The sequence below is a fragment of the Hydra viridissima genome, unplaced genomic scaffold, assembly GCF_058129835.1.
Source record: "Hydra viridissima isolate aposymbiotic clone 2 unplaced genomic scaffold, HvirCarnegie_v1 scaffold_11, whole genome shotgun sequence".
Classification (NCBI taxonomy): domain Eukaryota; kingdom Metazoa; phylum Cnidaria; class Hydrozoa; order Anthoathecata; family Hydridae; genus Hydra; species Hydra viridissima.
The window spans coordinates 13,879,423-13,951,511 of record NW_028324310.1 but is presented as its reverse complement, the minus strand read 5'-3'; the positions used below and the strand labels follow the sequence as shown (position 1 = coordinate 13,951,511).

At 31.1% G+C, this 72,089-nt stretch overlaps 5 protein-coding genes and 2 pseudogenes across 6 annotated transcripts in view; 4 read left to right on the top strand and 3 right to left on the bottom strand.

Moving 5' to 3' along the window:
* LOC145191019 (COP9 signalosome complex subunit 6-like) overlaps positions 1-69 on the bottom strand; it is a 7,475-nt gene extending 7,406 nt beyond the window's left edge. The window contains exon 1 of one of the 2 annotated variants that reach the window (XM_090066847.1): positions 1-69. This exon is cut by the window's left edge and continues 28 nt beyond it. The gene's annotated coding sequence lies outside the window, so the exon portion shown is untranslated. The other variant, XM_090066850.1, reaches the window with a different exon arrangement.
* A 19,441-nt stretch (positions 70-19,510) lies between these two features.
* On the top strand, positions 19,511-20,180 carry LOC145191745 (uncharacterized). The gene is made up of 2 exons (XM_090065928.1): positions 19,511-19,814; positions 19,972-20,180. The coding sequence occupies exons 1-2, from the start codon at positions 19,511-19,513 to the stop codon at positions 20,178-20,180; spliced, it is 513 nt and encodes a 170-aa protein (XP_089922054.1).
* A 1,594-nt stretch (positions 20,181-21,774) lies between these two features.
* On the top strand, positions 21,775-39,751 carry LOC145191013 (cell division cycle protein 20 homolog). The gene is made up of 9 exons (XM_090067661.1): positions 21,775-22,056; positions 24,500-24,656; positions 27,558-27,683; positions 27,788-27,993; positions 29,050-29,144; positions 34,757-35,006; positions 35,246-35,371; positions 36,483-36,591; positions 39,395-39,751. The coding sequence occupies exons 1-9, from the start codon at positions 21,841-21,843 to the stop codon at positions 39,565-39,567; spliced, it is 1,458 nt and encodes a 485-aa protein (XP_089923787.1). The 5' UTR covers positions 21,775-21,840; the 3' UTR covers positions 39,568-39,751.
* Positions 37,635-38,767, bottom strand: LOC149882326 (uncharacterized; annotated as a pseudogene).
* A 524-nt stretch (positions 39,752-40,275) lies between the features above and the next one.
* Positions 40,276-49,501, top strand: LOC145191021 (ribonuclease H2 subunit B-like). The gene is made up of 10 exons (XM_090067662.1): positions 40,276-40,462; positions 40,561-40,620; positions 42,944-43,045; positions 43,144-43,220; positions 44,751-44,927; positions 47,774-47,876; positions 47,951-48,032; positions 48,403-48,448; positions 48,575-48,643; positions 49,080-49,501. Exons 1-10 carry the CDS (start codon positions 40,345-40,347, stop codon positions 49,179-49,181), a joined length of 936 nt encoding a protein of 311 aa, XP_089923788.1. The 5' UTR covers positions 40,276-40,344; the 3' UTR covers positions 49,182-49,501.
* A 2,231-nt stretch (positions 49,502-51,732) lies between these two features.
* Positions 51,733-59,672, top strand: LOC149882325 (uncharacterized). Its single transcript, XM_090067675.1, has 4 exons — positions 51,733-53,261; positions 56,964-57,629; positions 57,802-58,160; positions 58,843-59,672. Exons 3-4 carry the CDS (start codon positions 57,987-57,989, stop codon positions 59,254-59,256), a joined length of 588 nt encoding a protein of 195 aa, XP_089923801.1. The 5' UTR covers positions 51,733-53,261; positions 56,964-57,629; positions 57,802-57,986; the 3' UTR covers positions 59,257-59,672.
* A 1,638-nt stretch (positions 59,673-61,310) lies between these two features.
* Positions 61,311-67,260, bottom strand: LOC149882324 (uncharacterized; annotated as a pseudogene).
* Positions 67,261-72,089: the final 4,829 nt, after the last annotated feature.

The window sequence follows — 72,089 nt, the reverse complement described above, 5'->3', positions numbered from 1 at the left end:
TTATCTTCCTCCTCAGCTGTTTAAGGAGCACTGTTCGGTCTTTTTTCATGCTCATTTTGTTGTTTACGAACTAATCTTTTAAATGATACAATATATTTTGCATACCCGAAAACTATCAAATAGCTTTCAAACTATTTAGTGCTGACACCCCTTAACAGCTGCATTTATCTTATTACTTGATATAGTTTAAAATTCATTCTTGATATATATGCATATACTTATTTCTTCGAAAACAAGAAAATCAGGTTTAAGGCCATTATCCCAAAAAACAAATTTTTTCTTTTTCTCAAGCTATAAAGCAAAATCTCCGTACTTGGTTCATACGTGGCTTACCTTCGGCGCCACGATTGGCCCACCATTGGTAAACAAGTATAGACCAATTTTTGTCTTGATGTCATGATCCTTGCATGGCTACTGTTTTTCAAACGGCGTTTAATTTTTTGTAAATAACAAATAAATTAAACGAATGCTATATTTCGAACATAAAAAGAGAAAACGTAAGAGTTGCATGAAAAAAGTTGAGGCGATATTGTCGTAGTAAAAGAGCAGCATGAAATAACTTTAACTTTCATAAATAATATTGAGTCGCAAATGGGTTTTTTTTTAACGGAGTGAAGTCACTTTTTTACTGTGAGTCAAAATGATTTTGGATACAACAGTTTCACATGGGGCGGTTTATGGCCAGTTAGTTTTTTATGCATTCACGCGAGCAGCGGGCCCCGATATGTGTTTGAAAACCTTAGGGTTGACTCAAGGTAAGAAATGCTGTCATATCTAACCGTGCACTTTTGCATGCACAATAGCACACATTGTTTTCTGTTTTAAAAAGTAGGTGTGTATTTTTTTCAAGCATGCATATTATCATCTCTCATGTGATAGTGCATATGTTTGAAAAAATTTTAAAACAGAAAAAAGTTTGCATACCATCTACCCGAGTAAGGGTCTACTGTTATACTTTCAGCGTTAAGAGAGACTGGGATTTGTGGACCATCGCCAGAATTACTGAGCTCCATCCTTCCGCCCGTCGATGAGGCCATTGATGATTGTTCAACAGTCTACGGCAAGAAGTTGCTAATTACTAGCACACTAATCGTTAGCAGTGAAGGGTGAACCACTACCCTCACTGAGTATTTGATTTGTCTACGGAGAGAAGTCTCTGTTACTACCAGATTGCATTTAGCACGCCTCTTCGAAGAGAACCTGGGAATAAATTTTTGAAGAAACACCATCTAAAGTAATGCCAATTTAGGTTGGGTTTAAGAAATCAGGAAGACATTCTTTAAGGTTGTCAAAAATCAAAGGCACTGGCGGACTATCGATTAGAAAGGTAAGGCAATCTTTCCATGACTTTAGATGCTAGAAGAAAGTCCACGAGATTAACATTATCAAACTGCAGGGTAATATTATAAACCAAATATATTGGCGTCGCGCTGATGTCGGTCTTCATGATAAACTGATATTAATCAACAAATATCATCTCATACTCAAACAGGAAATTGAATGAGCTTAGATAGAAAGATGATTGGGTGGATTAGAGTGTGAATTATTGCGGTGTAATCCTTTGGGATGATTTCTTGCTGATTACGAATAAGAGGACGAAATCCTTTTAAAACCCAAACTACTATGAATTGCGGATTCCAGGACATTGACAGTTTTCTCCATAGTTAATGAATTCAAGATGTCGTTGTATTTTTAAAAATGTAAATTGTTATTAGATTTCCATCTCATTGTTAATATCATGCCAGAACCTGCAAAGAAGTATAAGAAAATCAAAGAATTTTCCACAGATCCAAAGATCTTAATTTATTCCATCGGAAAGAGTTTATCATAGTCCATAAAATTAAAGCATGGTTTTAGTTTGTAGTGTCCGAGAGCTAGCGTGTGAATTTCGTCTTGCAAGATGTGTCTTTTGTCATCGTTAGAGCTGAGAGCGACTTTGTTGATTTCTTCGGTGTAAATGTTATGCTGATGTGATCGGATAACGTTCATGGTTGCAAGCTTTTTTGTCTTGTTCATTAAGCAGTCTTTATAATCTTGATGAGTGACGTGTTTTTGAATATTCTCCATGGTTTGTTATTTTTAAAAAAAATTTATTCTTTAAAAATTTCACCACAAGGTATTGATAACTTCTTGAAAGTCAAGACCTTCATTCAATTTTTTTAAGACGTAAAGGCACAAATGACCACAATAAGACGTGTTACCAAATTGCACTCTTTCACTGTTGTAAAAGACTGGGCTTTCTAAATAATCAATGAGCTCAACAAGAGGAGGCTGAGCATAAGAGTCAAAGCTGTATTTTTTGTCACCGTCTTTATACCAGCACACCCAATGAAATCCATCTGTACTAGAATCTCCTGTGTTGACAATTCCACATTCTTTTTTCATTGTCTTTTTTGGTAAATCATCCCTCACAAAAACACCTCGAAAGTTTTTCAATTTTAACTGTTTAGCAGCCTTTATCAATTGAAAGTTAGTTAAAGCCTCATTGGGTAAAACAATTCCTTCTACGTCAATCCATTGAAAGTCGATCATTTTTTTAATTTCTTAAAAAGTTTATCCGAATTTTTTAACAAGTGATTTTCATAGAATAGCACCTAAAAAGGGTATGCTATTAAAGGGTGAGTTAGGTCCGAGTAATAATCCAGCTCCAACAGATTGATAACCTTTTCCAGTTTTAATGAAGAGTCCATCACCGTGAACATTTTTAGTCCATGGGGTGATAAACAATCCTTCTCCACCTAAAGTTTTTATCTTCATTCCTTTTCCATTTTTGCTCATGTAAAAAAGACCTCGCCCAGCAATTTTATCAACCATAGCAGAGCCAGCAGAAGAACCTACACCTGCTAACAATCCGGTGGCGAGAGCAGGAACTACTCTTGTGGCAAGAGTGCTGCCTAACATACCTAATAACGGTAAAAGAGCTCCGATGAATCCGCCTTCAATGGTTGAGTTGTATGATAATTGTTTTCTGCTCAGTTTGAGTGTAACTCCTTTACCAGCTTCATACGCTTTTCTAATTTTGTTTAATTGCGCATTAGTGATAGCGAGAACATGTTTACCGTTCAAGTCTTGATGAGAAAGCTTAATGCTAGTATCGGTTTTATCATGCATAGCTTTTTTAATTTTATCAGATTGACTCTGTGAGATGTTAATTTTGATGTTTTGATAATTACTCATTTTTTATGTATTAAAAATTATTTATTTCACTTCTCGAATATGATATCGTATTGTAATATCCTCTCCACGAAAATCAACCAAATCTCCATTCTGATCAATGATACGAGTAACCATTGTTGAAATTTCAAACAGTTTAACAGGAAGATAAATCAAATGCATTGGTCTCTCGATGATTTTATAGCCTGGACTAACATTTGGATAAAAGGAGTAAATGCAATTGAGTTGGATTCCATTAATATAGGATGATCCGATAACGTTGTTAACGATTCTGATGGTGTTAATGCTTGAAATTCTAACGATATGATCTGACTCGTATTCGGAATTGGAATTTAATTTTCTTTTAGTAAACCCTAAAACTGAAGAGATGCTATTCTCCACGTTAAAGTCAATCAAATAATTCAAACCAAGTTTAATGGTTGATTTTAAAGTATTAAGATTGATTCCAATTTGAAGGTTGTTTGGAGAGTAATTAATTTTATTTGCAATAATATAACTTCCACGTTGAGCTGTTTTTATTGTGTTTAAAATAGACCTTTGCAAATACTCATTGATGTCTTTAATGTCATAGCTTCCTGATGGAATGATAATGTTCTCCCAATGAGCTCCATTGTTCATGCTGTATTTGAAAGAATTGTTTTTACTGTTTACATTTGGAATGCTGTTGTAAGTCTCAAGACCGAGAAAAGCCATTTCATAACTTTTTCCTTCGTCAAAAACGATTTTATCCAAAAAATCAGTGGTGATAACACTTGATTTTCCATCTACATCGATGATTATACCTGTCATTTTTAAAATAAGAATTATTTTTTAAATTGTTTTAGAAAAATAAAAAATCGTCAAATCCGCTTCTGTACTTTCCCTCGTTCTTTTTAGAAGAGAGATCGATGACAGCAAATCAGTGAGGTTCATTCCAGCAATGATTGCAAAAGGCTTTAAATTCTTCTATTTTCATATCGCAGGAAACGTGATCTTGATAAATGTGATTAACGCTTTTTTGGTCTTGTTTAAAGAGACAAATAAAGTTAGCATTTTCTCTAATGGTATGTCTTGGAATCTCGAAATAGTTTTGAGCGAGATAAAAGCAGTCGACGTTAGAATGTCTTCCTCGGATATAGTATTTTTCACATTTGTTTTGATTGGTCAATTGCAAATCGTCAAAGATCATTAAATTGTTTTTAGATGAATCAAGATCTTCAGGTTCAGGCACATCGTCTGCTGTTTCGAAAAATTGACATTCCATATCATAATTGTCGGAATATTTTTTTGAAAGATCGTTAATAACATCTTCATGGATTAAATTCAATTTTTCCATTTCTTCTTGTACATCATCCGTTAACAAATCAACAATATCCTTTTTAGGAAGTTTATTTTCGAATGATCTTTTGAGTATTTTGTATTCGGGTTGGAAAAGGGATTTTCCAAACACTTGCAAGCGGTTATAATCGAGCCATCCAGGTCTGAGCAGTAAATTGAGCAGCAACGTTGTTTTTCCGTATCCAGACTTTCCAACGATGATTCCTCGAATGCTTCTTGGTAAAAGCTTGCTGTTGTTTCTTTTGGTTTTTCCAATTTTACACGACAATTTCATCACTTCCATATTTTTTATATTAAAAAAGTTTTTATATATGTTAAAATGTACTGCGTTAAGTGTAGAAGAGAGACTGAAACCATTCACTTGAAAAACGAGATCACAAAAAACAACAGAACTATGTTGAAAGGGACTTGCAACTCTTGTGGGATAACAAAATGCAAGTTTGTTTCTTCGCATATGCCCAAAGGATCATCTTCGCATGCGCTTAGCGGAGGAGACTTGGTGGAATCGATCAACAATTTTTCAAAAAAAAATAAAACTTCCATGGGCAAAGTTTCCAGGAGAAATGCACGTTCCAGGTATGAATTTTGCAGGACCTGGTACTAATTTAGACAAAAGACTCACTTCCACGGACATGTATCAAGAGTGGAGCAAACCGGTGGATAGAGTAGACAATGCCGCATATCACCATGATTTAGCTTACAAGTATTTTAACGACAAGCAAAACAGAAATTTAGCAGATCGAATGATGCTTGAAGAAATGGATTCTATACAAAATCCTACTCAGAGAGAAATAAGTGAGCGAAAAATCATCGAGCCTATCATCAAAGCCAAAGCTAAATTCGGATTGGGTGTGAGTGATTTGAAATGGACGGATCAACTTGCAGAGGAGCTTCATAAACCGGTGATTCATCATTTTAAAAAAAGAAAAGTGATTGTGAACGACATTGATGAGATATGGGCTGCTGATTTGGTGGACATGCAATCGTTTTCAAAATTCAACAACGGCGTAAAATATTTGCTCATGGTGATCGACGTGTTTTCAAAGTATGGATGGATTGTTCCGTTAAAAAGCAAAACAGGTCTTGAAGTGGCTGAAGCGTTAAAAAAGATTTTTACAGAAAGAAAATGCATTAAATTGTGGGTAGACAAAGGAAAAGAGTTTTACAACAGACATGTGAGAGCGTTGGGTGTGCAACTGTATTCCACTGAAAACGAGGAAAAAAGTTGTGTTGTCGAGCGATGGAATAGAACAATAAAAGAGAGAATGTTTAAATATTTTTCAGCCAACAATACCAATAAATACATTGACGTATTGGATGAGATGGTGAAAAATTACAACAACACAAAGCATTCTTCCATCAAAATGACACCAGTGGAAGCTAGCGATGAAAAGAATAAATATAAGGTCTGGTGGAGTCTGTATGGAAAGGATCAAACATTACCAGCAAAACCAAAATTTTCCATGGGCGATCAAGTGAGGATCGTAAAAAAGAAGTCTCATTTTGAAAAGGGGTATACGCCGAGATGGACTGAGGAGGTTTTTACAGTGTCAAAAGTTCAGTATACGAATCCGCCCACGTATAAAATCTCTGACGCTAACGGTGAAGAAATTCAAGGCACCTTTTACGAGCAGGAGATGCAAAAGACACATCAAGACATATTCAGAATTGAAAAAATCATTCGCAAAACCAAGAGCAAGTCGTTAGTCAAATGGTTAGGATATCCAGACTCGTTCAACTCATGGGTAGATAATAATGAATTGTTAAGTTTGCAAAAATGATCTAAAAATTCATTTTTAATATGTAAAATGCATGCTCCTCACAAGTTTTTTAGAAATGTTGCCTCAGCAGAAGTTCATAGTTTGGATTTGCAATTAAAAATTTTGGAAGAGAGGGTTAGAGAGTTGGAGGAAAGAAGACCAAACAACATTATTGTGTCTACGAAAACGTTAGATCATCCACCTTATTTCAACGTTAACGAACAATATGAGATTTTTGCCCAGAAAGACATTAAATTTGCTGCTCTCTCACATACAATGATAGCTTTATCCATTGGGCTGAATTTGGAGAAAGGTGTTGCAGTGATAACATTAATGAATAAAATTACTGATCAATTGAATTATAGAAAAAACGAAGTTATTATTTCAGAGTCTGTAGATGATGTTATTATGGATGTGAATAGTAACAGCAAACAGGACGTGGTTGTTAAAAAAGGAGAAAAACTTTGTAAGATTAACTACATTGATTTAAAATAATTTTTTCTTAATAAAAAATGGAAATATTGAATGAAAAACTTTATCCAGTTCTTCCATCAGCTCCTGCAGATGAAGGACACAATTACCGTCTTCAGAAAATAAGTGAAATCCAAAAAGAGATAGAGAGTGAAAAAGCAAAGCGAGTTCATCTAAGCAAAAAGTACCATCGCGTGTTTAGAATCATTTCGAATGTGGACAATGTGATGCAAGCCTTATGCATTGCTTTAGGTGCGACTGGAATAGGGCTTTTGTCAACCATCGCTGCTGCCCCTGTTGCGATTGCATGTGAAGGTGTGGCTATTGGAATGGGGTTTTTATCCATTGTAGGAGGACAAGTCAACAAAAAACTAGCATTAAAAGCGGAGAAGCATGAAAAGATCAAAGTGTTGGCAGAGTCGAAATTGAATACGATTAGCGAGCACATTTCCAAAGCGTTGATGGATGGAAAAATAAACGATTCAGAGTTTCAATTGATTCTTGATGAGCTTCAAAAATTTAAATCCTTGATGGATGAAATACGAACCAAAACCAAAAAGGGAATAGATGAAGTTACTAAAGAAAACTTGATCCAAAAAGGACGAGAAGACGCGATTCAAACGTTTAACAATTTGTTTAAAAAAGGATCAACGTAGTCGTAAAAACCAATTTATGTATTTTTTCCACGTATTTTAAAAAGATGTTTTTCTTTAAAATACAAGACCTGAATAAAAGGGATGAAATTGTGAAAGAAATTAATGACAGACGAAAGAGGATTTATCAGAACAGCTTGAATGACAACATTTCAGATACGAATTTTCAAGCTGATGTTAGCAAGCTATTTAAACCCATCATCGAGAGCAATGAAAAGATGATTAAAAGCCTGTCAGTCGATCAAAAAAAGAAAAGACCTTTCGAAGTGAACAAAGTTGGAGATAAAATGTACATTGGAAAAATGGAGGTTGAAATAGATGGAAATGATATTATTGTCGGTGAAGAAAAGTATAATGGAACAAAAGGTCTTTGGGAACTGATGACTGAATTAACAATACCAAAGAGCTATACCGATGAAGATTTGCAAAATTATGAAAAAATTTTAATGGATAGTGATGCTATAAGATCTGATTCACAACCGCATAAACCGAAATCATCAAGAAGACTAAAGTATCAACAACTTATTGCTCCTATTTGGGAAAAAATGATGCGTATTGAAAAAGGTAAAAAAGGTCGCGGTGTCATTATTCTTCCAAGCGATCCTAATGCGTTGGTGGAAAAGCTTGAATTGAGTATTGCTGCTTGGCATGCTGGGAATAAAGAGTCAAGAAATGTGGCTGTTGCTATTTGCGATGAGCTGTTGAGACAAGGGGAGATTAATAAAGAGGAATATAAATCGTTAATGAAGACTATTGATAAAATTATTTAAAAAAATTGTTTTATTTAAAAAAAAAAGCTCATTGTGAACAAAAGAAGATATGTGAAAAAGAACGTTGTTGGTGGAGGTGGTATTGTGGACATGATTAAAAATTTCATAAAAAGAGCAGCTGCGTCAAGTGTAACAAAAGCAACAGTGAATTTGCTTAAAAATGCTGCAACAAGCAAAATTGGACAAGAAGCGATTACAGCTGCAAAATCTGCTGGGACAGAGTTAGCCCTTTCAGCCATTTCCACTGCTAGAGATGTGGCTATTGACAAAGGTAAAAAGACCATTGAGAAATTAAAGACTGGTTCATCTATTCAAAGTAAGAAAATGTCTAAAAAGAACGCGATTCGAATTCAAGACCTGGTGAAAATAGGGCAGGGCATGAAAATAGTATGAAGATAGCATTCTGTTGCGATGGCTTGTTATAAACTTGCGATGGCTTGCGATAAGAGACATTTAAATGAATTAAATAATTTTTTTTATTATATAAAAAATGATAAGTACTGAGCGATTAAGAGTTACTGAGAACCCAGAGTATGATATTGGTATTGAAAAAGTTGATTTTTTTGAGTACCTTCCAACCAATCTCGATTTAAATTCTTCAGGCACGATTACTTTTGAGATTGACTGTCAATCGATTCAAACAGTACCATCAGAGGCTTACATTCTTATTGAAGGAGTGTTGAAAAAGAGCGATGGAACCTTTTACGATGCTAAAGACAACATTGCACTGGTGAACAACGCTTTGTTGTATTTGTTTAATGATGTGACTTATGACTTGTCAGGAGAGCAAGTGGAACGAGTGATGTATCCAGGTCCAGCCACCACCATACTTGGATTGATGAAATATCCTTATGGATTTCAGTTTGCTGATGGATTAAAGCAAATGTGGTATATGGATACGTCAAATCTTGTTGAAAATGAAGGATTTAAAGTTAGACGAGACCACTTGTTTGCAGACACTACATCCGTTGGAGCTTTTTCGTTTAAAATTCCGTTGAAGCACATTTTTGGATTTTGCGAAACCTATGACAAAGTTGTTTATGGGTTTAGGCATACCATCACCTTTACAAAGAAAGAATGTGATGATGCGATTTATAGAGCGGAGAGCGTTAGTGCAGGAATGATCAACCTTAAAAAATTCAGACTTTATATGCCTCGCGTTGAATTAGATATTTCGAAAAAGACTGATTTCATGAATTTAATAGCTCAAAAAATTCCCATTCAAGTGGCTTATAAATCAAACAAATGTGAAAGACAGCTTATTCCAGCCGGCCAAACAGAATTTACCTGGTCGCTTGGAAGAGTTACTGACAAAAGCATTCCAAGATTTATCTTGTTCGGACTTCAGACAAACAGAAATTCCAGTCAAACAGTTAATCCATCACTATTCGACCATTGTGATGTTAGCAATTTTTACGTGACTGTTAATGGAATAAAGTATCCAAATTACAATTACGACTTGAATTTTGGAGAAAAGAGAGTGGTTATGGCTTATTCAGATGCGTTTTCTTTTGATGAAAAATATTACGGCACAAATGAACTTGTTTGTCAATCTGGGTTAAGCTTGCTTGAATATATAAAATTATATCCGTTGTTCTTTGTGGATATCAGCAAGCAAAAAGAAAGAGTGGCGTCGGAAACAGCTGAATTAGTGGTAAACCTTAAATTTCGAACTTCAACTATTGCAAATACCGTTATTTTTGCAGTGGTGATCTCTGACAAACTGCTTAAATTTGTTTCAGATGGAACCAACATGACTGCTGTTTATTAAGATGTCTTTTCAGGAAAAATTGAATTGACTTAAAAAAAATCTTGGTATAATAAAATGAGATATACAACATCGTATTTGAAAAATTTGTTGAATGAAAACGGCGTTAGTAAAACAGCAGATGATTTAATGACGTTGATGATGCTTGCGGTTGAAAATAATTTGATCAGTAAAGATGAGATTTTAGAAAGAGCAAAAGAAAAAAAAGTAAAGCCTCCTCCAAAAGAAAAAAAACCTGTTGATCCAAAATGGGAATGGCTTAGTTTTGTTAAGAAAAAGCCCATCACTGTGAGAATAACCAACATTGAAACGGGTGAGGTGACTGAATACAAGTCTCTTTACAAAGCGATGGCAGGAACTGGACGTGGATGGAGATATTTAGAGCGTCGAGATGGAAAGGTGGATAATGGAATCAAGATTGAATTTTTAAATTCTGAAAAGCTTGAAAAACGTAAAAAGCAGCAAAATTGATTTTTTAACTTTTGTCATGTTAAAAAATTGACTTAAATAAAATTCTTGGCATAAATAAAAAGATGGAGAGGAAGTATGTGATTGAATTTGATACCATGGGTCGTGCGCATCTGTTTGATGAAGAAAAAGAAATTCATGCGGCTGGATGCGAATTTACTGCACATGACGAGTGAGGAAGAAAGTATACGATTAGATTTGATGAAATGGGTCAAGCACATGTATACGACTCAATAAGCGAAATTTTTGCCAATTATCTTGTTTCATAAATTTTTAATTCTCCCGCGAAAAGAATTAAAAAACGGTAAAAACTTTTCGAAGAAGAAAATATGCTGAAAGTGTGCCAAGATTTAAAAAAATTGAATTGACTTAAAGAAAATCTTAGTATAATAAAAATGAGTATCTATTCTTCAAAACCAGATTTAATTGCTAAAGAGCGAAAACTTGAATGCATCGAAAAAAATTTTCTTTCCCTTAATAAAATGGGTGATAAAACTGATGCCAAAGAGCGAAAAATTGAAAGTGACATAAAGAAAAATCTTTCCGTAATAAAAATGGAAAGTAAAACTGTGAAAGATCGAAAAGTATCAATGACATCATTAAGAAGAGATGCTAAAGAAAGAGCTATAAAAGACTATACCAGAATGACTATGGAAGAGCTTGTTGAAGCTATAAGAACAACAAGACCTGTCATTGGCCAAAAGCCTGTTAATGATCGAAAAGATCGAAACTATTCCAAAATGACTGTAAAAGAATTAAGAGAGATGGCTAAAGGTCGTGGTGGTATCAAAGGTATCTATAAAATGAAAAAAGCCGAGCTCATTGCAGCTTTAAATATTACCATCATTGGAAGTGGTTCACGTAGACGAACAACTGAGGCAAGATCGTTGCTTGCTAATGAAAAGCCTACCGTGGTGAGGTTTGTTCAACCAGCTGTAAAAGTTTCTGTAAAACCAACAAAAGTTTCTGTAAAGCCGACAAAAGTTTCAATAAAGCCTACAAAAGTTTCTGTAAAGCCGACAAAAGTAAGGTTTGTTCCTTCCGCAGTGATAAAACCAGTCATCGCTCCAAAACCAGCGATCATCCTACCAAGACCTGTTGTAAAACCTCCTATTGCTCTGAAACCAATTCATTTGCAAAAACAGATTCTTGATGAGCCTGTTTCAGATTCATCGCCTGTCATGACACCTAGACCAGTCATTCCACAGAGACCTGTTTTATTTTCAACTCTGGCGAGAGTTACAAAAAGTGTGACATCTTATGTTAAAACTAAGTTTAATGATATTAAAGAATGGATAGAACCCTACGTTCCTGAAGTAGTCAAGAATCAGGTTAGCGAATCAGTGAAACAAATCGATGAAAAGATAAAGTCTATCAAATCACTTGTATTAAAAACAGAGTATAAACAACCTGTGCCAAAACCAATTACAGTAAAGTTTAAAATGACTGAACATTCAGCGGAGAGTTCTGTGAGACAATTTTCTTACACACCTTCTTCTCGATACGGAGACATTGCATCCTTTTTTAATTTGGTTAGAGAGTCTGCCATTCAAACCATGGAAGGGGAAAGAAACACTAAAGTAAGAATTATTTTAACGTGTGAAATGAAATCTGTAAGCATCATGACTGGTGAAGAAGTAACTCGGGAAGCATGCTTTTCATCAAGATCAGAGATTATTATAACAGCTACAGATGTAAGAGAGTTAATAAGCGGAATGGAAGAAAAAATCTTGGAAAATAACACCAAATACAATGCTTTAGGATCCAATAGTACCATATCTAAGATTATGAGGATGGATATCAACTTTACTGATTACGAACCTCTCAGCGGTTCTTCCTATATTGAGCTGTCTAAAGAGCTGAAAGACAAAAATGCAATCATCAACATGAAAAACAAGGATGATCAATGCTTTAAATGGTCAGTTACTCGAGCGTTGAATCTAAAAAATACGCATAACGAAAGAATTGACAATGATCTTATTTTAAAATCAGAAGAGCTGAATTGGGATGGAATGGAGTTTCCTGTCAAGCTTAATAAAATCGATAAGTTTGAGAAAAATAACCCAACTATTAGCATTAACGTCTTTGGATATGAAAATGAAAAACTTTATCCTTTGCGAATATCTAAATTTAAAGATAGAAAGCACTGTGTTGATTTGTTGTTTATTTCAAACGAAGACACTGACCATTACTGTCTTATTAAAAGTTTGAGTCGCTTATTGTCTTCACAAACATCAAAAGGTAAAAGAAAACAACATTATTGCAGAAATTGCTTGCAAGGTTATGACCAGGAAGAAAAGCTTCAACATCATCAACCTTATTGTTATGATAACACCTCAGTAAGAATCGAACTTCCTAAAGAAGGGACGACTGTTCAGTTTAAAAACTATCAAAAGGGTATGAGGGTTCCATACGTCGTATATGCTGACTTTGAAAGTTTCATCAAACCTCTTAACACTTGCACACCGAATTCTAAAGAGTCTTACACCAAACAATATCAAAAGCACGCTCCAAGCTCCTTCTGCTATTATATCAAATGCTTTGACGATAACCTTTACAAAGGAAAACCAGTCATGTAAACAGCAGAAAGCGATGAGGATGATGTAGCTCAAAAGTTTATAACCATGCTTGAAGCTGATCTTATAAAGATTTTATACAAGATTGATATAGTAAAAAAGAAAGTGGTAACTGATAAGGATGAGAAAGATCATGAAGCAGCAACTCAATGTCATATTTGCGGAAAAGATCTTGACGGTGACAAAGTGTGGGATCACTGCCATTTGACTGGAAAGTACCGTGGTGCTGCTCATAACAAATGCAACTTAGATTATAAAATTCCAAAATTTATTCCCATCATTTTACATAATTTGTCTGGTTATGACAGTCATTTGTTCATCATGAAATTAGGAGGGAAATTAAAATGTATACCCAACAACGATGAGAAATACATTAGCTTCTCTAAACAAATCAAAGTGAGAGAATTTACTGATAAGAAAGGTGAACTTCAGGAAGTATGGAAAGAATTGAGGTTCATCGACAGCATCAGATTCATGTCCTTCAGTTTGGACGCTTTAGCTAAAAATCTGACTGATGACCAATGCAAAAACGTTGCTCAATATTACTATGGAGAGCAGTTTAATTTATTAAGAAAAAAAGGTGTTTAACCTTATGACTGGGTTGACTCGATTGAAAAGTTCTCAGAAACGCAATTACCTCCTATTGAAGCATTCTATTCCAAACTGAATGATGAGGGAATAAGCTGTGAAGACTATGCGCATGCAAAAAACGTTTGGAATATATTTGGATGTAAAACGTTTAAAGATTACCAAGAACTGTACAACATGTCTGACGTGTTGATACTTGCCGATATCTTTGAAAATTTCAGAGACGTGTGTCACTCCTATTACAAGCTTGATCCTGCTTGGTATTACACCTCACCCGGTTTGGGTTGGGACGCTATGTTGAAACTAACTGGAATTCAGTTAGAGCTTCTGTCTGATATTGATATGCTTAATATGATAGAAAAAGGGATACGCGGTGGAATTTGCATGATCAGCAAACGGTATGCAACTGCTAACAATAAATACATGAGTGATTATGATCCTTCACAACCATCGAAATTCATTCAGTATTTAGATGCTAATAATTTATATGGATGGGCAATGAGCAAACCTCTTCCTGTTAGAGGATTCAGATGGATGGCTGAGGATGAACTTTTAAATTGGAAATCCATGCCTTGTATTCTAGAAGTGGACTTGGATTATCCTGAAGAGCTTCACGATTTACACAACGACTATCCTTTAGCTCCTGAAAGACTAACCATTGGAAAAGTGAACAAGCTGGTTCCTAATTTAAACAACAAGAAAAAATATGCTATTCATCATGAAAGTTTAAAACTATATGAACGACTTGGATTGATCATTACCAAAATTCATCGAGGAATCACCTTTGAAGAAGAACCTTTTATGAAACAATACATCGATCTCAACACCGCATTAAGAGCAAAAGCTAAAAACGAGTTTGAAAAAGAATTTTTTAAGCTCATGAATAACTCTGTCTTTGGAAAAACCATGGAGAATATTCGAAAGCATGTTGATATTAAACTTGTTACCACTAAAAAAGAAGTTATAAAATTAGCAAGAAAGGCAAATTATGATCGGTATACAATTTTTGATGAAAACCTTACTGCAGTTCACATGAAAAGAACAAAAATCTTTTACAACAAACCTGTTTACTTAGGACTGTGTGTTCTAGACATAAGCAAAATTCTCATTTTTGAACATCATTACGACTATATCAAACCTAAATACGGAGATCGTGCGAAATTACTCATGACCGACACTGACTCGCTCATCTATGAAATCGAAACGGATGATTTTTTCAAAGACATTGCTGACGATGTTGAAGCTAAATTTGACACAAGCGAATTTCCAAAAGACCATCCTGCTGTTCAAAACTTTGGATTTGATATTGGGTTTAAAAATAAAAAGGTTATAGGTAAGTTTAAGGATGAAGCTGCTGGTAAACTAATTAAAGAGTTTGTTGGACTTCGACCAAAACTCTACTCTTACAAGATTGCTAAAAATGAACACAAAAAATGTAAAGGAGTTAAAAATAAAGTCGTTCAAAAATACATTACTCATCAAGATTATTACGACTGCTTAATGAACAAGACAAAAAAGCTTGCAACCATGAACGTTATCCGATCTCATCAGCATAACATTTACACCGAAGAAATCAACAAAGTCGCTCTCAGCTCTAACGATGACAAAAGACACATCTTGCAAGACGAAATTTACACGCTAGCTCTCGGACACTACAAACTAAAACCATGCTTTAATTTTATGGACTATGATAAACTCTTTCCGATGGAATAAATTAAGATCTTTGGATCTGTGGAAAATTCTTTGATTTTCTTATACTTCTTTGCAGGTTCTGGCATGATATTAACAATGAGATGGAAATCTAATAACAATTTACATTTTTAAAAATACAACGACATCTTGAATTCATTAACTATGGAGAAAACTGTCAATGTCCTGGAATCCGCAATTACCCAAAGAGAATATTCATCAGTACACTTGTTAGGTACGAATCTCAAACTCCGAAATAATATCCATATGAAAGAAGTCTCTGAAAATTCTGCACTGCTTGTCTATAGATTGCATTACTATGATGATATCTACTTCTAGTAAAAAAAAGTACCATACGTTAAATATAAAACTGAAATGACTATATAAAGACGGAAAAGAAAACGACATAAGAGCACATTCAAGCATTAGCAGATAACTCAACCATGATCAAACACAGATATAATACAAAAAACCAAAACACCTCAGGTAATGAGTCAGAAATAAAAAGACAAAAAAAATCATATGAAAATTATAAAATGAAATACCTGCTAAATAGAAAACAAAACAACAAATGAAAGAAGTCCGCGATTATAAATGTAACTAACAAAAATGGAGACACATTATTTAATCCCTGAAATAAAAACACTTTCGTCTAACGCGATATCGAAGCGTGCAAGTTATCAGACTCCTTTGCTTCTGAAGATGAGTGTAGCTTTGTCGGTGACTGTAAACTAAACCCTAACACAAGTTTTGATGATTAAGTAATGGAGTTGCGTTAAATCAAGATAAACTTCAAGAATAACAAGTTGTTACGGCTTGCCGTAGTATGTTGTAAATCTGCTATCAAGCATCTAACTAAAGAAGCGAATCGGCTGTTAAGTAAACGACTAAAGAAATAAAAGAAAGTAGGTAAACTAGAAATACAACGGGCTATAACCGTTTCTAATGCTTTTCCTTTTTTAAGCTTACGGGAGAGATTTCACTCCTCGAGAATGAAATGCGAAAAACAAAGGAGCGCAAAACTTGCAGTGACCAAAAAGCAGTTGCCCTTGTACCCCTTGTACCGTACATAAACGTGTTGCTTCCCGACCAAACCTTGGTAACCTTACGCATATCGCGAGGTTAGGATTATTTTGTTCTAGCTCCCGTTTTAAAAGTTGGCAGAAAATGAGTTGTTAATTTTAGTTAGTAATGATTACTTTTAAAATACGCTTTGTTTTATAAAACTTTTTTCTAAATAATTTGTTTAAACATGATTTATTTAAAGCATAAGTTATTATTTCTTTAAAAAATCAAAGCTAAAATTTTAAACAACTTTTACTTTTGGAAAAAAAAATCCAAAACTTTCTCCCCCGTACTTTAAACTTGGAGATAGAAGAAAATAATTCTAACCTCGCCATATTGTAATTTTAGCGGCCTGTTAAAGAAAAGAAACAAAACGCTTCTATTTTTTTTTTTTTTTTTTTTTTTTTGATTCAAACTTCTTCAAAGCACAAAGATGCCTTAAGTTCTTTAGTTCAAATTTTTTATAAATAGATCCTAACGAGTTGTTGGTTCTTCTAACTCCATAATATCGAGTAGGGCTTACGCATGACAAAAAGAAACAATCTGGATAAGAAATGATCAAGGTTCTAATGCATGGCTACCACGGCATAAATCTGGCTTAGGGAGAGCTATAATTGGTAAATATGATAATATAAACACGATATAGATAATATAACAATATAAATAAAATAATAATATAATGTGATGTAAAATACGGTAGTATGATAACACCATGTAACAACATTTTTGTTTATGTTAATTTTTTAATGTTTCTTACATAATTTTTGTATGCTGATTTCAGTGGTACCATTGGTTTTTCTCTATCATCAAGATTTCCTGAGAAAAAGCATAAAGTATATTTCGGAGTTTTCGTATATGTGTAATGCAATTAAAACATTATATATATATGCTGATTTTAACTATATTCGTGTGTTTATTTTCAGTTTAACTAATTACAACTGTTACATGAAGTGGTGAATATGTCTAGTAGATCCTGCAAGCTTTGTCCTGACTCATTCTGTTATGTTTGTGGTTACTATATTAGTCCAACACAAGCTAAACATAAGATTGTCAGTGGTACAAAATTCTTTACTGCATATCATGCTTATTTTGGCATGGCTATGGGAGATCAGGACAAATCGTGGGCACCACACTACAGTTGTGGTAGCTGCAGATCAACTCTGGAAGGATGGCTGCGTGGAATCCGAAAGTCAATGCCCTTTGCGATTCCGAGACTATAGAGAGAACCGACGAACCATCATGATGACTGCTTTTTCTGCATTGTTGACATTTCAAAGTATAAAAAACCGAAAGATAGGCTGACTCTAGTTTATCCAAGTACACCATCTTCTATTGGACCAGTTCCACACAGTGATGAATTGCCTGTTCCTACTCCACCTCAATCCGAAGAAGCAGCTGCATATCATTCTGAAGTAGACTCACCGGATGAACTCAATGATGACTGTGATTTCAGGGAACCGAATGATTCACCTCATTTCCCTATCCAACAAGAACTTGATGACTTAGTACGAGATTTAGGTCTCACTAAATCAAATGCAGAACTTCTGACATCACGTTTGAAAGAATGGAATTTATTAGATCCAAGCTGCAGAACCTCGAAATACCGAAAAAGACATGAAACATTCGCATACTTTTATGTAGTAACAGAATCACTGTGCTATTGTCATGACGTTCGTGGTCTTTTCAATGACATTGGCATTGTTCACAATCCTGAAGAGTGGAGATTATTCATTGACAGCTCAACAAGAAGTCTAAAGGCAGTTTTGCTCCATAACGGAAACCGATTTCCTTCGATTCCAGTAGCTCATTCCGTTCATCTAAAGGAAGACTATAAGAACGTGAAGTTGTTGCTTGAGAAAATCAACTACGACAGTTACAAGTGGGATGTATGTGGAGACTTTAAGATGCTAGCATTTCTTCTCGGTCTGCAAGGAGGATACACAAAGTACTCGTGTTTTCTTTGTTTATGGGATAGCAGGGCTGCAAACCAGCACTTCACAAGACGTGAGTGGCCAGTGAGAGAACATTTACAGCCTGGTTCGCACAATGTTATTAATCAATCTCTGATACCTGTTGAAAAGATCTTACTACCACCCCTTCACATTAAACTTGGTCTTATCAAACAATTTGTCAAAGCATTAAACCCAGATAGTGCAGCATTCCAGCATATTCGGCAGATGTTTCCAAAGGTGTCAGATGCAAAAATTTCAGCAGGTATATTCGTTGGTCCACAGATTAAAGTTATGTTGGCATGTAAGGAGCTTGAGGAAAAAATGTCTGCTGTTGAAAAAGAAGCATGGACTGCATTTAGACATGTTGTTCATAGCTTTTTAGGCAACAATAAGAGTGATAACTACAAAGAGATAGTGGAAAACTTAATTGTACGGTACGCAGATATGAAATGCAGAATGTCAATAAAGCTGTATTACCTGCATTCACACTTGGAATTTTTCAGACCAAATTTGGGTGATGTGAGTGAAGAGCACGGGGAACGTTTCCATCAGGATATTCTTGCAATGGAGAAAAGATACCAGGGCAGATGGGATGCAGCTATGATGGGTGACTACATCTGGTGTTTGATACGCGATGACGAGAAACTTCATAAAAGAAAACCTCGTTCTACTGTTCACTTTTAGTGTTTTTTGAGATTGTGAGAGACTGTTACAATACAATATAATGTAACATGATTGCAAAACGATTTATATTAATTATATGTTTAATTGATTTTTTTTTTTTTTACGACCAAACGATTGATGCAATAAAAAATCCAATGTCATATTTAGACTCAGCATACTCAAATTAATTAAGAAACATCAAAAAACTTTGATAAACAGAAATTTTTTTTTTTTTTGTTACATTGTGTAATATGATAATGCGCTTGTTCATTTTTCTTTCGGCCAAATTAGGTGTGCTTTCGTTGCTTTTGTTTTGTTTTGTTTTTTTTTCTGTGCGTCGTCTGAGTATGCGCTTGTGCCAAACGATTTTGGTGAACTTTTCGCAGAAACGAAACGCGTTTCCTCCAACGAAGCACTTGTTAGTTCGTTATTAGTTTTTCAGCGCTCTTGTAGCACATTACTGGCAAATTAGTGCAGTTGTTATTTCCACAAGTGTCCATTGAAAACGCTTATAAAAACGCGCTTCGCAAACGCAAGCAAGTTCAAACGCAAAGCACAAGCGAATTAAAAAAAAACCTTCAAACCTCTTCACAATCATGGCAACCACGATAATTTTTATCGCAGCTTGTGTTCTAGCTGTCACAGCAAACGCAGTGCGTGTAGTGCAAGACCAAGACGACGGCTACGAACACCAGAACACCGATTACGAATCCAAGAAAACCGACTACGAACCCAAGAAAACCGACTACGAACCCAAGAAAACCAACTACGAACCCAAGAAAACCGACTACGAACCCAAGAAAACCGACTACGAACCCAAGAAAACCGATTACGAACCCAAGAATACCGATTACGAACCCAAGAATATCGACTACCAACCGAAACACGTTATTTGTGTTGGTAAGAGATTTCTTGAGAATTCCCTTCAGCAAAGCTTACCTAAGAATGTCGCGCTTTTCTTTTCTAACCGAGTTGCGTGTTTAGTTAGAGCGCGCTAAACTTGCTTTTTGTTTTTGAGCGAAGAAGCTCACCGTTTAAATTTGTCTTTGAACTTTAGGTGTCGACGTTACAAATGACTGCATCTATCGTGCTGACGGCAACTACGCTATTGACAGCGAGCCTCGATCTGGCTACGTAGCATGTGTCAACAAGAGAGCCATATGCATGCCATGTCCATACGGATTAGTCTTTTGCGCCAAAGCTGGTTACCGTGGTCTCGGACAATGCCTCGGAAAATATGATGAATGCCCACCGCGACTCTACTGATTGTAGTTATGTTCGAAATAACAATGATGCTAGAATGTTTTGAGCGGTGTTCGTTTTTTTTATTAGTGTTTTATTAGAGTTCGTTTTTTTTTTATTAGTTTTTTATTAGTGCGCGACTAGATCGATGTTGCACGATTTGCGAAGATCCTAAATGATCTATTCCGGGATCATTCGGGAGATGGGAGAAAAAATTAAAAAAAAAAAAGAAAAAAAAAAAAAAAGACAATAAGGAGACCTGCGGCGGCAGCAACAGCTCGGCAAGAAATGTTACAAACTTTAGAAACCCAGTGAAACGGCCTTTCCCACTTTGTTAACCGTTAGATGCGTTGCAGGCCAAAGCTTTAAGCCTGGCAGAACCCGTCCGCGTCAGTGCGAAAGCTTTGCTTTTAGCTCAAAATTAGATTTAAATTTCCCTCTCTGCGCGATATTTTAAGTCGCAAGTGTTTCAAAAACTACTACTACTACTACTACTACTACTTCTAATATTTCCAATTTTTATTAACTGCAAAGGGTTTTTTAACTAAATTTCCAGAGAGAGAATTTTATGGAAGCATAGATTTTCAAAAAAAAGAAAATATAAAATTTTAAAAAATAAACTTTGAAGCAAAAGTTGTTAAAATTTTTGTTTATAAAAATTACGATCATTATGACTCGAATTTAGACCTGAACTTGAAACTCACTTGCAAAACGAGTTTGTGTTGTCTGACCATTTATATCAATTTTCTCACTCGTATCTTCAATTCGTTAACGGCCTTTACTAACCGGTGAATGAATAAGCGCGGAATTATTCAAGTCCGATGTTTTGATTTTTGGCGCGAGTTAGTTAACTCCAACATATCGATATTTTGGATTTGTTGATGATGATACTGTTTTTGTTGTTAATGTTGCTAGTTCTATTGTTCTATAATTCTATAGTTGCTAATCTTATATATATATATATATATATATATATATATATATATATATATATATATATATATATATATATATATATATATATATATATATATACACACACACACATATATATTTACCGAGTTGCTTTTTGAAGAAACTTAACATTAAAGCATTTAAACACACATTTTAAAATGAAATGTTGCTTTAGCATTACAAAAGTGTTAAAAAATTTGCATAATGCATAGTGCAAATAATGTATAACATATATGTAACATATATATACATACATATATATATACACACACACACACACACACACACACACACACACACACACACACACACACACACACACACATACACACATATATATATTTAAGGTTAGAGTTAGGTTAACCCTTTATATTAATCAAAAAGTTTATAAAATATTTTTAGAGTATTAAATTATGATTATGATAGAAAGTTAAATACAATAAACTTTGATTAAAAATAAAAATTATTTTAATATAAAAAATAGGATAAATGAAAATAAAATAAACAAAAATATTTGAAAAGCAAAGATATTGATGTAAACTTCTGTGAAATGCTGTGAAAAAACCTATAAAATGTCAGTTTTTCTACAAAAAATACTTGACTTAAATTTATTGTTGACTGTGTATGTTTGTGTATGTATATAATAAGTTGCTTAGGGTATTTTTGTTGTAATAAAACCCTTTAATATCTTCATTCTAAATTTAGAAATCTTAAAATTAGAATTGGAATTATGGCTGATCGTAAGTCTGTTCTTAAAGGTTGTATAAGAGAGCCTTTATCTCCGATATCAAATGAAACAGCATCATCTCGAACTCCAGGAAGAAGGTTAAAAGATCCAAGATATGATACACCTTCCCGCTCACCTAGCTGCCGGAAAAAAATTACAAATCCTGAAGGTACTAGTTATGACCGGTTTATTGCAAATCGAGCTATGATGGATCCACAAGTAAGTGCAAAAAAAAAGTTGTTTAAATATACAGTGCTGTGCAAAAGAATGTTGCACTGAGGAAGTTTTTAATAAATTCAAGAATAGATGGCAAAAAAAAAAAAAGAAATAAAAGATCTAAAGTATAAGTACTAATATACAATTTTCTATTTAATTTTATTAGAAATAATATAAATTTGATTTAAAATGTTTAAGTTTTTAACTGTAGATTTTACTAACACTTTGTGTGACAGCCTTTGTTTGCAATAAAACCTCCGTGGTTTTTACAATAACACCTTTGTGTCTTTCACTTACACAATCATAAAGATTTTCAATAATTGTGTTGGGGATATTGTACCATTCTTCTTGTAGAATGTTCCAAAGATCATTTGATTTTATTAAAAACCTTTCCACCTTCTTTCTGTTAAAGTAGTCCTAAACATGTTTGATTATGTTCAAATCTGGACTCTAAGAGGGCCAAGGTATGGTTTGAAGCCCTCCCTTTCCTTCCAGGTTTGACAAATATTTTTTTACAAATTTACAAGTGTGTTTTGGATCATCCTCTTGCAGCATAAAATCATCACCAATCATTTTGTAAAATATTTTTGTATTTTTCCCTGTAAGTTTTTCCTGTATTCTGACAAATCCCCTATTCCTTTAATTGAAATGGATCCCCAAACTTGAATATTTGCTCCATCATGTTTCACTTAATAAGTTCTTTAGCAAGTTTTTATCTTTTTCCTGATTTGCCTTTGTGTTGTTAAGGTTTTTGTTAGTTACTTAACCCCTTAAGACAAATCTCAACAAAGATTGCTGCACTGTATACAGATATACTATAGTTCCAGTAGCTCTTCTGAGATGTTGAACAAGTTTGGTCCTTACTTTTTTACAATTTCATAATGCTTTTTTTTTTAAAAATATCTGAACTGAAAACAAACTTGACTTTATGAAAAAATGTTAAAGTCACCAAGAGAATTCAATAGCTACTAAAAAACCTTTTTCAAACTATTATTTATCAAAAAATATTTGACAATAATAAATTAAAAAAAAATGAATAAATGATACAATCTTTGATATATTCATTTTTAAAGTTGATACATATTCCTAACAAATAAACAAAAAATATAAGTGAAAAATGATATTAATTTAGACCAATTGAGATCATCTAGTAAAAGTCAATAAAAAATATTATATTATAAACATTATTATAAACAAAAATGAATAAAAATAGGCTTATTTTAAACAACAGTTTTTTTTCTATAGAAGCCCAATATTATTTATATTTTTTTAAATGTATATTTTAGTGAAAATTGCTTAGGTGCTGCTATCTTTTGCATAGTACTGTATATATACACATTTCTCATTCTAATAGAATATAATTTTTTTACCCTGGTTTTTTTTCTTCTACTGTTCAAAAGTTTGACTAATTGTTCTACTGTTCATTAAAGTTCTAAATAAATTTTATCAAATATTTCCACTTGATACTATGATAATTATACGTCAATAACAATTTGGTTTTTACCATGAATTACATGATGCAAATATAAATAGTGATATTTGTGCAAAAGAATGTTGCACTGAGGAAGTTTCTAATAAACATTTATAAAAATTTTGATATGATTTCAGGAATCTTGCAAGTAAAAGTTTTTAAGGTGAATACAGTTGTAAGATGTCAAAATGTGGTGTTGAACTGATGAATATGTCTTATTGCTATAACACCAATAAAATATAGATATAACAAATGGTGTTAAGCTTATAAAATAATATATAGCAGATACTATTAATATTTGCAAATATAATATTAAAAATATATATATGGATGGAGGTTACTTTGGGTAAACCTTCTTTTTAACACATGTATAGGTTCAAATTGTATGAAGTATAATTGGGCATAAGAGGTATAATAAAGGTGTAAGAGGCATTTGCTAAAGTAATCTACTGCACTTGATAGAGTGTTTTTATTATAATGTTAAATACAAATATATAGTCAAAATAGTTGTAATGAGTCTTTTTCAAGTTTCATTCTGCTAAAATTAATTTTAAAATTATTCATGTTTCTAATAGCAACAAAGAGAACTTTTTAAAACTTGTTAAAACAATCCCTTGTATTTTACATTAGATATTCTAACTATTTGTCTTTCCATAATCTGGTTCAGTTCTCAAATCAAATTTATTATTTAGCTTTGTTTCTTTTTATTACATTAGTGGCTTTATAAGTTTTTGTATCATTTATAAAGTAATCTACTTTAATGGACAAAGTATGAGCTACATAAAGAGAACTTTAACTGATGCTCAGCTAAAAAAAAATATTTTTATAAATAATTTGATCAAAAAAGATTGTTAGGTATTTGATTTTCAATTTGTTATGATGTAAATGTCACTTTTTTCTGGTACTTAAAACTGGACATGCACTTCAAATGGAATTTCTTTTTACTTTGTTGAGTTCTTGTTTAATTATTTCCAGATTGGTCATCATATGTTCATGAAAAATGATAACACTGAAAATGATACTGAAAACAATGAGTTGTCAGAGATGATGAAACAAAATTTGGGAACAGATGTTGATAAACTGGGCTCACGCATTCTACAAATGAAAATAAAACCACCAGTATGCAAAGAAGGTAAATAGATTAAAAATGCAAATTTAGTTTCAGATATCTAAATATGTCTCCAAGAACATTTTTTTTGGTATAGAATTTATTTTGAGATTACAAAAATATTTCGAGGATGAATTGTCTTGCAGCTGTATTTTGGAGGATTTATTTTTTGGAGGATTATCAAAATATTACACTTTTCCAAATGCCCAGTTATCTCCTGCATGTATTTGCTCTGCTACTAGCTGATAAAATCAAAAAAAAAAATATTCCAATGCTTCTACTGACTTAAATGTTCAGAATTAGTTTGAGCTAAGTTCAAATTGAATTTTCTCTTGACTGTAATATTTATTCATCTTATATTCCATCTTCAATCAAACTAGTTGCATTGAAATTTTTCAACAATAATATTGGTGAAAAAGAAATTATTCAATTTCTAATTTGCTGTTTATTCAATATATTTCCTAACTTTTTAGACAAAAGCATATTAAAAAATTATGTATTTGGTTGTTCCTCCCTCTCTTCCATCTTTTTCCTCCTGTTCCCTCTTGGGAAAAAAAACACATAGCCTGGTTATCCATATCCCTCATAGTTTGCTTAACTTGTGCCTCTAAACTATTTTGTGCTTTTATGGAATTAGATAGTTGCCCTATTAGGCCAAAACTCTATCTAAGCTTTAAAAGTTTTTAAAGCTTAGATAGAGTTTTGGCCTAATAGGGCAACTATCTAAGTGGTCCCTGTGGCAATTGAACTTGTTAAAAAAAAAAGTCTTCCATTACGTTTAAAAATAGGAATATGCATTATAAATAAGGTTTTAGCTGTTAATATTTTAAATCAATCCAACTATTCTGTAAGTCAATGTAAGTCAATAAACAATTCTGCTTTTATAGAAACAAACTAAAAAAACTAAAATGCAAAATAACATAATGTATTACTTAAAACATTTAGCAGATTTTTAAGACATGAAATAGATTTTTTGGTCTTGAGTCTAGATTGTTGGGTCTGCCAATTACAATATTAATAAAAGATGACTGTCTTGTCTGTGTCAATCTTGACCAAGTTGTTTGGATAAGTAATATGAAATTTTGGTATGCCTAAAATAATGCTGAAAATTGGTGTCATCTATGGGTTCCAGCAGTTAAAAAAGGTCTTGGCATCTCATAGTGCTTGACCTTCTTTTGAGGCAGCCAATTTTCTTTGGGTTAAATCAAATATTTCAGACAATCCTTTTGAACAAAGCAGTAAAAGTTAGTAATTGTAAAAATGAATCAAATATTAAAAGAATGCTTTTCTGATATAAGTACTGGTATGTAACATCAGTTTGCGTACATTGTTAAATACTTGACCTTAATTTGTTTCAGTGTTTTAGCATATGTTTTATAAAATTGGATTTTATAATTAGGAGATCAGTAGCCAAATTACTTCAAACAGTAAAATCTACAACTTAGGTATTATCAAGTTATATTCCTCATCTTCTAAAATCTAATATCATGTAAGTTAAACATAATCAGCACAATAAAGATATATTACCAGTTTATAGTTTTGTAAGTTCTTTTCCCATATCATTTGCATTTTTAACATACAAATGCTTTTTCAAATCTGCAAAACTACTTTCAATTTTCTCAAAGTTTCGATTTTTTTCAAAGTATTTTTTACAAAATTTATTTGCATCATATTTTCTTACATATCTAATTTCTAATCAAGATATTATCTCACATGCAATATGCTATCGGGAGCCTAACTTTGCTGTTATTATCCTTCAGCAAACTATTTAGATTTAGCAATCATCCTTCATAATGTGCTCTGTTTTGAAAACTTTTAGTGAATCCCTTAAGAACTTTTACTTGAAGTCTTTACATGACTTATAAATACTATGAAACACTTGTAGATAAGCCAAAGAAATGTTGTTAGAAATGTTAAAAATGCTCATTTTGTTTTTTGACAAACAGTAATACTAATTTGAAATTGAAGAAAATTAAGACAGTTCTCCTACTCTAACAGTCAGTTTATTTTTCAATTTTTTTATTGGTCTTGTTATTTCAACCACCACAGTTACTCCAATTCCATAATTATGTTCTAATTCCATAATTATGTTACTGGTTTAAGTTTTCTCAGTATAAGCTATTAAATTAATATTTTTTGCGATAAATCTCTTCAATTTGAAATATGAAGCATATCTATTTAAATACTGAAGAAAATACATGTGAATTTAAGATATACTTAAAAATAAAATTTGTATTTAAGTATTAAGTGTGGTACTAAATGTGAATTATGTTTTGACATTTAAAGTTTATTTTTTTTATTTTTTATTATTTTTCAGTTTATATAAGTTTAAACTTTTAATAATAAATATTATTTCTTTTTGCTTTAAAACTAAATCTCGTATTTGGTGAACATTTAGTTATATAAACTGGTAAGTTGGGTTTCAGCAACCAAGTATCCTTCAAAGTTTCAAAATGAAAGGAGTATAAAATATAAAAGAATTTTACGATATAAAAGAATTTAAGCAGCCTTGCTTTGTTTTGTTATTGTTCCAACTTTAGTTTGCAGAAACTTGAGACTTTCTTTATGAGCTTTAAGTTTTCTCTAAATGCACTATAAGCTTCTTTCTTTTTCTAAATAGTTTTAAGATGATTATTTGTTGTTGTAAAATGATTTCTCATAATTGTTGTATCACCTTATTATGTTTGTACTACCTCTAAAAAATCAGGGTTTTTTTTATTAGTTTTTTTAAATTTACTTATTAGTACATTGTGCAATTTCAATGTAACAAAAAGATTAAGTTTAAATGTTAAACGTTAAAATGATTATGCTGTTTAAGTTTGTTTAATTTTCTGTTAGTTGCTGTTTAAGTATGTGATTAATAATTAGAATAGATTAATAATTAGAATATGTTGTAGTTAAACATGCTATTAATGGCTATTTTAGGTGAAATGCATATGAAGACATTATATACAAAAAGTAAACCTACACCAGCTAAGTCCAAATCTACTAGACATATTCCTTCTACATCTGATAAAATTCTTGATGCTCCTTATATTCTTGATGATTATTGTAAGTATTGCTTCTTGTTTCTTTTCATTCAATTAGATTTAAAACTCTTGCTGGTAAAATTAGCTTTATTTTAATTTTTTCATCATTCATTAACTTGCATTAAGATTTAAACTTGTTGGATTGGGGAAGCTGTGGCTTGATTGCTGTTCCTTTATCAAACACAATATATTTATGGAATGCTGAAACTGGATCTGTTGACGAACTTTTTGGAGATGTTCACACTGGCGAAGAAGACTTAGTTGTAACATGTGTAAAATGGATTCAAGAAGGAGCTCACTTAGCTGTTGGGCTGTCAAACGGATCTGTTGAAGTATTTTTTTTAATTTGTTTTTAAATTTCTCTATGTAATTATAAAATGAAACTAATAATTTTAAAATCCATGATATCTGACTATTTCTGAATGAAGTAAAAAGTCCTAGGTGACATCTAAAAACTGTTTTTGCTTAGATTATTTTGATGATGATTTAAATGTCAAACTAATGTTTAAATTCATTCTACACGGTAGAGATTTATTGATGTACAAGATTAGGTTTTAGTAGCAACTGTTTAAAATGAATTTATATTAAGAAGGCCACAGGGGAAGTTAATGTCAAGAAGAGTCATGTTTTTGTGGTTTTAAGATGAATAAGTTTTAATCTTGGGCTGCAGTTTTTTTCAAATTTTTATAATTATTTTTTTTTATCATTGGATAGATTCTTAGTGATAAATTATGTTAGATCTAATTTTAATATAAAAAAAAGTTTGTCTAATCTTTCATGTCAATTGCAAGTTGCAAGAATGAGTGTTGAAATTTTTGTTCTGGCTTTTTTATATACCTAATTGTAGAAGTAGTTATTATCTAAATGTTAAAATAATTAAGCTGTAATTAACGGAGTGTTTTGTTATTAACTGAATGTTGATCTCTCTGAACTTTAATAAAAGGAGAGCTACATAATTTTAAAGAAATTTTTGTTAAAATGTTGTTTCAAAAAAATCTTTTATTTCAACAGCTTTCTCACTCAAAATTCTAATTCATGTTACAGAGATAAGTTTAGTATCTAAACAACAAATAATACTTTAAACTTAATGTTTTTGGTAAGTATTTGTAAACACTATGTTTTTGTCTAAAAAGTTAGGAAATATATTGAATAAACAACAAATTAGAAATTGAATATATTCTTTTTCAACAATATTATTTCAATGCAATTAGTTTGATTGATGTTGGAATATAAAATGAATAAATAATACAGCTTAGAAAAAATTTATTTCTCAATATTCCAACTTTATTTACAAAAATATTAATTGAAAAAAATTTATGCACTGCAACAAAGTTCACAATGGCTTTACTTACATTAATATATAAGTCTCTGTTATATTCATATGTTAGCTATGGGATGTTGAGTCTTCAAAACGAGTTCGAATCATGCAAGGCCATGCTAGTAGAGTAGGCTCACTTGACTGGAATAAGCATATACTTACAAGGTTTGTTTGGTCTTTTTAAGCGGTTTTCATGTTAATTTGTTTTTCCTTTTTTTTTTAAAAAAAAAAATTAGCTTAACTAAACTTTAGTAGTGATTTGATTTGAAATCAAATCAAAGTCTTTATTTGATTTCAAATTTTTTTATATTTTTATGTAAAAAATTAAACCTTCACTTTTATTTGATTTTTTCTTTAAGTTTCCATGTTTTTTGTTGACATTGAATATGATATACTTTTTAAATAAAATAACCATTAACTGGCTTGCAAGTGAACAGTGTCAGAAATTGAAAACAAACATTGCATAAAGAAGAGAAATCTCAGTACCATTAATCACTGTACCAACAAAAAAATTTTCATATGGAAAAAAAGGTGTTTTTCTCATGTGAAATACTAAAAAAGGTAATAAAACCAGGAATTTCAATTTGGATCAAGGCAATCATTAAAAAAAGATTGGAAAAAAAAAGTCAAGGGTTTTTCTTCCAAATTCTTTATTTACGTAGAACAAAATTGCTTTCCAATTTTTGCTGCTTTCAAAAATTTCGGATTTTTTCCAAAAGGGAAATGATGATTAGTCAGTGAAATTAAGTTGTTTTTTTGCCCTTTTTCAGCATTTGAAGTTTTGTGAACAATAAAAAAAACTTTAATGTGCTCATTAATCCTTTCATTTGTAAACTTGCTCAAAATGTTTTTCTGTACAGAAAACAGGCCCCACCTCTCACCTTTTGGCTCATTGGGAGAGAAAATACCCTATTAATCATGCCACTGTAAATAAAGTGGATGCCAAAGTGAACTCACAAAACATCATTGGAGCCATCTTCATCAGAGCCAATCTCAATTTTTTAAAACATTGGATGCATCCACAAAAAAAAAAAATATGATACAGCTGTTCTGAAGAGCAATGTAAGTGATGGAAGTCCATTTAAAAGTGCTGCAGGATGTGGATTCAAATACCTGTGCTCTGTGTTAACCAATGGCAATTGCAATCCACCACATCCAACAACTGTTTCACTACCACTCGAGGACATGAGCAATGCTCTTCATGACCAATTTGAAAAAGAATAGATGTTGGATGCTCAAAACCTTCTGTTACATTTGTCCATTGCAAAGCAGATAAACAAACAAAATACCTTGTTCTCACTATCCATTATGTTCCTGAAACTGATTGGCCTCCGCAGTCCAGATGTCTGTCAGTGGTGAATCTTAAAAATGTAAGTGAAAATCACACATCATTGGGTACAGAACAGATTATTTGATTATTTGGCATTGACTTGGATTCTTCATTTTTTGCGACTACAGATACAACAAATACAATGCCTTGCTCAGATGTTGTTACAAGGTTCAACAGTACATTTTATTTGCTGAATTGGATTGACCAGAAATGTGTTTCCATCTCACTTGCACTTGTGGAATGTGTACAAAATAGAAGTGTGCAAGAAATACACCAAAGCCTTTTACTCAAGCACAGCAAGTAGCAGTGAAAGCAACTCTTCCCAGCTTGAAACCAACAGCAGAAGCAACTGCAGTTTTAAAAGCTGATTCATATGTCAACATGATTTAATTTTTCCTTGTATTTTTACATTGAAGGAGGAACTGAAGTCTAAATCTTCTCCAGGTCTTCAACAATTTCATAATGAACTTCTGAAGCAACTTTAGACAAGATTTATCTGTTCATGTATCACCTGTTAGCAGCTACTTTTGTTGATCCACATTTAGCGCACTATTTATTCTAGGATGAAGACACAAAGTTGTTTATTTGTGGAATCAAATTTTTTGTAACATACAAAAAATTTGCATTTTTAAAAAAAATTTGCATAAAATTTGATTCTGAAATTTTCTGGGAGATTAATTCAATATTCAGTTTGAATAAAAAATCGTGATTTGTAGGTCCCTATAGTAAATGTTATTTTGTAACAGTGATGATTGTAACCATCTTTCATTGCAATGAGTGCAACCATTTAAAAAAAAGATTTAAATATGACATTTTAAGGAAGTTCTATCTTTGAACCATTAACTTTCACAGTTGTCTATCGGCAAACTGAGAATGTAATAGCCCTAACCCTAACAGCCTAAAAAGTTTTATTCATAATATTTGGTATGTCATATTTGCCATTTGAAATCTAAAACCACATCAGCAGTTATTTTGTTAAAAAACAAGTTGATTATTGTAGAGAATAACATGGCAATTGTAATGGAAAAAGTGTCATTTTCAGATTTTAAAAAAAAATCAATTTAGGTCTGTTATATCTGGCTGGATAACATTACGATAGCATAGGTATCTCAGTAAAAAAGCCTTCATCCAGTTTTAGATTGTAAGCTACTAACAAATATTTCTGTTTTTCTTGCTTTAGTTTTGCAAGTACCTCAGATGCACTTAGACAACAGCCTTCAGTTCCTAGAATGTTGACTCTAGGCTTTTTTTGTGTGTCAACATATTGTTGCTGTAAAACATTTTTCAAACCGCCTTCACATTTTTCTGTGAATGTCTAAACATTTAATACATTTGAGCTCAAGTCATTGGTGTTGAGAAGTTGGCAAATTGTTAGAGTTAAAAGCTGGCTGATTTTAGATGATGGTGCATGTACAATTCATGAAGCAGGCTTGTAGTTAAAATATTTGAGCAATTTTTAATTTTGATTGAACAATCTAGCTAATGTTAAATGGAAACTTAGTAGTGTTTTGAAATCCAGAGATTAAATGTGTTCATGTAAATTTGTCAACAGAGCTAAAATGTTTTACTATTTTTTTGTTAAGTTCTTAAGATTTGTAGCTGCATAAAATGTTGTAAGTAAATTACACCAAACTTGTTTAATGTGACCTTATGCATCTTCAACTTAATGGTTGAAGTATATAGGATGAATGAACTGCTAAACATGTGCAACATAAGTAACATCTGATGTCACATCCGAAACATTTTAAATTCAAGCGTCAAGAACTTTACTAAGAAACCATTTGGCGGGGTTAAAGGTCCTCCTTATTGCAAAGCTGCTAAAATTAAAATTACAGAATATGTGAGAACTGTCAAATCCTGCTTTGCAAAGCTGAGAGTGGTAAAGTGTGAGCTTTCTTACACTGTTCAAGTTCAGCTCCATTGTAGTCAGGCTGGAAACAATGGGTTAGTCTTGTAACTGCTTAATCTGTCAGATTGGTTGCTTAATGCCCTTTGAAATGCAGACACTTAAACCTGCTAGACCTCCAAACTTTCAGAAAAGCAGCAAAAGGTGCTCAGACTGTCTTAGTGGTAGGAAGAGGACTGCCACACAGCTGTACCAAAACCACTTTGAGTTAAAATATGCACCAAAAGACCCAGAATGAACAGAAACTTGGTAATTGGCGACTATATAATTAATTTAAGAGTGAACAATTAGGATGTTTACTCTTCCCCCCTAATCATCATCATAATGTTTTCTACTAACTGTCTTGTTAGTTTAGTAAAATTTAATTACAGTTTCCAGAGTTTGAAGTTAATTTTCTTGAAAAAAAACATTCTTTTTTTTAATAGAGTAATTTTTTTTAAATTTGCTAAGATACAAAAGAATTTTTTAAATTATTTTTTACACTCTTAGATCAGAAAGTTCTCTTGTATATTGTACCACACTTTTTAAAATTTTTTTTGTTTTAGCATTAAATGCAAAAGAAATAAATTGATAGTTTTTGTTCCCTTTTTTTTTTTTTTTTTTTTTTGTTTTGTTCTTACCCTAATTTACTCTATATTATACAATTTAATATATTCTATGATTTATTATATTACACAATTTGTATGATGAATTACTAAATATGATTGATGATGTTATATGTTTTACATAGCTGTTACATTATTCAAATTGGATTAAGGACTGAAATGCTCTAATTAATTTAATAGATATTATTTATACAATATGTTTTATGGGAAAGGGGGGAGAGAGACTTAGATAAACTCTTCGATTGCCATGGGTACTACTAAAAGTACTGTTATAAATGAAGATCATCAACAGAAAATTTTGTTTTAAAATGGGTTAAGGGCAACAATATTATTTATATCTATTATTATTCAGTTTATTATCAATATTGTTTACATCTATTAAGTTCTAAAAAAAATGCAAAAAGACATGCAAAAAGTTGCCTGCAAACTGCATATTCTTTTATCATTTTATCAACATTATCAACACCCTCTTTTGTTAAATAGGTAAGTTGAATTATGTATAGCTCATATTTCTCTTCCTCTCCTATCTCTTCCCCTATCTCTTCCTTGAAATGTTCTGATACAAGAGTAAAACTTTTTATCCTTTTTTTTTTTTTGGTGTATAAGACACAAGAGTAAAATCTTTCATAAATTTAAGCACTAAGTTAAATATTTTGCTATTTTCTCCAGAAATACCTTTAATGTTTTGTTCTTTTGTACTGTTCCAAATGATGTTGAATATCTTTCTTTCAACTCTAGTGCTAATGAAGTACTTGTAAAAAGGTTATCAGTTGTGATTCTGCGTCCTCTAAAATCCCATAAACTTGCTTTCCTTGTCCTTTCTCTTACATATTTTTTAACTTTTTAAAATAAACATCAAATTTCATTGCATGGTGTACTTGCACAAGCTATCATTTATGCTATATTTATCTGGTTTAGCAATATTATACTTAATGAAACTGAATCTGCCACAAAGTCCAATAATCTGCTCATCAGCAGTTAGTTGAGACTCTGGTATATATCTTTTAATAGATTTCTCTTTTACTAAATTTAAAACATTTCTTACTGCTGTTAATTTACTTTCTTTCTTCTCTTGAGTGGGTGTTATCAAATCTAGTTATAAATTTCTATTATGCAACCTCTTCATAATGATGCAGTGAATGTAAGTAAATTGAAGGGATCATCTTGTTTCAACAGTGAATTCATGGATGTTCAGTTATTTGTGTCACCAATTGCAATTAATATTCCTAAAAATGCCTCTAGTTCAATCTTATCAATTTTTTTCTTCTAGTCCCTTTCCTATTTATTTCTTTGACTATTAAATCAGTTACTTTATAATCAATGATATAGTTAAACACTGATTTAATACTTAATGTGTTTACATAAGGTGATGGTCCTTCTTTCTTTAGTTGTATTTAAATTTTGAGGTCTTGTGTTATATAACAATATTTTTCTCCAGCATCCTCCAGCATTTGCAATATAATCTTGATTGTCACAGGTTATTTCTTCATTTTCTGAAAATTCATATTCTTAGGTGTGTTAATCACTTTTGAAGATAATTTTTTATTTAATAAATCTTCCTCCATTTTTAAAATGTAAAATACACATTTCCAACAGAATAAGTAACAAAAAAAAACTTAATTGAATAGAAATGTTATAAATGTAACATGCATGGTAAACCTTGTAAGTTTTTAGTGTGTCAATTGGTAAGTTAAGTAATTTTTTTGTATTGAATCTTAGTCAACACAACAACTATCTTTATACAAAAAATCCAAAAAATAAATAAAGTATTAAAAGTTGATCAATTTAGTTTTTAGGTCTTTAGAATTTTTAAATAAAGTTAAAATTAAAATGTATGTTTAACTCTCACCACCTCTATTTGCTTAACCTCTATTTAGTTAACCTCTGTTTAGTTAATATCCTAACAATATATTTTAAGTACAATTTTATTTGTTAGTGGAGCACGCAGTGGTGCAATTTTTAACCATGATGTTCGTATTGCCAACCATCATACAGCATCTTTTCTAAACCACTCTCAAGAAGTATGTGGTCTACAATGGTCCCCCGATGGCAAACTTTTGGCAAGTGGAGGAAATGACAACACCCTAAATATATGGGATTTTGCATCAATGGGGACAAGTAATCAAGGCGTTGTCGAGAATGTAACACCTCTGCACTCTTTATTTGAGCACTTAGCTGCTGTCAAAGTAGAGTCATTTGTTGTTCTAATTTTATAGTTGCCAAATTAAACCTTTATAAAACAGTTGTAGCATTATAATAGAAATCCTATTTAAAACAAAATTTAGTTGTGTTTCATAAAACAAAAGATAGACTATTAAATTTGGCAAATTTTTTTCTATGTATATAGTTCTTTGGAAATTTAAACATACTATCTACAGGTAGTATGTTTTGTTTTGATTTTTCTGCATCATACTTTTATATTTAGGCTGTATCATGGTGCCCATGGCAAAGAAATATACTTGCTTCAGGTGGTGGTACACTTGACAGACATATTAGAATTTGGAATACTGGAACAGGAACTTGTCTACAGAGTCATGACACCATGGCACAAGTTTGTTATTTAAGAGAATTCTTCTATTTATAATTTTTAAGTTCTAGATCTCAAATACAAAAAAATAGACATATTTTAAATAGGCTTATAAACTTAAATAAGTCATAACAGGTCCAGTTTTTTTTAAAATACATCGTTAAGAAATACCTAATGTGTCATCTTTGAAATGATCAGCTTTTTGTCATTAAACCTTCACAGAATCAGCTAAAAACTTTATCACTAATTATTTTAAAATTTCACACTTTTGCATTATTTCATACAGTTTTGTGATGAAATAATGTAAAAAGAAATTATTTAGCACAAAGGTCTCTGATCTCCTTCAAACTTAAAAGTCTATTTCAGAGATTCTGGAGCTGATGTCAGAAGCTAGGATATCAGATCATTTGCACTGAAGGTTATGTTAATATCTTGGAAACCAAAGTTCTTCTCTGGTTCAACCCCCAATATAGTCCAGATGTTGCCAAATTTGTGTTTAGTTAAGATGGAGTTAAAGGAGACCCAGGCTTCGTTGAACAAATATTGTTTAGTACTGAGCAAAAATCATGTCTCCTTTCAGCTCCTCAGACTTTAGCCTATTGATATCAGTGTGAATTACTTGACTCAGACCTACAAAGTTATGCATCCAAATACAATTTGTGTAAAAAAAGGCAGTTCTCAAGGCCTAAGCTTCTTGTCTGAGGACGATATCCTAAACACCTATTTGAGGTTCAGATTTGTATTGGCTGAGGCCAAGGAAGGCCTTATCAGTACAGTTATATTAAGGCTTCTACTTTTAAATGCAAAAGATTTTCATTTACCTCTTGTTTTTGTTTAAATCCCTTCTCTTGGTTTTTTGTGAACATAACTTTGAGGTAAATGAAATAATAAACTTCTCAGTTTAATTGTTTTTCAAATTGCAATGCAAATCTCCTCACATCCAATTATGTTGTTTCCAAGTTTTTCAATTAATTTTAGCACAAAATCATCCAATTAATTGACTTCAATTAGCTGAAATAAGAAATGTATTTTTGTTTTTTTTTGTAGTTAGTCCCACAAGTAAATGGTTGGGTTTTAATTGTAAAGGAAATAGTTTGGGATATTAGCTACTTAGTAATTACTTTGTGTTTTTTAGATATCTGGTATACTGTGGTCAGACATACACAAGGAAATCATATGTTCAAATGGTAATCAAATGACTATTTATAAGTATCCACAAATGGCTAGAGAAGCAGATCTAAAAGGTAAAAAGTTATTTTTTGAAAGTTAAAGTTAACCCTTTTGACATTTTATATATTAAGATAAAAAGTAAAAATTTAAATTTAAATTGAGTAGCAAAAAGATATCAAAATAAATTTTAGCGTTAGGGTAATTCCATGTGAAAACATCCAATTTTTTTTGAAAATGCAACCCTAAGTCTCATATTTTGCTGATTTTTAAACCACTTACAGATTTTAGTAAATTATGAACATCCTGAAAATTTTATCATCTAATTTCAATCGGTTCTTAAGATATAGCTATTTAAAGTTTGCCTCCAACCAACAAAAACCGCCATTTTTAAAAATGGTTTTGGTCCTAGCTTCTGTTATATGTGTGTTGGAAAGCTGAAAATTTGTACCTTTACATATTTTGGCCCAACAAATCCAATGAAACAACTTAAAATATTTAAAAATGAACATAACACCTAAAATTTAAATGTTTACCACAATTTTACTGGGGCGAGTCGAACCACAAAAATGCCAATGTAGCTCGATTTTTTTTTTTTTTTAATTTTTTTTTAGAATTTGTCCTGAATAGTTAAGTTATAGTTATTACAAAGAATTGGAGAGTGGTCTTTTCTAAAATAGAAATAAAAACATGATCAAATCTGCTTAAATTTAGTGCTTAAAAACAGATACTTTGATAAATTAAACAAGAAAAAAAAGGTGGAATTTGACAGTTTTGTAACTGAAACTGTTTTGGCAACATCAAACTGTCCTTTAAGTTGTTGCTGACTAGCTGTTTCTGTTTTCTTTGTAATTTTATAGAATCTGATCCTAAAAATTATTATTTCAAAGGGGGAGATTATGTAAATGTAGATGTATATTGCAAATTTTGTTTTTTTCATAGGTTGTATTAAATAGTTTAGTTGGAGTTACAAAGAATCAGATTGCAGACTTAAAACAGAAATAAAAACATCTTCAAATATACTTAAATTTATCACTTATAAAACATTAGTTTTATATTTATCAAACTAAGACAAATAAACTTAAAAAAAAAGGCTCCAAAACAAATAGAGCACTTGAAAAGAAGTTCAAGAAACAAAAGTAATATACAAAATTTAAAAATTAGAAACTCAAAAAAATTAAAATTTATTAGTTATAGTGTTATAATCATTCACATCAATGTTATATGTTCGCCCTGATTTTGTTGTTGGGACTTTGATTACTGCAGTTAAACTTGACAATGGTACCCAACAGATATCCATCTGTGACCAAATAAAGTTTTGAAAAGGACTGTGAGGGTGCATAAACTTAATTTGAATATCATTTGTAGTAATATCTATTTCAGTAACCATTACTATCCACCAAAAGGAATCGTACTTGCATGCAACAAAATCATTTAGATTTAGTACAATTGCAACATCAGACATTACCGCTTTTGACAATATAAATCTGTCAACACATTGATGTTCGCTTGTTCTTTTAAAACTAATTTCAAATTATGAAATGGGTATGTAATGATGATAACGTCTGGTACCTGGAACAGTTTTTCCTGTTTCAAAATGCTCCTTTAGTTGCTGTTGCCTTGAACTAACTGTTTCTTTGGTAATTTTATAAAATATGATTGTGTTTATATTGGTGATGCAAAACTCAAGCATATCATTAACTGTCAATATTTGATTTTCTAATGATCTTTGCAAACTTGCATTTGCTGTTATTCTTTTAATGGTACCACCTATGCCATCACAAGTGGATTTTCCATGGCTGGTTGCAAAAAAACACTCATTCAGCTGTAATCTTGAAATCTTCCTTATGGTGGCATAGATTTATAAAGTTTTTATAGTTTTTATAACGAGCAGAACATCCATCAGAAAAATAATAAATTTTATTGATACCAACTAAATGTTCTTAAATGTACTCTACAATTTTCTTCTGAAATTCATACACAAAGCATGTATCATGATCATTGTCATCACTTAAAAAACAGAACAACTTATGCTGAATATTTGTTTCAGAAATTTCCTTTAAATATGTAACAACAGGATGTAGTGTACATTGTTATTTATTCCAATGATAACTTTGTATTTCATCCTGTATAACAAAATTGATAGTTCTCTGAAAAATCTGGCTGTATAATACATTCATTGTTACCTAAATTATTTTTTAGCTCCTTCAAATAGCGAGTTTGGCATTTAGCAATATATGAATGTGAAGTTAGTTAATGTGAGAAACAACAATTACACCTTTTTTTTCTTGTTTAATTTATCAAAATACCTGTTTTTAAGCACTAAATTTAAGCAGATTTGATCATGTTTTTATTTCTATTTTAGAAAAGACCACTCTCCAATTCTTTGTAATAACTATAACTTAACTATTCAGGACAAATTCTAAAAAAAAATTAAAAAAAAAAAAAAATCGAGCTACATTGGCATTTTTGTGGTTCGACTCGCCCCAGTAAAATTGTGGTAAACATTTAAATTTTAGGTGTTATGTTCATTTTTAAATATTTTAAGTTGTTTCATTGGATTTGTTGGGCCAAAATATGTAAAGGTACAAATTTTCAGCTTTCCAACACACATATAACAGAAGCTAGGACCAAAACCATTTTTAAAAATGGCGGTTTTTGTTGGTTGGAGGCAAACTTTAAATAGCTATATCTTAAGAACCGATTGAAATTAGATGATAAAATTTTCAGGATGTTCATAATTTACTAAAATCTGTAAGTGGTTTAAAAATCAGCAAAATCTTAGACTTAGGGTTGCATGCCCTGGATGTTTTCACACGGAATCACCCGTTATTTAAATTTTAATTTGAATAGCATATGCATAAACTTAGTATCTTCTAGGACATACTGGTAGAATTCTCAATATAACAGTCTCTCCTAATGGACATATTGTCGCATCTGTTGGTGCAGATGAGACTCTGCGTTTATGGAAGTGTTTTGAACCAGATGTTAAAACAGCCAAACCAGTAAAGAGAATCCCTCCAACTATTTTATCAAGTGATGTCATGCGATAATTTTGTGACCAACCTTTAGTTTAGCATTAAGTTTATGAAGTTAAATTTTAAGATGTAGTGGTATGAAAACATTTTTAAAAACTAAGTTTTAGTTTTATGTTTTAATTATTTGATTTTGTGTTACAAAACATTAATCACAAGTGTCCTTAATTAGCCATTGTTTTTTAATTAAATAGTCATATTATACACAATTTTATTCAAGTCTCTGAGAAATTTTACTTGATTTTAACAACTGGAAGTTGGATTGGTTTACGCTTGTATTAAGAAAGGTGTAAGCAGCTAAGTTTGACAAGCCCATTTTAAAGTACTTTCTAAACTTTTTTTTTTTTTGTAAATGCCTTAAAGTAAATTATTTTGCTGTAATTTTTTGTTCTTGTAGAAAAAGATATTTTTCTATGAAAATCCTTTTAACTAAGTGAGTAATTTCTTTTATTCCTCCTTACTGTTTTTGGGTATAACACACTTAAGTTATTATTACCTTTTAATTTTGCATTTGAAGTCTGAGAAAATCACAAAACCAGTTGTGTTATGTTTAAGTGTCTGGATTAGTTTCTTTTATTCTTACTGTTTGATTGGAAAATATTTTATGGAAATATCTATTTTTGGTGGTTCTATGCATTTGATAAAATTGTTGATGATGGAGGAAGGGGAAGAAGTATCTTAAAAATACTTTTATAAAATCATCACTTTTGTACTCATTGTATTTTTTACTATGCTGTTTTTATTAAAGTGTCTTAGTTTACTATTATCAGTTATATGTTCAACAGAGTCTAATAAATGACTGGTCTAGAGAGTAAAAGAGTTTCTTCAAGATTAGTAAAATCTGGACAAGATTCTGAACAAACACTGAAAAAATCTAATGAAAATAGAAAGAGATGGGTAGTACTGGCACCAGGTATGTATTACATTTTTTGTTGTTGTTTTAATTAAAGTTATATAGTGTTAATATAATGATTTGTTTTTTAGAAAATATCATGATTTTTTTTTTTTTAGAAAAAACCTTTGATGACAATCAGGCAGTTGATTTTTGCAAAATTCCTCACCCTAAAAATGGTATAATTCAACAAATTTATACTTATTATTTATGCTTGTTATGCTAATTGTTATAGTTTATAGCAAAAATGAAATAACTACTGGAATTAAACGAGTGGTCAGGTATTAGGTGTCAGGCATAGCTTGGGGCCAAATAGGTTTTTGATGGTAGCCAGAGCTGGAAGACTTACAGCTCCCAAAATTAAGTTTTGAAACTTCTTTAATTCAATAAAAAAAAGTTAGAGTGCAAAATTGCAGCCTGCACTTTGACATTGCGTTATGTACCTTGTTTAAGTTGAATTACTTTGGCATATTTAGATATATATAAGAGTAGTCTATAGGCCTAGTCTGCATTCTATAAGGACTTTGAGGGTGGAAGAAAATTCAAGTTATGCTCTAAATATTTTAATTTACTATAATTAAATATTAACTTCGGTCTATTTTTTTTCAGATGTTTGAGTTTGTGCAATAGAGCCTAAACATAAGTTTTATAACTATATTAACTTACCTTTGAGTTTGTAGAAGGGCTAAGACAAAAGTATTTAAATTTATTCTTCAAATATGCCTAAGCCTAAGCTCAAGTCTGTTGTGTTTGGCTTTTTCAAAGAGCCTGAAGATGGTCATTATTACATTTACGCTTGTGAAGAAACTGATACTAAAGGTATTTCTATAAAATTTAAGCAAACAGTTAAAAGACCAACAATTAAAACCTCTAATACTTGAACAAGAGCATACAGTTTGTTGGGGCACTTGAAATATATACATACTGCCATGAAAAGACAGAGAATGAAAGGAAAAAATCTTTCTTTGTCAGTTCCTCTAACAGTTTGTCAGAATCAACAAGCCAAGTATGTCAATTAAATACTAGCAAATTTCTTACCAGCAAAAAGATAAACTACCCTTAAAAACTATTTAAAAGGACATTTTTTGAATATATAAAAACAAAAGGAATAACTTGTTTGAGAACAAATTACTTTGGGATATCAAATTTATAAGAAATTTTTCTGTTTCTTTTTAAGAAAAAAATAATTTGAATGTAAAGGCTCTACATTTAAATTGTTTTATTTAGTTATAGGGGAGGTAAGCATATTTGCAGATAAACGTCGTTATAAAAGGAAGTTTATTATAATTCAAAAGATGAAATTAAAATAGAGGCGGTCTTTGCCCATTTTTGAGTTTTGACAAAGAATTTAGTTTTTAACTATTATAATGCAGTAAATAGAATTAGGTCTTGTTAGTTACTAATTGTTGTTAATAATTACTAAGAGTATCTGGGGTTTAGCTATAAAAACTATGTAAAGTATGAAGGCTTTGATAAAGTCCTATGCTAACTTTTCAAGATTTGCTTCATATGTTACATGATTATATGTATTAAAAAAGTTAATTTAAGCATTTTATCTTTTGTGTTTACTGTGATGTCATTTAATTATTGATGTCATAAAATTAAGCATTTTATCTTTTGTGTTTACTGTGATGTCATTCTGTTTCTTGCATTTTAATTTGTAATAAGCTTGGTATTTAATAACTTGTATGAATGATCATCAGAATTTCAATGCCTTAAACATTTACTATTTGAGATTTTGAATAGAGTTTGATATCTTAAAGGAGCCGGAAGCAGCTATTTTTCTTCCAGCTCTCAAGCCCTGGGACAGGTATACAAAGTGTATTATATGTATTCTTAACAATTTATAGAAAATAACTAATTCTATAAATTTCTAAATTCTGTTTTTTTCTTGAATTTAACAAATCAAGTAACAACAAGTAAAAACAAACCAACATCCAGTGATTTAAATTTAACAAATTATGTATTGTTTATATTCAATTAAATTTAAGAAGAATTATAGTATTTATAGCATGCATATATGAATTATAGAATACTAGATATATTCAAAAATATTTAATATACATTTAATCGGAAAATTCTAGTTACATATAATCGGAAATTTAGTTTACATATAATCGGAAAATTCTTCTAAAAATTCTTCATTTAAAAGTATTATGATTAGCATATAATTTATCAATAATAACTTTCAAATGAATGATTACAATTTTCTATTTTAAATTATTTAAAAAATGTTTTTTCAAATATGACTACTGTTAATACTTATATTTACTTGGAGCGCAGCCAAACAGCACATTCTTAATTTTATAAGCCCTATTGAATTAACGATTTTTATTTCTATTGAAATAACGAATTTTATAAGCCCTATTGAATATTAATAAGTACCCTCTTATTTTTTTAATGGCTTCATTTCTAGTTATTGGTTTTTCAAATATTTTTGGTTAGGCCATTTAATTCTTTAATTAGCTTTTTTTTTTTTATATTCAACTAAAATTTTTTCAGGGGTTCCATGCTTATTTTTGATTAAACAAAGCCAATGTTTTGAAGTCATAAAATTCCAAGAAAAGTATCGGTCATGGTTTATTGGAAATACAGTCTTAAAAGGTTTGCACTTTTTTTCTATTTGAATCGTAACAATATTTGATTACTTCGTAATTGCTCCATTTACATTTTTTATGTTAATTACATTAGTTCGTATTTAGATGGAAGTCTACACATGATGACTAAGATTGATCCTTTGTTTTTGGCACTACCCTACCTGGAAAAGTCAGCAAAACTGGTGCTTGATTTTTACATTTGCTAATTTATTACGCTTTTATAATTGTTTTTTACCCTGGTTTTAGTTAATTAAAAACACTCTTAATGTTTATTTAGGAATTTTTAATCAAGCAATCTTATAAAAAATCAGCAATTTCAATAAATAACTTAATGTCACAAACGCACAAAAAAAGTCTTATTAGAGCTTGTTATATTTCATTTTAAATTAGTGCTGTTATCGATTTAGTGCGTTGCTATCGACTAAACCGACTAAAAGTCAAGTAGTCAAAAGTCAAAATTAGTCGACTTTGAAATATTGAATAGTCGATTTAATCGACTATGACTTTCCTACTAATTGGCTAAAAATCGATTAGTCGGGTAATCATCTAAACATCCTTAACTCTATCTTTTTACTTGATTTAACTCTATCAATCTTTGATTTTGTTATAATACTGACCAATTAGTAATTAGTAAAGAGATATCTTTATAAGTATTTTATCCTATAAAGATAAACTATAAAGGTTGAGCCATGCGGAAGAATATTTTTCATAGCGGTTTTTTTAATTCAACCCAAATATGTAAACATTAAACCTAATTTGCTGTATCACGTAAGCTTAACTCTTAGCTTACTGTATGTATTAAGGGTCTGCGTCTCGGAATCGTTTTCTCGAAATGAACCGGAACAAGAATAACGAGACGAGAAATGTCCGGAAAAAATTGACGAATAAACTGTCCCGGAATAAAATTAAAAACCGGGACAATAAATTTTCTTTCGGAATTTAAAAATTGTATCCCGGATATCATTGTTTCATCTCGTCTTGAGTAAAAAAATAACGAGATGCAGATGCTTATTATGGTCTACCACTTCATTAATGTTTCCTTTTTCTCATTATATTAATCAGTTGATTTTTTTAAAAAAAAAAAGTTAAGTAATGATTATATACTTAGTCAGGGATGGGGAAAAGATAAGAATTCTGATATTTAAATAATTTCAATATATTAACGATAAATATGTATCGATCGGTACGCAATAGTTCCCAATCGGCATTATCAGCGCTTAGTTTTACACCCTTTAGACATTTTTAACTATTGGTATAATTCTTCCTGTACTATTTATAATAATGATTGGTACGCATATAAATATTTTTGGGCATTATTTCCGCACAAAAGAATTCTCGCGTGAACGCACTTAGAAGCTGTGCGGCTAAACTTAAGAGGGAGATGAAACGAAAGAGAACAATTAAGAGAGTTGTTTCATTCTTTTAACTTAATTTTAACATAAGTTTTATTTTTATTCTCTTTTTATGGTAAAAACAAAATGTTGAGTAGAAATTTTCATAAAAGTAAAGTCTGGGAATTATCTTATAAAAACAATTTCTCTACAATGACCACGTGTAAATGCAAAGGAACATAAACCTTATTTTTGTCATGTATTAAATTTAATTGTTAAAGATGTTCTTTTAAAAGAGATTGATGACATCATCATTTATTTATAATATGAAATTTAGCAAGCATGGTAGTTTCTGCTAACTTATTTTTTCCCTTTTTTTAGGGCCATTTCACAGCCATAGACAATATTCTGATTGATGACACGCATTCTTCTGTTTCAAATCTTGCTGCATGTTTAATTGAAGAGAATTTAAGCAATGTTTGTGATTCTAAAGTGACAACTGATTTTGTAGCTTATAGAGCAAATAAAGAAAAAATACTGCACTGGCTTTGTTCCAAGGTTTGAATATGAATTTTAAGCATCTGCGTATCGAAACTTTTTTTATTACGATACGATACGACAAGATATCGACAAGATATCGGGTTGTGCGTATCGTAAGTTTTGATGTCGCGAAACTAGAATTATTTTGTTCAAAAATAATTCTAAACTAGGGGAGAACGTTTTTAATTTTTTTCTAAAAGTAAGTTTTTTAAAGTTTTAGCTTTGATTTTTAAAGAAATATTAACTTATGCTTGAAATAATTGATGTTTAATGATGTTTATGCTTGAAATAATTGATGTTTAAATTAATTATTTAGAAAAAAAAATAAAAAAAAGTGTATTTTATAATCATTGCTAACTAAAATTTATGACCTATTTTCTCCCCACATTTAAAATGGGAGATAAGAACCAAATAAATCTAACCTCGCGATATTATGATAATATCGTATCCAAAAGGTGTTTGGAAAAAAATATGTAAGGAAAAATTTATGGTATAAATGAACGAGAAAATTTGTAAAGCAGGTTTTTGTTGGGAGAGATTGTGATTTATCGATGCGTTTGTTGCGAAAGAGCTATATTACCACAGTGTGGTTTAGTTCCCAAAAACATGAATACATAGCTTTAATTGCATTTCTGATTAAAGCAGTGAAGTTTCATATCTAATAGCTGGAAATCTCGGCGCATTGCACCGTGCAGTTTTGCTGAATGCTTAATAATTTTTCAAGTTGTTGAGGCTGCAATTTTGTTCTTTTTTAAGATAAAATTTCCCTCAAAAAACGTCATAAAAACCAACGCATTATTACAATTAACATGTATTTATAATTATTTTTGTAGCAACTACAAAATTGTTTATTCCGTAATGTTGTAGCAATTTTCGCCGAAAATTTCGGCCGAAACAAGAAATAGATAAAATAATCGAGTTACGGTTTTCAAGTTCGTATATTTTTTTTTCAACTTATAAATCGTCAGTTTGGCGACGTTTCTTAAATTAAACAAAGTTGAAATCCGTTAAACTTCGGGAAAAAAAAGAATTAAACGATTATGAAAGCCTATATAAATAAATGTAAGGGTCTTAGCATATCTTCTGTATATTCTGTATATCTATAATGTTACTCTAGTGTATGCTTCAACTTTTTATAATTTAGAAATTAGAAGGGCAGAGATTACTAGCATATACCACACAAGTTATCATTTAACATCACTTTAAAGCATTTGAACCTAAACATAGGCAGCTTCTCATTGATTGTGATATTTTCCAAATCTGAGGGGGTCTAGGAGACTGGAAGGAAGGAGAATAATAGTACTACTAGAGTTACATACTAGTTCACTTTAAAATATAGCTTACTTGAAAAAAAAATCATTGAAATTGAATTTTAAGTCATTTAGTTTAAAACCTGCACGAAGTCACGCGACTTTCGTTTGTTTATTTTTAGTACGCATTCGTTTTGTTTACTCAAACTATTTCGAGAACAGTTTTATTTTTGGAAGCGAATTTGAAAGCCTTTAAAAATTTTATGTAATTTTGAAACACGCCATTTAGGAATTTATACAACTTTTAAGGATTTTGAAAACCGCGAAAATATATTTTATACGGTTTTGAAACGCGTTAACACACCACTTTTAGCGACATCGAAGTTTCGTCTTCAACTTGGAAACACGTCGACCTTGTTTGTTTTATCTCTAAAGAAGAATATTGTCTATATAACAGAATATTATCTCTAAAGAAGAATATTGTCTATATAACAGAATATTCTCAGCAACCACACAACCTTGAAATAACGTTGATCAAAGTCGTTGTTAAATAAATCAAATTAAAGTAACAACTTTTTACAAACTTATTTCGGATTCGGTTTCGGCCCAAACCGAAGCCGAAAGTTTCCATTCACTGCAATAAGCGGCAACATTTCGACAAGGCGATATTTCAATTTTATAACGAGTATTAATTTTATTAAAAAAAGTCTTATCTGAATTTTAACTGATTTAACTTATAATTATTATAATTATTTAAAGAATATAATTTCCTTTTTTTAAAAAGTTAAGAATTCTTTTAAAATGTGTTTTTATTTGAACAAATCAAGAAACTATTGAATTGTCCTCCTAATTGGCTGAGTCGTTTTTCACAAAATAATTTTAATAATGGGGTTAAAAAACAGAAAATTTTTAGTTTTTATCAATATTTTAATCAATAGATGAAAAAAGCATATTGCAAAATATTGTAAAATATCGAAAAGTCTCGAAACCCAAACGATATCTTATCGGTTTCATATCGAACAAATTGAATCATAGCAAAACTCAAAAAATATCGTTATACATTTTTAACGATAATTAAATCGATATATGTTATTATTAACGATACGATACAAAAGTGTTATCGCTAATATCGAAACCCAAACGATATCTTATCGAAATCATTGTGAAACGTATCGGATTGATATCGGATCATATCAAATCATATCGAAACACATTATCCAAACAAATATCGGTTAGTTTCGATATTCCGATAACGATACACAGATGCTTAATTTTGTTTAATGAAAATGGGGATTTTCTCTTATTTTATACGCCATCTAAACGGTTTTTTTAGTCTTTTATTTTGCTTTTATATAAACATGAATTTCTTGTTTCGAAAACAAGTTTTCAAAAAAGAAGTTTTAAGATTTAAGAAAACTAAGAAGTTATTTTTCACTTTTTTTTTCTTCTCATATTGTATGTTCATATACTTATGTTTATTTTGTTAACAAATTTAACTTAAAATGATGGCAAATCAGATATTACTAACTAATCTCAGTTGACTTTTTATGGTTATTGACCAATAAAATTTGCTTTGAAAATGAGTTGAAATTTTTTACTCTTTTTCAAATGTAGGTTACAATACTTGCAAATCACCTAAAATCTTCAGATATTAATGTTTGTGCTGGCGCCCAAGATTCATCTTTTGTTAAATCTTCTAAGGATCAAAAGAGCATGGGTATAAAAAAAATTGATATACTGACTAAATATTCAGGGATTATGCATAGTGTTGCAAATGTTACATTAATTTAGACGAATGCATCAGATATGCCAGTTCGTTTGTTTTTGATTATGTTGCTTCCTCGTGGTTAGATGAAGTAAAAAAAAAGCTCAAGTATGTTCTAAACTTTTTTAACTTCACTTTTTTTTTTTCTTTGGTATCATTTTTTAACTTGAATAACTGCGGTTTATGGCTTAAGAAATTAATATAACACAATCTTGTCTCTCACAATTACATTCATATTACGTCACTTACAATAAACCCCCTAATCACTTTGATCTTACTTCACGAAAAACTTGAGTTCTGTAAAAAGTTTGGTATTTATCTACCTCAAACATTTTATATACTGCTACATTCTTTTTTCATCCAATGTTTTTTACATTTTATTACTTAATTTTACGTTTTATCTTTTGCTTCTATATTCTCTAAGTTAACTTGTACATTTCATCATCAAATATTCAGTTTTTTGTTCTTTATAATCTAGTATAAAAGATCAAATATACAGTGAAGAATGTGAACCTCCATTGAAGGTTTGTCTAATTAAATTTCTTTATCTGTGATTGTAATTTATGTATGTGTGTCTATATATGCATAATATACATACAAAAATTAAATGGAGCGCCAAAATGATGTGATATACATGTTTTTTTATTTAGCGACAAAAATTAAGTGGAGCGCCAAAATGTTTGGAAGATTATCGTGACAATTCTTTAAAACCTGAAAAGGTTAAAGTATATGTTTGTTCTTAGTTACACTTAACTTATATACTTATCGTATCTTTTTTAAAGTAAATTTTATAATTTTATTCACAATGAAAACTTTTCGTTTAAAAGCCGCTTTTTAACCACTCAGAAAGAAGAAAAAACGTTTTAAAATCAAATTTCATGATTTCTCAGAAACAATTGTGCAAATTACTTATTACTTATACAATGAATTATTGTTTAGTGGAGCATTCTTTTTTAAAAAGATTTATAGTTACTTAATAACAGGGGTACCAATTTAAGCTGAAACAAAAAGAAATCTTGGTTAAATGCTATTGCATTCCATATCAATATTCTTCTAAGTTTATTCATTATTGTTTCATTTTATTATTCATTATCATTTTATTATTATTTCGAAAACATAAAGTTTTACATTTTATTTTTATTGTTTTAAATTTAGAAAGCTGTTGTAAAGATGACGGCAAAACAAAAACAGCTACAAAAAATTGATAGAAAAGGGATGAAAACAATGAATAACTTTTTCGTTACCAATCGAAAATAAAAAGTCAACCTTTGGAAGCATCGATTTAAATCTGCAAAGTGTTAGCGTAGAAATATTTTCAAATTGAGATGATTCAGAGAAGATATTTGAAAATGTATGCTTGAGGTACCTCAAGTGTAAATCAGAAGTGTACTTAGTGTAATTTTGCAACTTTTGTAGTTTGAGTTGGTTTCGAAAAATAGGCAACACCGATCTTAAGACGATATCGATATATTATGAGTTTGTTGTATCCCATTTTAACCGACTTGTATGTATTATGTATGTATGTATGTATGTATATAGAGGTTTAAAATGCTCCTGAATAATGTTAGAAAAGAAAACTATGAGATTTCATCGTTTAAATTAACTTCTAGTGATATTGCAAATAAGATTTGTTTCAGGGAAAAGTAACATTACTGATTTTCTGAAGTACCATAAGTAGCACAGGAGAAATAACCCATTGATCTTGATTAGAAATGTCAACATGGTACCTAAACTTAAATGGTACAGCGCCCATACCCATTTTTGGAAATTACATTGCTACTCATCTGGAAACTTCAGCAGAAGAGTTGATGAATGTAGTAGTAAATGTTTTATCGGAATGATAGAGACCTCTTAAATCCTCGAGTTGGTATGCATATTTGAATGTGTTTTGAGCTCATATATAAAAATTGTTCTTATGCACAAGCATTAAATTGAATTTAAATCAGTTTATTGACTCGGCGGCCACTTCTAGACAAGAATGTTTTTTTTTTAAATAAAAGCTGTGTTTTTGCCTCGCTGAATTGATCGCGTTTAGATTCTCTCTTTGCTCCTGAGATTTTTAATCCTTTAGTTGGTATGCATATTTGAATGTTTTTTGAGCTTATATATAAAAATTGTTCTTATACACAAGTATTGTGGCATGCAGCTGTAACTCACTTTAATGGAATTTCTATTGAATATTTTATGGAGTTTGTGGTTTACCGGAAAATGTTTGTCGACCAGATATAAAAACCCCTTTCCTATATTTGTGCAAACATTTTTGCTATAAGTAGGATTGAACCAGAAAATTTTTCGTTTACGGCTTTTGTTGTTAACAGGTTGTAAGTTGGGTATTATTTAAGCTTTTGGATGTAACCTGATTTTTTTAAGGCTTCCTCGTACATATAGGAAGAACTTCTGAAGATGTGTTCGCAAGATGAATTGGCCGATAATCGTAGCTCGATGGAGTGCGGAATCTGCTTTAAAATGTTTGGTGGATGGTTGGATTCCGCATGAATAAAGCTTAAGATATTCTCAGGTTTACAGTATGGCCGGAAAGAGTAGTCATCGAGGTTTACAGTGACATCAAGATAGTTGACAATTTTCATATTAAATTGGATGGAAATAAGTAGGCTATTGTCTTTGAAGATTTGAACAAAGTGCTTTTTTATTCTTTCCATTTGCGTACCACTGGTGTTTTTAAATACAGCTAAGCCGTCGTCTCGATAAAATTAGTTTTTACAAATTGCCCATTATCGAGCTTAATAACGCTAAATTTTGGACACCATTTTTCACATTTTTACGTAATGATAAAAAAGAATGAAGCCATTCAATTGCTGACGTCATTTAATTTTAAACTGTTTTTTGTAACTTAAAATAATTTCACGAGCTGATGATGCTGGTAACCATAATCCAGCAAAAATTTCTTATAAATTATTTGTATTTAAAAAATACGTATTTGATGTTTTCTAGAGTGTAGCCAACCATGTAATTGAAATCATTATAGATGGCTCTCAAAAATTAGATGAGTCTTATGTTTATATATGTCACAGTTGCATCAAAATCATTGTAGAGACTAGTTTTCTTATGAATCAACTAAAGCCAGATCAAGATATTGTGTTTCCATTATTGCAGAACCATAACCCTAACAGTTGTTTTGCTCATCCTGAACATTTGCTGAAACATATTCTGACATGATTGATTGCGACAACTGTCAGGTAACACCGCTTCCTCTGCTGTTTCATGTGTCCAGTGATGACCTTAAGACATGTCACGAAGTTTATTCTACCAACCTTTCCATACTGGTTCAGCAAGCTGATGAACAGACAACTAAAAATGATTCAGCATCTAATTCAATAGTCTAAGTTCAGCATCTAGTTCAACAGATGTAAATCTTGACATGGCATGGAGTTGTTGAGCAAGAAAGCAAGGTTTGAACTGCTTAAAGTGGATACCAAGGCTTATTTCAAATAATAATTTCAAATAACAAACGCATCTTCCTTACTACATAAATAACCTTTCTGAACAGTGTTCTTAGCTAATCACTATTGGAAAAAGGTTTTGACGAGTGAATTGACTGTCAGAAAGATTTATGTATTTTTTACATTCTTAGGCTTGTGTAACAATAACTTTTAACAAAATAGATTAAAATTTTTTTTAAGCATTGGGTCATGTAACAACATTTTCACACTGTTTTATTACTGCAACCAAATGTTCATTACAATTCGACCCACCCTTATATTTATATATATATAACAATGACTTACTTGAAGTGTTTTTTTTTTTTTTTTTTTGTAATAAAAGCATATAATAATATCATTCTAACTTTAGAAATAAATAATCGTAAAAGTTGAAATTGAAAGTATGGCTGATTGCAAACCTGTTCTCAATTGTGGCGTAATAGAATCTCTATCTTCAAAATTAAATGAAACAACGTTTTCTCAAACCCCAGCAAAAAGGCTAAAAGATCCCAGATATGATACAACTTCCTACTCACCTTATTGCAGAAAAAAAAGGGCAAATCTTGAAAGCACTAGTTATGATCCGTTTATTGGAAAGCAATCAATGATGGATCCACAAGTAAGTGTTAAAAACCTTTATGAATACATATATACTAAGGGTGTGCGTTTGCTTCGGATGACCACAAATTTAACAAGAATAGCAAAAAAGCAATTACGATAAAATTGTTTGATGTGTGTCCACTCATTTTTGGCCTGTGATCGTGATTGTTCAAATCATACGATTTAAAATTTGTTACGTTTGTTATAGTTTGAGTTTTAGCAAACAAGCGTTTTTAAGGAACTTCAACAAACTTAACAAACTTACTTGATTTTTCCAAAGTTTCAATGAGGTTTATCTAGCAAAAGCGGAATTTTCCGATTTTTAATGAATTTTTTTGCTTTAATTCTTGTGAATCTTTCATTAAGTCTTCTCGTTTCAATAACCACTTTTTCAGAACCATGATTGTTAATAAGTTACGACTAAGACTCCAAGTACTTTTAACTATGTTTGTAGACTTTCTAGAAGTAATTAGTTCTAATTCAGTTCAATTTCTAGTAAAATTGTTACTCCCATTATTTAATTACTGCTGACTTTGTTCTAATAACTAGTAAAAGCTTGTAGTTTATTTGTAAAAGCTAGTTATTAGAATAAAGTATAATAGTTTAAACTGCTATATAGTTAATTTTTTTGATTACTGTTAACAATTTATAGCTGTTTTAAAATTAATTTTTACGATTTTTTCGGGAAAGAGCATTACCTTTTGGATTTTCAACTTTTGAAGAGACAAAGAAATTAAGCTCCTGTCAATGTTTAGTTTTTAAACTTCAGTTGGAAAAACTTTTCTGCTGACTGCTGAACATGTCATGAGCTAGAAATCCGATCTTGTGGAGCTTTTTTATGAAGTTAGAAGACGATCCTAATGTTGCTCAATGCATCATCAACTAAAAACTACTGGAAGTGCAATCATCAACTAAAAACTACTGGAAGCTCAACAACTGGACTTCATCGTCATCTTACAAATGCGCACCCTGAGGACTGGGTTGTCTTCCAAGAAGAATAGCTATCAAAAAAAGAGAAAGTAAGATAAAGGCCAACTTCAGCTTAAAAAAAATAATAATGAAGATAACATATTTGAAGGTGCTTGGGGTGGCCAAACCCCATGTGCTCTTGAAAGATCTACTAAAAAAACGAAAGTTGTCAGGCAAAAAAATCATAAACTGCGTTAAATGGAAGCCATCAAACATGGGCCAGCGATTTGATTTGGAAGTGATGAAATGGTTTGCATGTGATAACATGATATTCACTGCAGCTACCTCGGATGCATTAAAAGATTATATGGCATACTGCGTGCCAAAGGTAATGTATTTGAATTAATTTGATATAAATGCTGTGTTTTGAGGGGAAAAAATGTATTTATAGATTGTAAAAGATTTTAAATATCATCTACTTTACTAATTACCGGTGTAGCAGCTTAAAATAACTCCCTGTAAAAAAATACTCCCGGAGTACTTATTTCCTAGTCAAAAAGTACTCCCCCAGTCATTTTAAGCTAGTAAATAAATACTCCCTTTAGTAAATAAGTACTCCCAATGAGAGTACTTATTACCATTTAAATTAAATTCGAAAAGCAATCTTTTAATGACAATTGATTTTACATTTGTAAATTCTGTTTTGTGGTAAATTGAGCAGTATTATGTTATAGTTAAGTTCTTAAACTTATTAAAAACCAAGTGAACTTAGTAGTATATCAAGTCTGAAAAAGGATTTGAAGACATTGCGATGCATCGCTTGTCGTAAAATTGTTCCTTCAATATCGAAAGTAAATTTTACACCACTTAAAATAAAAAATGGCGAGACATGTTGATTTTGTTGCAATTGAAAAGTACCTTAAAGAAAAAGTTTATCCTCTAGAAATTAAAGCTGATAAAGGAAAGAAATCTAATTTTCGAAAAGCTTGCAAAAATTTTAGCATTTTATCTGGACAATTACTATACCGTAGCAAAAAGTTAGTCGTTGCTTGTAAAGATCAACAGCAAAAGATAATATCTGACATTCATTTTGGTCTTAGTGAAAATTCCAAAGCAAAAGCAATGGCCTCGCACCGTGGAAGAGATGCAACTCATCACAAAATCTTTAGCAGGTTTTACTGGCACAATATTAAATTCGACGTAGAAAAGTTTATTCAAAAGTGTGATCAATGTCAAAAACATGGTAGAATAATAAGTTCTTCAACAGAACTGCATTCCATTCCAATTGTAAGTAAAGCAATGGAACAAGTTGGAATTGATGTTTGTAATTTGCCAGAGGTTGATGGTTTTAAACATTTAGTTGTCTGTATAGACTATTTCACAAAATGGTCAGAAGCTAAACCTCTTAAAAACAAAACTGCTGATTCAATTGCACTCTTTTTATATGAAGTAACCTGTCAACATGGGTGCATTAAAATACAAATTAATGATCAAGGAAGAGAGTTTGTAAATGAAGTCAGCGAAAAATTGCATGCAATGACAGGAACTGAGCAAAGGGTAACTTCTGCTTACCATCCCCAATCTAATGGCTTATGTGAGTGTCAAAATAGAACTATAAAAGAAGCATTAGTTAAAGTTCTTGATGAAAAAGCTGTAGAATGGCCCTACATTATTGAAGGAATTTTATTTGCACATCGTGTTAGCAAGCACACTTCAACAAAATATTCACCATTTTTTCTATTATATAATCGAGAACCCACTTTACCTGTAGATGTTAAATACGGAATGGTTGATATTAAAAAGCATGACATTGAAAGTTTTGACAGAGAAACTTTTGATGCAGTTCTTACTTCTTTTATTTCTTTACGAGAAAAAGTTTACCATACCGCATTCAAAAACATTCAAACTGCTCAAAATAAACAGCAGAAAGATTATAATAAACGCCATCAAGCACCTCATTTGATTGGAATTAATGATAAAGTTCTTTTAAAAAATCAAAAAAGGATAGATAGAAAAGGAGGAAAATTTTCATTTAAATGGCTTGGTCCATATACAGTACATTCAATTTCTAAAAACAACTTGTGCACTTTGGTTAACCAAAAAAATACTACTCTAAAGAAAAAATACAACATTACTTTACTTAAGCCATACATTGATAAAAATAAAAAGTCATTATATAATGATATGTTGAGTTCTTGTGTTGAAACTGAAGAAAAAGTTACAAGTTTATGGTGCATGTTACCTGACGAAGTTGTTGAAATGATATTGATTGGTGCAGTGAAAACATCCATTATTGTTACGGAAACATATCAATCGTTGTATCATACCTGTAAGAGATTTAAAAACATTTTGCAACAAAAAAAAAAGTTTCTTCTTCCGCGTATTTTCCTTAAATTTCAAGATCACGAACTCTCAAGTTTAATGCAACGGAACAATAGAATAAAAGTAAGTATTCAAAAGTTATTAAAAATATTTGGATCTTTTAGTGGAGTTGCAGCTTGCTTGAACAATATTGTCAATAATGAAAAATGGAAATCTGCATGGATTATCATTTGTGCAGAAAAACATTCATGGTTTACAGTTGAACAAACATTTTGGAAATCACATCAAATAATCAATTCAGTTGACTCAAAAAAGGCTTTAAAACCTCAAAAACTATGGTTAAATTTTCCAAATCTTTATCATCTTAAAAATGAAGATAAACAGATTTTGTTGTCTCATAATTCGTGGCTAAATGGCAACATCATGGATGCTGCCCAAATGCTTATTTGTAAACAGCTAGGACCAAATGCAGAATTCCAATCTGTACTAAATTCTCAAAAATGTTCAAATAATCCATACCAGCCAGTCAATATTGAACATATTCAACTTATGCATAATGGTTCATGCCATTGGTTTCTTACATTTTGTTCTAATGGAAGAGTCAATATTTGTGATAGTCTTTATGATTCACTGAATCCTGTTTCTTTGAAATGTGTTCAGTCTATATAAAAACAATGTTAATAGTAATGAAGACTTACTTATAACTTTTCTGCCTGTACAAAAACAAACAGATGATTTTAATTGTGGATTGTTTGCTGTTGCCTTTGCAGCCGAATTATTAGCAGGTAAATCACCTATGGAAACGAACTTTGATGTATTGAAAATGCGGGGACACTTGTTATCATGTTTAAAGTCTCAGCATCTTTTACCTTTTCCTCAAAAGAATTTATTTTGTTTATAAATATTGTATTCAAACACAATAATTACAACTGTAAAACTTTATAAACTGTAAATAATTACTTTTATCTATTAATCATTTTTTTGTACCAAAACCGCAGGCCAAAAATAGTGCTGGGTTCCAGTATTAGAATTTTTTTAGAAAAGAAAAATTAGGAAGAAATTTTTAATAAGGGATTTTCTCATGATAATCCCAAGGAATCATAAGGATTCTAAATACTACAAGATATAACTGTTTAAAATAAAAATAAAAAATTAACCATGGGAAACCCAATAAAATGCCGATTAAAGCCGATTACCAAAAAAAACGGTACAAGTAGAAAGAAAAAATATCCTCTTGATAAAATTTGGAGGTGCCACGGTATTTTTATAATATTTTTGAAAACTTTAAAGGAAGTAAAATAATAAAAGATGCAACCTCTTTTCAATGTAAAAATACTGTAAAAACCATCTGTTTTTTAACCAATGTTGTTACGCTTAAAATTATTTAATCAGTACGCATCAGAGAGATGCGACGCGCCACCTCAAATTCAGTGTTATATTTATATATTTCAAAATTCAACTTTAGGGGAGTACTTATATCCTGGGGGAGTATTTTTATCCCAGGAAATAATTACTCCCGTGAGTAATTATTTCCTAGGATAAAAATACTCCCGGAGTACATATTTCCTAGGAAATAAATACTCCGGGAGTATTTATTGACGGGATTAACTTTAGACTGCTATACCGGTTCAATTTTTTTTTTTTTTTTAAGTTGCTGATGTTTTGCTTTTTCCCGGAAAACTTTATATTTTTTTAATTTAAGTTTAAAAACGATTCAAACGATCATAAATGATACTTAAAAAACCATAACAAACTTTTTATTTTATAGGCGACACTCAAGCATGAAACATCCTTCTCAAGGTTTAAACTACCGTTGCTCTTTGGAAATGTTAAAGAGGCAGTGGGCAAGGTGTTGGACAAGGAGAAGCGATTTCTGCAAAAATGAACACATACGTTTTATATCTTATTAAACTATTTTAAATCATAAATATTTCATTAGCGTTGTTAAATTTAATTTGACTTACTTAATGTTTAACAACATTTGAAAATATTTATGTTAGCTTAACGAACTTTAACATATTTATATTCAAATTCAAGATGTCCGAGGCATTAAACCATTTATGGTTCACTATAACGCCAAGAACATGAAGAATGCTTCGAAAAACACAGGAGTGATTGACGTCCATTGTAGTGTTTTTACCATAGCCTTCAGCTGGCGATCGATGGGGCTATTGATAATGTTCCAGAAATGAAAAAGGCTGTTGTTCATTCAATAAGCTGGCCCAAAAAGTACACAAATCAGCCTTATGCAAAGCAAGAATCAAACGTGAGGTGAACAATCAAAACGAGCATGAAGACAAACCTGATGGCGACACTACGATTGTTTATCGAAAGATTATTCAATCTGTTGTTATGCGATGAAACACTACTTGTATGCTGATTGAATCCGTTTTGAAACTTCGTGACGCAATTTAAAGAATCAGAGAATTTCCAGGTAAAATATATCTTAAAGGTTTTTTAAAAAGGTTAATTAAGTTTTATTAAAGAATAAGGCATTTAATTTAATTTTGATAAACGTAAAAAGCTATTAAATTAGTTTAGTAAACTTTTACGGACTTTTACAAACGTAAGCAAACAAATTTGTTATCAATTATCTTTTTTTTAAGGTGAGAACGGAGGTAAGTTTGCTAAAGAAAGTCCTACAGAGGATAATTTTGATACCTTGGATGAAGTACTACCAACATTAATCTCCTACAAAAGTACATCAGAATTCTTTTCTTCTAATGAAGTCCCTATAATTCAGAGAGTATCTTTTCATCTCATCTTGAATATTACCAAAACTGTAGATGCAATGACTCTTCTTGATGCCGGTCTAGCCAAAAGTTTTCTTCAAAAGCTCATTGACAACTTGAACAAAAGATTTCCAATGTATGAAGTCTTGACTCCATTCTTTGAAAATCTTTTGATAGATTCTAATTTGCTATTGCTTATACTGCTGCTCACATGCTTCATCCTTACTTTAAAGGTAAGTTAAACGAGCCTTTCCAATTCATAATAAACTTTTAAAAATCATTACAAACAGTGTTTTGTTTAATAGCGTTAAAGCTCGTTTACCATTGAAATGGATCAAAAAAAATTTTAACGTCAAAAGTGTCCGTTCGCGATCGTTCGGAATGATTTTGAATGATTTCAGAAAATAAAAAATACGATCGGGATCGTTCGTACTAAAAAACATAGTAAACGCAGACCCTTAATATATACAAATTTTTTCACCCTTACAGAACATAGTTTTTTACCCTGTTAGAGGCATGATTAATATATAGATATAAGTTAAAAGAGTAAAAATAATCATTAGATATTCTGACTATTTGACTTTCCATAATTAAGTTCAGTTCTCAAATCAAGGTTGTATTATCGTTTTGCTTTGTTTCTTATTATCACCTTAGTAGCTCGATCAGTTTTTGTATCAGTACTTTACTCCTTTGTAAAAAAATCTACTTTAATAAAAAATATTTGAGCTACTGAACTCAAATTGATAATCAGCTAAAAAAAAAAAAAATACAAACATTTTGATGGAAATAGAAACCACATTTTTTGGTTTTAAAATTCAATCTAATAAAAATGTAACTTTTTTCTGGTACAAAAGCTGGTCACTGCGAAAAGAGCTTCTTTTAATTTTGTTGATTTTTTGTTCAATTTTTTTTCAGATTGGTCATGTTATGTTCATGAAAAATGATTACACTGAAAATTGTTGGACACAACAAAGAGAACAAAATGTAAATGATACAGAAGCGGCATTTGAACAAGGTAGAAAAAAAGGGAGAGAAGAGGGAAGAAAGGAAGGAAGAATAGAGGGAAGAATAGAGGGAAGAATAGAGGGAAGGCAAATAGGATTAAAAGAAGGAAGAGAAATAGGACTAAAAATTGGAATTTTTAGAGGGTCGCTAGACACCTTTAAGCTTGCAATAAAAATGGGTTTGTCCCATAATGAAAAATGTGAACGCTATAATGGCGCTCTAAACGAAAACCAAATATATGCTCTGGAAGATTACCTCCCTACTCATCCGGAAACAACAATACAAGAGCTAATAGATGTAGTAGGGAGTGTGTTATCAGATTAACAGTATTTAAAAAAACCAGTGGTCATCAAATGGAAAAATCAAAAAGCACTTCGTTCACATTCTTTCTTTCTGTCTGTCTGTCTGTCTGTCTGTCTTTCTTTCTTTCTGTCTTTCTTTCTTTCTGTCTTTCCTTTTTTGTTAACTTCGTTTTTTAGTAAGATTGTTAGGATGCAACTAAAACAGGATAATAAATTGTATTATATTTTCTTTTCCGCACATTTTGGTGCTATTTATTTGAAAAGAGCATGATTAAAAAGTTATTAATGAGTCCTGATTATTTTCTTTTAAAAAAGTTTGGCTTTTAGCTTCGTCACTAAAAAGTTATATTTTTTGAAAAGTTTTGTATTTTTTATCTTATTTAGACATCTCATGATACAATACCACTTTCCAGAATAAAAAAAGCGTTACCTTGTAAACCTCATGTTTTTTTGTTTTAACCTTAGAAGACATTGCGCAGAATTACTATTCGATTAAAAACATTAAACTTATTTTTATGAGTTTTAAATAACAATTTCATGCATAATTAAAATAACCTTGTCTCACCAAAAGCTTTTTACATGTTAGACGCACACAGAGTTCTTTTATAATAAACATCAGAAAACTCGATTTATCTTCAAAGAAACCGAAAAAACAAACGTCGATGCTTACCGAGCGGCTACAACTATCGCGCACCTTTTTAAAAATCTAATTCAAGTTCAAAAGAACTGGGAAGGAGATTTTTTAAGAAAAGTTTATTTTCCAACAAAATTAACATCACAAATGGAAGAACATATTTGTTCCAAAAGCCCTCCTTCAGCGTGAATGACAGCCTCAACTCTTGCCCTAAATCTTGAGCGGGTCTTCTTTAATGTAATCCTCTGACATCTTGCTCCATTCTGACCTCACTGAATGTTTCAACGAGTCCAAATTAGGATGTTGCTGTTTGCAAGTTTCTCAGCTGTTCTGAAAGGCTGAATAATCTAAAGGACTTTAAACTGGACTGCTGGGAGGTCACATTTCCTTGAGCCAGAAGTTGAGGTTGTCACTGAGCCAGTTTTGAGTTCGTTTTGAGGTATGACAAGGTGCATGATCTTGGACAAAAAACATGTCTGATGTGTTTTGATAGTTGCTTTGGACCAATGGAAGTACAAACTGTTGTAACATGTCAAGGTATCCATCAGCGTTAAGCTTAAATCCAGAGTCAAAGAACACAGGAGGCATCTTTTTGCCATCTGATGCTACCAGCCCAAAAACCATCAGCTGACTTGGATATTTTGAATGCCCAACACTCCTGATATGTTCTGAGACATCCCTAGCTGGTTTGGTTGAGATGTAGCGGTCATTTCTTCGATTAAAATTCTTGTCAACTGTGAAGTGTTCCCAGTTAACAATAGTGCATGGGTCATATATCGGACCCATGTGGGCTGTTTTATGGGCCCTATGTAGGAATCCTATATTAGACCCATAAAAATTTGTCCGCGGTTTATTAACGGGTCTTATATGGGCTAGTACATATAGGTAGCCCATATTGGACCCAACAAACTCCTATTTTCTTTTAGTTACTTTGACCCAAACATAATTTTTTATGATTAGCCCATATTGGACCCAATAAACTCCCATTTTCTTTTATTAACTTTGGCCTATATGGAACATTCGATGGTTGGCCCATATTGAATCCAATAAACTCCTTTTTTTTTGGGACCTATATGAAACTTTAGTTTGTCAATCCATATCGATACCAATATATATTGGTACCAATAAACTACTATGTTAAACATTTAACTTGATCTATAGGTCAAGTTTAATATTTAACATTTAATATATATACATACATACATACATATATATATATATATATATATATATATATATATATATATATATATATATATATATATATATATATATATATATATATATATATATATATATGTATATATTTATATATATATATATATATGTATTTATATATGTGTATATATATATTAGATAAAAGCAATAAACAATATGCTGAGTATAATATATATTTCCTATCAATGTAAATGTTATATTATACAAAAAAAGGTATAAATAAATTAGAGCTTGTTAGACTGTTTTCTTGCTTCGCCACGCTTAGCTCTATTACCGTCTCGATCGCGAGCACCAATAAGCCATTTTGCAAGGCATATTTTGAAATCTTTCATCGTACAAGTCGACGTCAGGTTGTTAAGCTTTAAGGCTCCTATAAAAAATAATACATTTCCAACAGTTAAAAAATCTTAAATACACAATATTCTTATCGTCTTTGAAAATCTGAACCATAAGGGCTTTACTAAACATAACAATAGAGTGCACAATTTTTAAAACTAACCAAACAAAATTTACATATGTTTAATTGTATTTAATATCTGGCAAAATAGCAGAGAAATATTACCAATATTTATTTAAAAATATCAATATCACTATAAATCACTTGAAATAACTCAGTACCCTTTAACACTTTTTTTGACTGCCCTCGCTGACCATTAAATTGCAGAGCTAAGTTATTGTTAAACAACTGCTGCATCATACGGCGAACTGCTTCGTCGACTTTTCTCCCTCCGGTACCGGCTAGAAAGTTAACCTGCAAAACATTTAATCAAACACATTAAGATAATCTAAAAAAGGTTATTTTAAACAATCTAAAAATTAAAAATTTATTACATAATAGCAAAAATGCATATACAGTTTGTATGAATGATACAGGATATTTACTAAACACCAGAATACTGATATTGCAATCTTAAAATAAGATAAACTAAAAATATTATGCTAAAGTTAACAAAGCTTAAAGTTCATTATAAAATAGGAAAGAAATATAGATAAGTAGTTGCTTCTACTCAATTTTATTGCTTTTCTATTTTATATTGAACTGTACATTAAACTAATATCTAGGTCATAACTATTATCTTACAATCATGTTTGCAATATTGTTATCTTCATTTCATGTTATCTTCATTGTTAGCTTCATTTCAATTGCATCAAAAGCTTCCATGGTGTCCATCGGAAATATTATCCCGTCTGGTAAACATGAAGCCTGCACCATTTTATTCCCTTTACTTAGCATAGCATTTAGCATGTCGGTGTGGATAGTCTGAGTTTGCTGAATATCCACACACACTTTCAGCAACTGTACCACCAATCCATGCTTTGTTTGATCTTGGTAAAGTGTAAATAATTACTTACATTATCACATAATATAGTCACTTAATCTGAAAAAAACCAAATAATCAACAATCAATAATCACTTACTAGATGTATTACTGCAAGATAATGCACTCCCAATGTTTTGTACTGTTACAACATCTAAAATAGTGTTAACTGTACTATAATGCCATAAATCATAAATAATAAAAATCAAATTACTAACAACTGATTCAGCTTGAGATCAAATACATTAAAAAATATGCAAGGTAGGCATCCTTATGAGTTTTTTAAATTATGTAACTCACCAATATTTGAAACTGGTGATGTCGTTGTTACCGTCTTTGACATGCAACCTGTTGTCGTGTTAGATAAACGAGTACACTGGGTTGGTGTCATCAATGCTGCTATGTCAAGAGATGAAAATGGTGTTTCATAAGATAATGGCATAATCGGTAAAGTTGTTATCAATGTTGGTGAACATGACGCCGTAACAGAAAATGGCATAGAAAATAAAGGGGGAAGAATTTGAGTTGTGGCACTAGAAAATAAAGGGGGAAGAAGTTGAGTTTTACCAGCTAATTTTTTTTTTCTCAAGAGGGAAATAATCAATGTCATTTTCAAATTCCATTTCAGATTCAAAATCTGATGAAATTTTTTTTAGTTGTAATCCTGAACAATAAATGTAATTATCACCAAATGTTTTCTAAAATAGTTTAAAAACATTTGAAACTATTCAATTAAAAATTATTACTTACATGGAGTAGGTGGAATTAATACTTACATGGAGTATTAGTTCCACCCACTCCATGTAAGTATTAACTTTAAATTAGTTAAAAGTTAATACTTACACGGACTGGGTGGAACTAATAAATAGAAATAAATGTGATATTAAAAGAACTGAAATAAAGTTAAATTTAAAAAAGCACAGTAAAAACAAAAAAAAAAACAAAAAAAAAAAAAAATGAACGAAAATACCCGATAGCGCGAAAATTTCGGTTTGAGGATCGGGTTTATTACCTTATTTCGGATAATTTTATTATCCGAATTATCGGGTAGTTTTATTCCCCGATATACCGGATTATCGGGTAATTTTATTACCCGATTTTCGGGTACTTCTAGGGGTAATTTTATTACCCAATTTTCGGGTAAAGAAATCGGGTAATAAAATTGCCCGTTAATCGGGTACTTCTACGGGTAATATTTGAGTAGTTTAAATTGGGTAATACCCGACCCGAAGGCTTGGATATCGGGTAACTAAAGTTATTAAAATTACCCGTCTACGAGTACCCGCTGGTATTCCTGTCGGGTTTTCGCTCCCTAAGATAATCCCACGTTAAAACCACACAGGTCCAGTAAAGTTGAATGATCTTGCTTTTTAACATTTTTTTTGTTGCGTTTGCCCAGATTGGTCTCATAAATAAACCAACTATCAAACACACTTATGACCGATATAAGTCAGCCTATAATAGGCCCTATATGGACTTGCCTACTTTTAAATTTGTATATGGGAAGCCCATATTAAAAACAGACCGGTCCCGCAAAGTTGTGGTAACTATTTGTTAATTGTGTTTGCCCATATTGGTCCAGCAAAAAAGCCAAACATCAGACACACTTAGGACCGAAAGGAGGTTGCCTACACTTGGCTCTAGGTGGGCTTGCTTACGGGGTTTCTAACATTGCTACTATAACTTCTTTTTTTTCCTCGGAAAATCATTTTTGTATGTTAATCTAGGACCAATTATTTCGTTTATCAGTGAAACTTAGATTGAGTTACAAAATTCAAACGAAAAATTACATCAACGGACGACTTTTTTCAAAAGACAACACAGGAGCTTTTAAAAAAGCCAGAAATATTTAAGAGCCTCGTATCATACCAGGCGGTTTGAAGTTCCTGACACAACTCTTCAGCATTTCTGAGCCTACCATGCAAACGTACTCTATCATCAACTTCTTTCCATATGTTCTCAATAGGAGTTTGTTCAGGAGATGGGGCAAGCGATTGGGTTGCAGTGTTTTTACCTGCGTCAAACCATGATTGAAAGAGTTTGGTGTGTTTGGAATCATTAGTCTGTTGGAACGTTCACCAAAGAGGCATTATTTCATCCACAAAAGGAAACATTTGGTTCTCCAGAATCGAAATATTTATAATTTTTCAAGCCTTTGCTATCCACTTGTTTCACGATTCAAATAGTGTACACGCGTTTTAATCGTTTGCCAGCTAGTCTTCTCACATTTTGTCTACCGTCTAACACTTTCTGGTCTCTAGGTTTCCAACTTAAGACGGTTATTGAATTTTCACAAACAAACTTTCTTTGATAGTTGAAAAGTTTCCTTATGATAATAAATTCCCAAAAAACCAACATTAATAAATCACTATGAGATCTTGAAGCTGAACGAATAGTTTGATATTTAATGCTTCAGTTGTACTTGAACAACAAAAAGTACACAGCTGAGGTAAAAACTATTTGAATAATGTTAACGCAAATCAGATGGTGAGAATCTCGTTTACATTGAATTTGATGTTAAAAATGTTTGTTCATGTTTGGACACACAACAAAAATCCGTCTTTTGATGGTTAACATTGGCCATCAAAAGATAAATGTATGGTGATGCTTAACTGCGCATGTTATGGATGAAAACCAGTTCCATGAGATCCTTGTTCATCATGCAATGCCCAATTGCCGTGACCTATTTCCAGATTGCAGCCACCTATTTCAACGAGGTAATAATCCCAAGCACACTTCGAAACGTAAGAAAGCGTTTATTTAAAAATTCAACCTTGCCTTGGAGTGGAGTCCGAATCAGTCACCTGACCTAAGTCCAATCGAAAACCTATGCTCAATACTCAATGCTAAAATAAAAAAGTGTGTGATGATGAAACTTGTCATTTCGACTGCATATAGGACGCATGGAAAAGCTTAGAACCGTTTTTGTTAAAAACAAATTTTTTCTAATTTAGAAAAAATTGTTTTAAAAAAAATCATCCAACTATTTATAACAACCCTTGTACTTTTGTTTAAACCTCTTTGAAAAGGACTTATATATGCATCATGTATTGTAAAAGAACTAGCATTATTTAAAAGAAGCAAAAAATAGTCGTAAAAACAAGAATAACTATTCTGAATAAGATGGATGAAGCATAATTTTTATCTTGAAAGCCACTTGTTAATGAGGTATCTAGTTGAACACGCATAGAAAAGCTTAGGAATATTGTAATTAACAACACTTATTGACAGCTTGCCTCAGAGAGTTGAAGCAGTCCTCCGTTCAAAAGGTGCTTTGATCAAATACTAATTTAAGAGGTTTTGTTCTAAAGAACATGACTTGATCAAGATGAAAATACAAATTAACAACTCTGCCAAAAACAATTTTGTTCTATACATACTTGTTAACACATGTGAATTGATAAAGCAACATTACATTACACTAGTGGCCATAGGAATGGACACCCCATTATAATATATGAAAACTTCAATTTGGTGTTTTTTATAAGAAAATAACCATATTTGTGCGGTTTTCTAAATTGATTATTATTTTTTGATGTGTTTAAATTAAAAAAACACTAAAATTTTGATTAGAATTCACAATTTTAATATAAAAATATAACAATTTAATGACAAAGTGGCAAATTATGGTAAATTTACATTTTACAGCTTACAAAACATGTTATTAAAAAAATGGCTTATAAAAAAAAAAACTGAATATTTTGTTGGATATCAATTACTTTTTATTACTGCAGCAATCCTACGAGGCATTGTTTTAAATGCTTTAACATTGAGTTTCTTCGGAAAAGAACTTGACGCTTTTTTTTTTATATATACATATTTTATCAAGGAATAAAAAGCTTAGGAAAATTTTTTTCCGGAACGCCCGTTTAACCAAGAGATGTTTTCCAAATGATCTTAGAAACAATTGCAATTTAAACACTCTGTAGAATGCAAATACACTTTTGAAGTGATTCTAAGCTTTCGTATTGGCGTAGACGGACTTTAACAGATTCCAGGTTTTCTTCAGCTTTGAAAATTTTTGTTTAAGTTGTTTTTTTTTAGAACTTGGTAGTGAAGCAGTAATCGATTGGTAGTAAAAGCGGTAATTATCGGTAAATCCTGCTGTTTGCGATAAAAATTATTAAAAACAGTAATCATGCACGGCGATTTTTTTGCCTTAAAAAATCCCAAAGCTTTTTTTAAAGAAATACAAAATTATTGAAAGAAAAACTCAGTAATTGGATGTTCAACTTGCAGTCGAGTGTTCATTTCAAGAAAGTAAAAACTTCTATGTTTATCAACAAGAAATTCAACAGTTCCAGCAGAATTACAACCAACTGCTTTTGCGAGCATAAAAGCTTGAGTTCCCATACCATTTTGTGTCTCTGGATATAAGAAAGAGCTAGAAAAAAAAAGCTGATCTATTAATGGTAATGCTATACACAAGAGATTCAGGAACATTACAAAATAGACAGAATTTCAGCTGAAAATCTCAAACACTGATACATTGGGGTTTTAATTTTGAGCAGTGGATAAAGAATGCAAAATTAGATAATATTTAACACACACAAAAGATCATATATTTTATATGATTACAAACAATTATAGCTACTTATATATCTATTCAAACTATTATTCAGGATACTGGCGATGTAAAAATGCTGTGCAGATTTTTCCCCTCTCTAAATCTAGAAAACAAATTATAATTTGAAAACTATAAGTGTCATCATATTAAAAAATTAAATCAACAATGATGAATCAAATGAAAAATCATAACTTTGACTTTTATTAGTTAAAAGAAACAATAGAAGTTTAATATGAGAAAGATTAACATGAATAAAATATGAATATACCTTGAGGTTGAATTTTTCATTGACAGTTTGAAGACTGTGTGCGGTAGTTGAATTAAAAGTTTGTTCGAATAAACAAAACTCTCCATATATATAGCTGAAATTCTGTGAAATTCTAACACTGTAAAATAAACAAACTTATCTTAAAGTGTTAATTTTTTAAGGAGCACCTTAGGAAGTGTAAAATACTGTCCATTTTCCCATTAAGTTTGGTTTTAAATTTGTAAAACTAATAATATTTTCCCACACACAATCACAAAATTCAATATGAAAAAAAAAGAAGAGGAACCTTTTCCTACTTTTTGTATATTTAATAATGAATTAAATGAGCCTTTTAAACAAAACCTTGACACATAAAAACTATTTGAAATTCTAGTCAATTAAAAAGCAAATTAGAAACAAATTTTCAAAAACAACACTACAACGACAATTTTTAAAAACGACACTACAAAAACAATTATTACTAAGCACTACAAATAACGACAAATAAGTAGAAAAATTTTAAGATAATGGTATAATCATCCGTATATAAGACAGAAGTGTTAAAAGAGACAGTAATAAGTTAATTATTGTAAAGGTGCATGTTGAAAGTGGTATTTATTATTTAATTATTGTAAGTGGGTGTTATTCAATGTGGCACTTGTAACCTAATTATTGCTTTCATTGATAACGGATAGTTTATCGGTGCGTGCTTTCCACAGACCTCTTTTATTATATATTCTGTTGGTGGAGCAGCATACACACTTGTATTTTGTAATAGTTTAAATAAATGGTATTTAAAGGAGGATAGCGTTACGAAGGAAGCGTTACGAGGAGAGCGTTACGTGGAGAGCGTTACGAGGAGAGCGTTACGAGGAGAGCGTTACGAGGAGAGCGTTACGAGGAGAGCGTTACGAGGAGAGCGTTACGAGGAGAGCGTTACGAGGAGAGCGTTACGAGTAAGTTATGGAAGTTTGTTGAGCGAAATAACAGAGGAATTAGAGAGTGAGGAGTTTAACTATGCCAAATTAATAGGTTTAAAAAATAGTTTAAGCGAGAGTTACGAGAGATTAAACAATATTGATGAGGAAATATTAATTAGTTTAGATCAAGAGGAAATTGACGTTTGTGAGAGTGCAAGAGTAGTTGAGTGTTGTCATGAGTTGATGGCTGGAGTGACACTAAAATTAAAAAGTAAAGCCAGGTTTTATTGGGAATCTCGTAGATTGGCAGGGTTTCTGGGATCAATTTAATTTATCAGTTCATAGGCATGAAGGTTTAAGTGATATAGATTGATTTAACTAAATAATTGTCTGGCCAAGCGTTGGCTGCTATTTCAGGATTTTCACTTAGTTCAGAAAATTATAAAAGAGGTAATTGAAATCTTTACTAACAGATACGGGAATACACAAGTTTTAGTTTCAGCACATATGGATTCTTTGTTAAAAATAAAGAAATTTAAAGATTTCAATGATCTAGAAGAACTAAGAAAACTTTATAATGATATAGAGAGTTGTATGCGTAATCTTAGATCTCTAAAAATAAAAACAACAACTTGCGGCTGTTTGTTAGTTCCTATCCTTAAGGAGAAACTGCCAGATGAACTTTTAATTTTAATTTTTAGGAAATTTGCCGGAGAGTTGTGGACTTTAGATAGACTTTTAAAAAATTACAATGCAGAATTACAAGCTGAGGAGTGTTGTGCCAAATATGTTTTAAAATCAAGTTATGATAAAAATGAATATAAAAACTTGAAATACGATTCTTTAAACAAAAATGCACAGCAAAACTATTCTCATAACTGTAGAAACAAAAACAACTTGACAACATCAGGTTTTCATACGCAAAATAAGAGAGCACCTGAGCAAAGAGTTTTACAATGTGTTTATTGTTCAGAAAACCATAAGCCTTCTCATTGTTTAAAAGTTACGAATTTAGACTCGAGAATTGAAATTCTAAGAAAGCAAAAGAGATGTTTCATCTGTTTAAAATTAGGTCATATATCAAAGTTTTGTTATTCTAACTATTCGCGCTTTCAATGCAATGGGAAACACCACATTTCTATTTGCAATGAGAAGCAAACCCAAACTAGTGCAACTCTCGTAGGTGTGTCTGATAGCATTTTGCTACAGACAGCAAAGGCTAAGTTTTTTAATTCAGAGAGTGAGTGTGGAGTATTCAGAATGTTATTAATAGCGGTAGTCAGAGGTCTTATGTTACCAAAGATGTATGCGAAAGATTGAAACTAAACAAAATAAGGCAAGAAGCTATAATAATCAAAACGTTCGGTCAATTTGATAATTCCAGGCTTAAAAAGCTCGATGCTGTTCAACTTAAGGTACAACATAGAAATGCTAATTTGTATGTATGTATTTGTATGTATGTCGAGGCTCTGTGTGTGTCAGTTATTTGTAGCCCTTTGCAGAGGCAAGAGATATCTCGAGCGTGCAAAAATTGCCCACATATTTCAAAGTTAACTCTAGCTGATTATGATGATGGTTCCAAAGATTTTCCTATTGACTTATTGGTAGAGTGTGATTTGTACCATAAATTTATGACAGGTAAAGTTATTAGAGGGATTGAAGGCTGTCCTGTAGCTTCTTCCTCTGTTCTTGGATGGGTATCAAATGGTCAAATGCCTTCTGTAAGAAGTGTTAATGAGAAAGTTATCATGAATTTACGCGTTGATGCTAATTTAATAGGGAGTGTGGAAGATGTGCGCAGTGAGATTGATGAACTAAGAAGTGATTTACAAAAATTTTGGAGTGTGGAGAAAATGGAATCGTTTTTTTTACGGTTTATAACATCTGATGATCGCTATTGCGTGAAACTTTTAGTAATGTAATATAAACCAAGCTAATTATTTAGTTTATATGATAAAAATAATAATATATTAGCTCTACTTATTCTACGCTGTATTGAGCACTCTTACTGGAAATATTAACATAATTACTATAATACCATATATATATATATATATATATATATATATATATATATATATATATATATATATATATATATATATATATATATATATATATATATATATATATATATAACGAATGATGACAACTTTGTTGGTACTTAAAGTTTCATACCGGCTGCCAAAATAAATAAATGAAAAATAACGTTACAAGGAAAACATTAAAGAAAAAGAAAAAGCCATTAAAATGCCGTTAAAACAAAATTGTTTTTATTAATCGCTTCACATTTGTCTTCATTGTCAAATGACTCAAAAATGTATTTATTGATGCCATCACTTGCTCACCAGTTCTTATTTTTTGTTTAACAAATTTGCGTCCCTATAGATGGCATTTTCAGTTTTTTAATTTAAGCATTAGACGCATCTTCTTGTGGTTGGTTGGTAAGGTTCGCAATTATCATGATACTCCATTTAATTAATAGTTTTCCGCTTTTTTCTTTTATGCGCCACACTTCCTTAGATAGTTCAATGTCATTTTTGAACCTTGCGTCACATGCCACTAATGATGAACTTTGCTACCGTACAATAAGTACCCCAGAAGATTCTACATGAAAAAAATAACCCAAATAAAATTTAATTGATAAAAAACAATTTTATTTATCTAAGATCTATGAGACGCCTGTTGTTATTGAGCTAAAAGAATATATACCAACTTTATCAAGCAGGAGCAAGAGGCTCATTGTAATAACGTCAAAGCTGTATGAGGCTGCGATAAAGAAAGTAGGAGTTTTAAAACTTTCAGAAGCGACTTGCTCTGATATTATTATACTTCATGTATATTGTTCTATTTGTACTCAGAAAAAAAGCGATAATTAAGAGAAGGTAACGAAGAATCCACATTTTTCTTTCTTAAAAACAAAGACAAGTTACGAAAGTATAAGAGAAAGTTGCAAAATCCAAATGTCTTTCAGCAATTATTTGTCTCTAGTCATCTTTGAGGTTTTAATCATGAGGTTTAAATGAAAGCACTACAAATATAGAGAAAGTTTTTTTCCTTCTCTTTCTCTTTCTTTTTTCCTTTTCTTTTTTTCAATTTCTTCCTCAAATTCCATTTTAATCTTTATTTACTCATTACATGAAAACTACACTTTTGTACAAAATTCAAGGAGGTTGATTAACACTGACAAACCTTGTTTCTCATAGGACAATCAAAAACAAATATCAAGCTCTCTTCAAAGAGCAATATGGGAATGAGATCAGATGGTGTCATTGTAGAAGTAAAAAATGATAATATTAAATACTGATTAATCTCTTTTTCTTCAAACAACTGATGACTTTACATATATAGACATAAGTTATTGGTTTTTAGAAAATACAAAATCTTTTGAAAGTTGACGAAGGCTTATGTATCCAATGTTTTGCTAAGCACATGGCGAATCAGGGCAATAAACCTTACTCTCGCCCAGTTTAAAAGACAAACTTTCAATGTATCTTGTTTTAGAATAAAAAATTACTATTCTTTTGTTTATCTATAAACCTTTCATTCTTAAGCTCATGAAAGTTATTATCTCCTGCGTTTGTTTGAGTCAAAGGTTAGGATGAAGTCTATATTTAGGGTAGTGAACAGTTAAAAAATAAAAAAACTCTTAATCAAATACTAAATGAGACCTGAAAGAAATCTGTCATTCTCAAAAAGATACTTGTTAGTAGAATATTTAACTTTATAACAGTAACTTTTTTAAATAAGCTGAGAGTTTGGCTAATGTTGATGTTAAACTATTAAGAAAATGAAAATGAGAACTATAAGGAGATTGACATAATTTTTTTTTTTTTTTTTTTGGCCTCGCACTATAACGTAACCACAATATACAACTTATAAAGTGATATTCCTATAAACGTACAGGTAATTTGTTGAATTATCAATAGTATTAGCAATAATATTAGCGC

Bases quoted from the DNA above. Each gene is read 5' to 3' on its own strand.
- LOC145191021 (XM_090067662.1), top strand. From the start codon at position 40,345: ATGACTGGTCTAGAGAGTAAAAGAGTTTCTTCAAGATTAGTAAAATCT. The intron at 40,463-40,560 runs GTATGTATTACA...TTTTTTTTTTAG, and splicing joins ATGGGTAGTACTGGCACCAG to AAAAAACCTTTGATGACAAT. The intron at 48,033-48,402 runs GTATGTTCTAAA...TTTATAATCTAG, and splicing joins GAAGTAAAAAAAAAGCTCAA to TATAAAAGATCAAATATACA.
- LOC149882325 (XM_090067675.1), top strand. From the start codon at position 57,987: ATGACTCTTCTTGATGCCGGTCTAGCCAAAAGTTTTCTTCAAAAGCTC. The intron at 58,161-58,842 runs GTAAGTTAAACG...ATTTTTTTTCAG, and splicing joins GCTTCATCCTTACTTTAAAG to ATTGGTCATGTTATGTTCAT.
- LOC145191745 (XM_090065928.1), top strand. From the start codon at position 19,511: ATGGCAACCACGATAATTTTTATCGCAGCTTGTGTTCTAGCTGTCACA. The intron at 19,815-19,971 runs GTAAGAGATTTC...TTTGAACTTTAG, and splicing joins GAAACACGTTATTTGTGTTG to GTGTCGACGTTACAAATGAC.
- LOC145191013 (XM_090067661.1), top strand. From the start codon at position 21,841: ATGGCTGATCGTAAGTCTGTTCTTAAAGGTTGTATAAGAGAGCCTTTA. The intron at 29,145-34,756 runs GTTTGTTTGGTC...TTTATTTGTTAG, and splicing joins AATAAGCATATACTTACAAG to TGGAGCACGCAGTGGTGCAA. The intron at 35,007-35,245 runs GTAGAGTCATTT...TTTTATATTTAG, and splicing joins AGCACTTAGCTGCTGTCAAA to GCTGTATCATGGTGCCCATG.